General features: G+C 31.2%; 8 protein-coding genes and 1 non-coding gene across 13 annotated transcripts; 4 read left to right on the top strand and 5 right to left on the bottom strand.

The window, feature by feature from the left end:
- Positions 1-20,641: 20,641 nt before the first annotated feature.
- LOC106776118 (U-box domain-containing protein 4) lies at positions 20,642-23,580 on the top strand. Its single transcript, XM_014663448.2, has 2 exons — positions 20,642-22,647; positions 23,128-23,580. Exons 1-2 carry the CDS (start codon positions 21,337-21,339, stop codon positions 23,188-23,190), a joined length of 1,374 nt encoding a protein of 457 aa, XP_014518934.1. The 5' UTR covers positions 20,642-21,336; the 3' UTR covers positions 23,191-23,580.
- Positions 23,581-25,368: 1,788 nt separating this feature from the next.
- On the bottom strand, positions 25,369-25,449 carry TRNAL-CAG. Its single transcript has one exon. It is a non-coding gene; the product is annotated as a tRNA-Leu (tRNA).
- Positions 25,450-29,123: 3,674 nt separating this feature from the next.
- LOC106775111 (thymidine kinase a) lies at positions 29,124-33,173 on the top strand. Its single transcript, XM_014662160.2, has 4 exons — positions 29,124-29,557; positions 31,448-31,592; positions 31,813-31,934; positions 32,593-33,173. Exons 1-4 carry the CDS (start codon positions 29,241-29,243, stop codon positions 32,846-32,848), a joined length of 840 nt encoding a protein of 279 aa, XP_014517646.1. The 5' UTR covers positions 29,124-29,240; the 3' UTR covers positions 32,849-33,173.
- A 4,734-nt stretch (positions 33,174-37,907) lies between these two features.
- Positions 37,908-39,177, bottom strand: LOC106774886. The gene is made up of 4 exons (XM_014661912.2): positions 39,149-39,177; positions 38,375-38,844; positions 38,125-38,301; positions 37,908-38,050 (listed from the first exon to the last, which is right to left on the bottom strand). Exons 2-4 carry the CDS (start codon positions 38,748-38,750, stop codon positions 37,908-37,910), a joined length of 696 nt encoding a protein of 231 aa, XP_014517398.1. The 5' UTR covers positions 38,751-38,844; positions 39,149-39,177.
- A 1,492-nt stretch (positions 39,178-40,669) lies between these two features.
- On the bottom strand, positions 40,670-44,278 carry LOC106775948 (scarecrow-like protein 13). 5 transcript variants are annotated; one of them, XM_022786589.1, is made up of 4 exons: positions 44,103-44,278; positions 42,959-43,098; positions 42,521-42,646; positions 40,670-42,435 (listed from the first exon to the last, which is right to left on the bottom strand). In XM_022786589.1, the coding sequence occupies exons 3-4, from the start codon at positions 42,548-42,550 to the stop codon at positions 40,774-40,776; spliced, it is 1,692 nt and encodes a 563-aa protein (XP_022642310.1). In that variant the 5' UTR covers positions 42,551-42,646; positions 42,959-43,098; positions 44,103-44,278; the 3' UTR covers positions 40,670-40,773. The 5 variants fall into 5 exon arrangements, with proteins under 5 accessions (XP_022642310.1, XP_022642308.1, XP_022642309.1 ...); XM_022786587.1 differs by having other exon boundaries at positions 42,521-42,643; XM_022786588.1 differs by lacking the exon at positions 42,959-43,098.
- Positions 44,279-54,574: 10,296 nt separating this feature from the next.
- LOC106775330 lies at positions 54,575-55,391 on the bottom strand. The gene is made up of 2 exons (XM_014662439.2): positions 55,137-55,391; positions 54,575-55,039 (listed from the first exon to the last, which is right to left on the bottom strand). Exons 1-2 carry the CDS (start codon positions 55,288-55,290, stop codon positions 54,888-54,890), a joined length of 306 nt encoding a protein of 101 aa, XP_014517925.1. The 5' UTR covers positions 55,291-55,391; the 3' UTR covers positions 54,575-54,887.
- Positions 55,392-61,428: 6,037 nt separating this feature from the next.
- Positions 61,429-61,803, top strand: LOC106774885. The gene has a single exon (XM_014661911.1). The coding sequence runs from the start codon at positions 61,429-61,431 to the stop codon at positions 61,801-61,803; it is 375 nt and encodes a 124-aa protein (XP_014517397.1).
- A 1,368-nt stretch (positions 61,804-63,171) lies between these two features.
- LOC106774884 lies at positions 63,172-65,760 on the bottom strand. The gene is made up of 2 exons (XM_014661909.1): positions 65,694-65,760; positions 63,172-63,605 (listed from the first exon to the last, which is right to left on the bottom strand). The coding sequence occupies exons 1-2, from the start codon at positions 65,758-65,760 to the stop codon at positions 63,172-63,174; spliced, it is 501 nt and encodes a 166-aa protein (XP_014517395.1).
- A 614-nt stretch (positions 65,761-66,374) lies between these two features.
- Positions 66,375-68,254, top strand: LOC106775566 (CASP-like protein 2B1). Its single transcript, XM_014662712.2, has 3 exons — positions 66,375-66,697; positions 66,833-66,965; positions 67,775-68,254. Exons 1-3 carry the CDS (start codon positions 66,471-66,473, stop codon positions 68,021-68,023), a joined length of 609 nt encoding a protein of 202 aa, XP_014518198.1. The 5' UTR covers positions 66,375-66,470; the 3' UTR covers positions 68,024-68,254.
- The last annotated feature ends 3,835 nt before the right edge of the window (positions 68,255-72,089 follow it).

Here is a 72,089-nt window from a genome sequence, read left to right as displayed (position 1 = left end):
GAATATTATATCCAAGGCGGACAATAACTTTATTTATTTTTAATATTTATTTTAGTTAGAGTTTATTAAATCCATACTAACACAAATAATTTATGATTTCTTAATTTTTTTTTTCTAACTTAATCTTTTACATTATATTATAGTTGATTAAATCGACACTTAGACAAGTATTTTCAACCAAAAATATAAAATCACGAGAGGAACAATTTACAATTCAGTTAAAAAATTTACGTATATATTATAGTTTAGTATAATTTATAATTCAATTAGTAGTTCAGTTTAGTTTATATTATAATTTAGTACAATTTATAATTCAGTTAGTAGTCCAGTTCAGTTTATATTATAGTTTAGTACAATTTAGTACAGTTCAATTCAGTTTGATAAAACAAAAAATAGTTCAGTTTATCTGAACTATTTTACAGTTCAGTTTAAAGAAATTAGTTTTTAGTTCAGTACAGTTTTTAGCAATACAATACAGTACAATTTTTTTTGTCCACCCCTATGTTTTAGCATGTTATTACTATTTATAAAAATAATGTTAATATAGAAAAATTTATATCAAAATAATATTATAATTAATATATTTTTATCATACAATGTCATAATTGATTTTAATAGTATTGTTGAGTGAATTTGGGATTGATATTTATTAGATAACATTATATTTAAACTTGGATTAGAGATCTATATTCTTGTTATATTTAATAGTTTTATATTATTTAAGAATCAAAGTTTAAAACATTTCAAATATACTTTTATTTTTTTAATTTCAAAGCGGTTTTTAACCTAAAATCATGATAAAAACTTTACATTTCAGACAATATATTATAATAATTATTTCAAACGATAACAGTTTGCGAACTTTGGATTAAAATACAATGAATTAGATAATATCTTCAAAGTCTTCTTAAAAAGTAACTTAACTCAAATTACAAGTTTTTTTTATTAAGTTGTTAAATAGGCATTAACTTTTTAACTTTAGACAATACTTCGGCAGTAAGTCTTACATTCAGACTTGAACCATATTTTCACAAAAATAATTGAAACTACAAGACTAACTAAAAAATAATACCATGTTATATAATACTTTTATGAACTTTTTTTTAATTTTAATTCATTGATAAAAATATATTTTGGAGTCTTCATAATTTTATTCTTTTTAATTATAAAATATTTTCACTTACATTTATACATCAATTATAAAGATATTTATATTATTCGTGTTAATTATATTACATATGTTGAGATATTTGTGGTTTAAAATTAAAATAAAGCAAAAATAACATACTTTTCATAAGACATCATATTTTTATTATGTTGATTAATATGAACTGAAGTATGACTAAAAATGATATAATAAATAACGATGATCGAAAAACATATGTTTCAAAATTAATTACAGATAACTAATATAACGATGTTAAGAAAATTAAAAAAATATATATCATACATTGAAAATATAAAATAATTTCGGTAAGTTTGTTAAAATTTATAATAATTATCCAAAAATTCATATCATCAATAATTTGTGATTAAATAACATTGTAAAATCAGTTTATTTATTTATTACATTGATAATAAAATAAAATAAAGATATCCATAATAATATATCTGTCTCTATTAATTATGAAATTAATGAAAAGATAAAAATCACTTGAAGTTTTTATCATCTTTAAAAAAACGTTAGAATTTAAACTAACAAAAAAAAACTAAAAGTTATCTAAACACAGGTGATAAAAGAAAAGGTTAAAACTACCCGAAATCGTCAAACCTTGTAATTCTTTAATCTTGAGTTAGGGAGACAATTATGGAACCCCACTAATTAAAATGTTCAATACTGCTTAGAAATCAAAATTAAAATTAATTTATGAAAACGTGTAAAAAAAGTTTTTATTTTTTATTTTTCCTGGAAACACGTTCATGTTCTTAAGCGTTTTAACTCTATTTTATTACCTAGAGTCCTAGACTGAAGTTTGAAATTTAACATTTATTAATGAATGGACATCTATATTAATTAGAGATAAAAAAAATATTTTAAATATATAAAAAGTGATTGTAAATTTTATTTTCAAATTAATTTTATAAAATTTAGTTAAATTTAAAGCCAGGTTTCTTACAATTATATAAGAATCATAAAATTTATCTAAACTAAATTTAATTTGTTGTTGTTTGATAGTTGAATATATTGTATCATTCATTATTGGATTATTATCAAACCAGTGTTAAGATTTAATATTTGTTTTAATTAAGAAATGTATTGAAAATCTACATCAATAAATTTATATATAAATAAATGCAAATATTACTGTATAAATCCATTTTATAAGATTAAATTGAGTTTGAAATCAAATGTTGATAATCTCATTTCTCATTGAATTTGTTTTTTGATTTGTTGAAACCATATCATCCATGACCACATACATGTAAATACGTTGCGCAGCCTTATGCATACGTAATTGTAAGACTAAGAATCTGTGACAGAAAGTTTGGAAGGTACTATACGTGAGTGCTGATCGTAACATTGAAGAAAAAAGAGTGCATATTTGTGACGGTGAAAATAGATTTTATCAACCAAGTTGGAGTTAACAAATATTTAGTAACGTAAGACTTAGAATTTCAAAACCATGCATTTTGATCGAACATTGAACATTAAAGAGAAGTAACGAAAGAAAGACGCTTACTGGAAACATGTTTGAAGTCATTTGTGGAAGTCAAGCAAACATGGTAATTGGTAAAATGGGACCCTAATGGCCTAAATAATATTTTTCTTTATATTAATTAATTATGACAGAATCTACTTTAATACCTCTAATTTAAACATTTTTTCTATAACTATTCCTTTAATTACGGCGTGGAAATATTTCAAACCCAACAAAAATAAAGGAAAAGTAACTAGGTATGGCAAAAAGTCCACGCCGCATTTATCCGTGGATAAAATCCGCGATGGATAATTGATACCTGCGGATATTTACTACCCGAAACCTGTGGATAGCAGATATTTTAATACTTGTTTATAAATGGGTCAGGTGCGGGTATTATACTATCTATACCCGCAGATATCGGCTACCCGTAAAAAATAAAAAGAAAAATATAATTTTTATTTTATTAAGTTAAATTTAATTAAAATTAACATTAATTTATATTTTACAAGGTTAAATTTAATTAAAATTGTACTATAAGAAGTATATCGATCGAAATTAATTGTCATTTATGGACAATTAACCGGTATTAATAGGTCAGATTGTCTTATTCTTTACCAAATATACGGTGTTGATTATTGATTATTGGGTTAATTGCCTAAAAATATACTCCACTAATTAATAGGTCAGATTGTCTTAGTCATTACAAAATATACCGTATTAATTATTGATTATTCAGTTTGATTGCCTAAAAATACACTGCACTAATGTTAATGGTTCATCGATGGACTTGTCTGCCACATCTATAAATATACAATTGATGTCTAGGTACAATCTTCCTCTTCTATCCTAATAAAATTTAGACATTTTTATATCTTGAACGTGGGAGTGTCTTCTACACGTCAACAACTCATCATAGAGTAGATGACATTCTCAGGAAGGATTGAAGATCAAAAGAGAACAAAGTAAAGAAGGACGACTGACACTCAGACCAATTCAACCGAAACAAAAATTAAATTTTAATTTATATTTAATTTAATTTATATTATATTATATATATTTTTTTATAATTCCATTTAAATTTTGTTTTAATAATTTATAAAAATATATTTTTTTAAATATTTACGGGTATCTACGGATATCCGCGGATTTTAAAATATTTACGAATATTTTTTAAGTAAGTATCGATACGGGTAACGAGTAGATTTTTTTATCGAATCAGAGTTGTGAGTAAGAAGTATCCGTGCTTCATCCGAACGTTTGTCATCCTTAGAAGTAACGTTGATACTTCTATTCTATAAACTAGAAAATGCATGTTCTCTCTCATTCTTCCGTTTGAAGCTAATTAGATTTTTTAGAAGAATCCAAAAAAGCTGTTATATGAAGTATTATTATGTAAGTCGTGAGAAAAATTATAAATACAAAGACACCAACTTTATATTAAATATAAACTCCAAATATATATATATATTCACAACAAATATTTTACATTTTTTTTTTAAACATGTCAGTCTTTACTAAAATAAATCATGTTCTGATACCGTTCTTGATAAAACATTAAGAAAATTCAACAGTAATGAATATTACAAACAAATTATAATAAAAAAATTAGAATCTTCTATTTATATATTATTAGTATAATCTTGAAGTGAACTTTCTTTAAATTTGTTGAGTTTGACCGTATTTATGAAGGTCTAACTCTTTCTGAGGGGAATTTATTAATAAAATAGTGGAAAGAAGAGGCATAGTTAAGCATGTTAGATGCGGAAAAGTTGAAAAGCTCCAAAATAGTTGCATTTGAATATTAAGCCATGAATTCGTCATCTTGGTTGATATATTATTAGGAAGACTTTTATTTTAGATGGCCAACTTTTTCTTCGTCCCAGCACACCCTGTTGCTTGGAAAATTGACTCAGTAATTATGAGCTGTGGAAATTTTAGGGTGAAAACTGAATTACAAGCTACGATTAGTAAATTTGAAAGCTGAGTCAAGTTTCAAGTGTTTAAGGTAATAGTCCATTAACTTTCCCTTATGATATTTGATTGCATTAAAGTAATAATTAATTATGTGTGTGTAATGGTAGGTGAGCTAAAGTTTCAGAATAAGAAGATCTTTCTTTGGTGTAACATCTCTATCAATGTTTGAAGTTTAGGATGATGATTCATGACCATTCTAGAAAATGTCTTTTATGTTTTGTTTTACTACTTCTCTTCTCTCATGTTCCTGTTAACGTGTTCTCCCTTTCAATCCTTTGCCAGTTTTCACATCAAACATATTGTATTATTATGTTCATCTTTCGCTAAACTTTTATCTTCCTTGTAAACATGCATACAAAATATATCCCGCAAATACATTCAAACATCATTTTTGGATTCAACGTGCCTTTTATGTCAGGAAGTCTCACCACTATTTCATAATTAATAACGTGCATTTTTTTTTTCTTTAAAATTATAAACCTAATCGACTTTATTGACTCGGTTATGTTTCAAATAATCGTTACAATGACCAAACAAATTACAAATAATTCAATTTCATAATTTTTAAAACGGTTAAATAAGATTTTAGTTCCAAAATTAAAATTAGTTTTTTATAAATTTTATATTAATTTAATTTATCATGTAAATTTAATTATTTTAACTGAATTTTTTTAAGTTTATTTAAATAAAAAAATGTAAATAACGCATATATTATCATATCATAAACTTAATAAAATTTAGTTTAAAAAATTAAATACACTTTAATTCTTACTAAAATTAATAAAAATAAATGTAATTAATTGTATAACTTCTTCACTTAAAAGTAATATATATTTTCTTTACATAAAATAATCATTCTTTTTAAATTATTCTTAAAGAATTATATATTTTCTGAAAATTGTATTATTTTTTAATGATAAAATATAAATAAAAACAATATAGTATATTCATTTCCAACTCAATTGAATCCTACAACTACAACCTTTTATAAACTTTCTTGCGTAGTAACATATTATTAAATATTTTGTATCAATATTTCTCCTTGTGAAGAATATTTGTTAGTATTATTTGTTTAATGTTACATTAATTGTCCTGTGACCGGAAATTAAGTGAGTCTAATTAAAATTGATTTATGAGGTTTACTCTAATTAATTAGGTTCTTAAATAGAAAGAATTACATCGTAATTAAATATTATAACTTTTAACACTGTGATAAACGTTCAATCTAACATGATTTTGATAAAAAGAAATAAAAGCATAAACAAAATAAATCATTTGTTAATTATTTAATTTCAATTAATTAAATACTTAGTTAAACTTATTTATTTAACTCAAAATAAATATAAGTAAACTTAAAGTTGGTTCAAATATTTTAAATAAGGTCAATTTACCTTGGGATCAATTCAACCCATTTAGTATGACGAATTTACTTATTTGGTGTACTTTCTTTTTCTGTAAAATATTGGAAAAGATGATTTTTTTTTTTTTTATTACAGGTTTTGGTGTAATAAAAACGTGTCCTCATATCACAATTTTGAATTAAAAGTTAACAATTATTTATTTGCTTTGATTTCATATTACAAGTTATGTTCACAACACACACTTCTAATGCCAAAAAAAAGAATGGAATTTTTCACTAAGGAAAGTGTAACCTTAAAACAAAATTTTACTTTTTTTCCGCAAATATTGTAATCATAGTTCACGACTTTTACTTTAATTATAATAAAATCGCTTCCTCGACTTACACCAAAAATTTGTAATAAAAAACCCATTTAGTCATCATGAATTCGTTTCTCTTAATTTTGTAATGGTTTGGCAAGGGATGCTCCTCCTTTTTATTAAATAAAATTATGTATTGTAATAATATGCGTGAATTAATATCACATACACATTTAAGCATATAATAATATATACAATATATCTATGAATACGTATAGATCAAGTGTTATTTATTTTAGGATTATAAATGTAACTGTATATTGAGTGATACGGAAGAAAAATGAAAAACATCCAGTTCCTCATGGGTTATAGATTCTGCAGAAGGAAAGGAACAAAATGTATGGGTGTCTTTTTATTTGCCTGCAAAAGAAACATAAGAATTTGAGTCAGGTTATAGAACTGTATTATTTTTTATATAATTCGAAAACTCTCATCTCTTAAAAGTCGAAACAAAAATTATTCATATACCCGTTGAGATGCCTTTTAGGACAAAAGATAACCAAGTTTTGAAGTTAAGAATGCATGCGATAAAAGCTTTTTTATTCCAAAAGTTTGACTTTAAATTCTCTGTTGCCAATCTTATATCCATGCAGGCTCTCCTACCATTAATTTCTCAAGACTTGCAGAGTAGTCAAACCAAAGGACAAAACTTTATGTATTTGGCATTAATATTCGGCATGAATAACAAATAGATATATAATTAAGGCATGCAATTCCTCAACACACGCACATGCACATAAAGGAAGCCGATTAACAAGAAGCACGCAAAAAAGATTGTGAAAGCCAGTTGATTCCGGCGTGTCTGAATGCCATGTCCAACTTGGCTGTGGTCTGGTCGTAGGTGAAGACCTTGTTGTCTGTGAAGGTGTGGTTCATGCATGTCTGTGACTGTACTGAGGATGTGAGAAGAAGAGAGACCAACACAGATAACGCAATAAGCTTCAACATATTCCAACCATTGCACTTACTTGTTTATCTTGTTCTGAAGAGGGATAGAGGGAAGGAGGGTTTATTGTAGGAGTGGCTGTTGGTTATTTCCTGTGTCTAATGTCCAAGAATGACTAGTCTATGACAAGAAAACACAGAAAAAACGAAAGATCCTCAGGTTAAGTTTGTAAAGTATGAATTAACGTTAATCATCATTTTCAGTGTCTCTAATCTAATATATGGTTTAAAATTTTATTGAAATGTTTATGACAAACATGTTACAGTTGGATGGATGTTTTTACTGTTATTTCAAATGAATAAAAAAAGATGTACTATTATAAGTCGTGTGTTTTAAAAAGGAAATATTGAAGAAAGATAAAGTAATTCAATAAATTAAAGTATATAATAATTAAGAAAATGAATACCTTCAATTGACTGGGATTGATATCTTTCATCTTGTTTATTGTAGATAAATCTCAAAATCTCTTTTTTCTTTTAAATATGTCGAAAGAAGATATTTATATTGGGCTACAGATAGGTTAATATTGTGCAGCATTTGTTTGGTTATTAAAACATTTAAACACCCCTCTGACGTAGGGAAGGTTGTCTCTTCACATGTGTATGGACAAACAACCCTTATGTTTGTTGGTGAAAGAAAAATATAAAGTCAATTGCTATATATCTGTTAAAGGAGGATGAAGAATTAATCTTTGAATTAGCAATTTCATTATTTGAATATTGTGCATAGAATTCGGCACCGCATCAACTTTTCCTTCGACTGGCGTGTTGCTTGGGAGATTAACGTGATGATCTGTTATCAAATATTCAACGTGGGATCTTTCCCTTTGAAAAAAGGACCAAGGATGATTCTAGTAGTTGAATCTCTCTATTAGAAGCTACTATTTGAACTACCAAATTATTCAAAACAAAATTTATTGCTGCAAATATTCTGGCTAAATGTTTTCAAAACTTTGTTATTCTTTTGTTAATAATACATCTTAAAAGCGAGACTCAAAATTAAAGAAACAATTTCCATAAAAAGATTAAGTTAAAAATAGGTTTAAACCTCTTTTTGGTCCCTAAGTTATAAGCGGATGTTCAGTTTAGTCATCGTTTTTTAAAATGTAAATCTTTGGTCTCTAAGTTATAAAAATGTATCAAATGAGTTCTTTTTTGACATGAAATACTGTTTTTGGTTGTTTCTTAACAACTGCTACATCTTTAGATTGCTCTGATTTGTTTCTTAATAATAACAACACTTTAGATTGCTCTTTGTACTTTGACCATGAACATCAAAAAAGGACTCATTTGATACATTTTTTATAACTTAGGAATCAAAAAAGGTTTATATTTTTAAAAACGGAAACTAAACTGAACATCTACTCATAACTTAGGTTTAAACCTAAAAAATACCTTCAGATGGGAAAGTCAAAACATACTTTATGGTAATAATAAATTAGAGCAGCCCAAATTCGTAGCCCATTATGCCGGTAATTGTTGGGTACTATTCCTACTGGTCCATTTAACGAAACAAAATATTGACTTCCTTTTATTGTCAACACCAACATTGTTTGTTAGAAAGAGTTTAACTCTTGGCACCCCTAAATGCTATTTAAACCTCTACCCCAATTGAAGAAATATTATATAGCCCCAATGCTTTCTCCTGATGGTAAAATAAGATGTATTGTATTTACAGATCGTGAACAGAATGTGTTTGATAGCAAATGATAAAATAAATTCAAATATCAATTAAAACAGATTTGAATAGAAAAATTTAACTCTGATTCAAGTCTATTAAACCACCTAAAAACGCTTTAACACTACATTTTTAACTCTATTAATTGTTTGCGACTGTGTACTGTTTCCACGTGAAGATGTGAGATAAAAATCATCCGAGCTCACAAAAAAAAAAAAAAAAGGAAACAGTGGCGTTTGTGCGGAAAGTGAAAGTAGTTTATAGAAAGCCCAAATTAAGATAGGGTGAGTTTGGACCACCCGAATTTTGGTGGGAAAAGTGATGGGCTTTTTTCGTTATGCATGGTTGATTGGTAATCTTGTTTTGGTCCAGTGGTAGGACTAACTATGACGTTCTGGAAAACGGGGTGGGGGACCTGTGACAACATTTCAAAACACATTATAATTAAAGTTGAGAATGGGACCACACCATGCCATTCAACGCCCTATTCCTAACCAAAAAACTCATTATATTTCTATAATTTTTTACTTTCTATGTGCTGCTCCTTTACTGTGTCTTTAAAATATAATCATACAGATTCATTTTAATGTTTTCAAATATATTAAAAGGATTTTTAAACATGAGAATGTATTGTTAATGTTCAATAGAGAACAATATAAAAAAATATTAAATTTTTTTCACTCGTTTGTTAAAGTGTTAATTATGTTTAAAGTACACACAACACTCACTTTGCAAAGTAAAAGATGAAATCTACATAATTTCTACTCTAATCCTTTTGCCAGCCATTACTAATATCATTATCATTTACATTTGAATCTTCTAAAAGTTTTGTGTTTCCATTTTTCTACCATCACTATAAGCCATTCACCTATTTATTAAGTGATTTTGTTAGAAAAAGCCGTATCATCTTTATTTTTTAAAATAATCCTACTAATAAAAAGTAAGTAAAGATTTAATTTCAGTAGTTTAATACGTTGAATTGATAAAAATCTGGAATGAATTGTCCCAATTTTTGGTTTGGCATGAGATTCGTACAATTGAAGAGGAAGAAAATCTGTATTTGTTTAATTTGTGTCTGGGAGAATCAGGCCCATATGCAAGTGTTCCATATGGGGTTGTAGATTCTGTTCTTCTGCATGCATATGCATCATTGGTGTATCTGTCGCTTTGAACTTTTTCTTATTCTTCTGCATGCACCAAATTGCTGACGAAGAGAACATATAGCTGTATCTCTTCATGGGCTACAGAAAAAGTTAACAATTTGATTCAGCATATAGACTTATTTTATGATAAAAGAAGCCTTTGTATTCATTTTCATATATTTGCAAAAATAAAGGCTTTCGTGGGGACAACTGCAGAGATCACGAAACTTTAAAATTTTAAAGAAAAGTAAAATAATTATTATCTTTGGTGGATAAAAGGAAGTGTGTGGTAATAGTGTGTCTGACGCTGTTAGAACTTTTTCCATTTGAAAAATGAAGTTATATTGTCTTAGAATAGTGTATAGTGTGTATCTTAGTTGCAGAGGACAACACGGGAGGGATTTGTTTTATACGCGACTGCTACTTGCTACGCTCCAATACCACACGCTATGTACGGAACTAATTCTTTTAAAAAAAATTAAACCTCTTTTTGGTCTCTAACTTATAAGCGGATATTCAATTTAGTCACCGTTTTTAAAAATGTAAATCTTTGGTCCCTAAGTTATAAAAAATGTATCAAATGGGTCATTTTTTGACTTGAAATACATTTTTTGGTTATTTCTTAACAACTGCTACATCTTTAGATTGCTCTGATTTGTCTCTTAATAATAACAGCACTTTAGATTGTTTTTTGTACTTTGACCATGAACATAAAAAAAGGACCCATTTGATATATTTTTATAACTTAGAAACCAAAGATTTACATTTTCAAAAGCGAAGACTAAACTAAACATCCACTCATAACTTAGAAACCAAAAAGAGGTTTAAACCTTTAAATAAATAATCATGCATTTTTTTTCTACACCATTTACTAACACTGTAAAACTCAACAATCATGTTTTTACCACTTCTGATAACTCAATTTCTTAAAACTAATTTTAGAAAATCCTTGTATTGGTTCAAAATATATGTGTGGGATTTGTTAACTGATAGGAATTGGTTTTTGTAGAAGTGAACAGAAAATGAAAATTGAAAGGAAAGCACAATCTCATCTGTAGGGGCCTATAAACGTTTTGAATGGTTGGGAAGGAAAATGAATCTACACAGCCCCCACGTGGGGTGTAAATCATTCTAAGCTCTTTCATTTTTCCACAACCACGTAATATATACTCTCATGTCAACACTTCCTTCTTCATTTAAAATGCCATTTTTATCCTAACCCATCTTTAACAATACCACAAAAAATATTCAATTTTTATTTTTTTTTTTCTTTCAAGACTTCAAATAATAACATAAAAAGTAATTCATATTTAAAATATATACATTGGATATTTTAAATCCGTGTTAGATGGTAGGCTTTGGACGTTGATTGAGTATATACATTGGATAACACACTTACCAGATGATATAGATTGACATTGGAGTCGAGTAATGTTACACTCAAGCTTTAAATTAAGAAAGTGACAAATCTACATTATTGTCTTATCCGAAAACATGTTGGAAAAATTAAAATCAATATCAAAATAATTTACAAAAACAAACTTTAAATATACGTCTAAAATTCCAACTTTCTCGCATTAAAATAAACTTGTATGGTTAATTAATTACAAAATATATGAAATTCATACTGGAAGTAGTAGTATTTGATGAGTGTTGGTGTAGAATAGAACATTCGAGATAGTTGAAATAGTGATTAAGACGAGCAATAAGACGAGCAATTCGTAGATAGTTTTTGTTTGTTTGGAAAAAGCTTATAATGAAATGCGAGCAGAGAGAGAGAGAGAGAGAGAGCAATGAGTGGTAAGAGAAAGTAAGTGTGCAAAGGCATGATTAGTCCGATAAAGAGAAGAGATAAAAGTTGAAAAAGTAAGTTTGTTAATGTGAATACAATAATGATAGATATTGTTGTAAAGCCCACACTCTTTGCGTGTTTAACTTCCCAATTCCCTAACCACACTTTGCACCTATTCACTCCTTTATCATATTTTTGGTCAAACACGCGTTATCGTCCACGACATTCGTTAGTTCAACTAATTAAACTCAACCTATTTAATTACCACCATAAATTTCTAGCTCTATTTAATTATCACTCACTTAAACATTTTAAATCCTTTAATTACACTTTAACAACCAACCCTGCCGTTACCCTGTCACTCAGCTCTTCAGTCAAAAACTGGGAATCCAAAATTAATCAACGTTATAAAGGTACTATTTGTTTTTATTGGAATCATTTTATTATGTGTTTATCCACTTTAAACAATCGCATTAATTATTAAACCAGTGCTAATTATTATTAAAATTAAAAATTCTATTTATAGTGGAAATGACAAAACTCCATATGTTGATGGCATTGCTGATATAGTCGGTAAAGTGTTGGAGACGTGAAATTATTATTTCATTTTCGACAACTTGTTCATTATTCGTAAGAAATCAACTTGCGCTATTCGCCAGTTATTTTCAGTCATTCTCAAAAAAAAAATATATAATTTTCAGCGTTATATATATTATAAGAAAAATATATTTTACAGAAAAACGAAACCCTGCAAGTATGAATTAAACCAATATTCTCCACATTATATAAAACCAATTTTAATATATATTTATATTAAAATACAACTTGGGTTGTGGACAGCTCAGAATGCTACATCCATACATAACAATCAAATTAATTTAATTCTCGAAAGGTGCAAAGTATATGATGTATAGATTTATTTATTTTCAGTATCGTATAAATAGTCAAATATTTATTATGAATTAAAGTTATGAAGTGATATTTTTGTTAATAATTTGTGTTAAATTTGTCTTTTTGTGTTTTGATGTCATTTTGAAATAAATTCATAGTCATTACTATAAATCTGGAATTTTAAACACAAGTTTGGCATGTTACTACAAATCTCTGAATAACTATTGTTTGAGATTGACTTTGGGAGTGTGGTCAAGACTAATCACTTACGTCTACCTAACATGATTCTAGAAACATGTTATTCACAGAGTATATCCGTTCTTTAAATCACAAGCTTTTTGCGAAAAACAATTTAGCCTCTTTATATAGTAAAATTATTATTGGTGGTCATATAAATTGGATCTTTTGAGCTTCTTCATTTAGTTCAACTTTTTAATGAAGATAGGTTGGAGATATTTAACCCACTAACTTATTCGGCTCATCTTATTTTAAATCGTTAAAAGAAAAAAGAAAAAAACGCGTTTGTAAACTCACAAAGCTAGATAATATTTTCGGCTTGGTAGATTTTTCTAAAATTTTATATGACTAAATAGAGTTAAACAATTTTAAAGCGATTTTATTTTTTGTCTCTCTTTTAAAGTAAAGTATATTTTAGTCTTTCTCTTTAAGAAAATCTTAATTTTTAGTCCTTTAAAACTAACAGCGTTAATTTTTCTCTGAACGGGCTAACAGAGAGCGCCATGTCTTTTTCTTTTAACACTAGGTCATTTTTTCCTCCCTCATCCAAGGCTTCTCCACTTCCCCTACACCATCCACAACCTCCTTTTCGGTCACATCACCCACCTTCCCACCACACCCTCTGACGACTCTTCCTCCGTTGTCCCCACCCTCCTCGCCATCGTCACCAACTTCCTATGCTCCCCATCTTTCTATGGATCCTCAAGCGTTGTCCCTCCATCCTTACTCTTTCGTCCTCGGGGTGGTTCTTCACTTGTCATCGATCTGCCCTCCGCTCCTTCATGCGCGAGTTCTTCGTCACCTCCTCCCTCTCGTCTTTCTCTTAATTCTCTACCTCAATTGATAATTAAAACCCAAACCTAAAGTCAAATTCCCATGAACAACCTTTTCTCTTCCCTCCTTGCTTATTCCTCCTCCTAGCTTCCCCTCCGTTTGACAACGCACCCTCCTTGCATGTGTTCCAGTAGACCTGAAATCAACTCCATGATAAAGAAGCAGAGAGGGAAACGAAAGACGAATCTGATGTTATCGAATCAGATAAATCCCATGAACAACAACACAACTATAAGATTGAAGAGAGAAAAGGGTAACAAGGTTTTATGGAGAAAGGTTGCTATTTGAAAAAAGAGAATCTTATAAGTTTGAAAGAGAGTGAGTGTTGAGAAGCGTACGAGAGAAGGGTTTTATAAGAATCACAATGGGGCGCACATGGTCTTCCAGATAAGTTCTCACTGATTTTGAGATTTGTGAAAAATTTTGATTTAAGAGAAAGTGTTGAAAATATGAATTGGAAAAAACCATGTTCTTAGAAAGAGGTCCCATGCAGTGAGGGCATCGAATATTTTATTGAAATCGTGACTGAGGTTTTTGCCTATTCCTATGCTTTTGTCACCTGAATGGTTCGATTCGGTTGGTGCTATATAAACTAGAAACGATTGAAACAGTGACTTTATGGTAGTGTCGTGGGTGGAGGCCGAGGCGAAGAGAGGGAGGATGGCTGTATAGGTGGGGAAGGTGTTGATTCAGATTTTGCAGAAACAAGGAGTGGTGAAGGGACGCACCTCGTAGAGTGAAGGGAGTTTGGTTGGAAAGTGAAGTTTCATAATTAGAGATTTTCAATTTCCAATGTGGCATGAAACATTGACACATTGTTAGTCAGTTTATTGAAAAGTTAGCGCTGCTAGTTTTTGAGGACCAAAAATTAAGGTTTTCTTATAGAAGATGATTAAAATGTACCTTACTTTGAAAGAATGACTAAAAACAAAATCGCTTGATAATTTAAAAAATAAAAATATATTTAACCCTAACTAAATATAAAGAATAGCACTGAGTTTCATGTATTAGTTTTCTTTTTATATAAAAGTAATATACTGGTTATAACCTAGGATTTTAATTTTGTCGATAATTAGTGAGATTGTATATTAATTTTGTTATTAATGCATTAAATAGGAGTGTGAAAAACTAGTTATTTCAAAAAATTAAATTGAATTAAAGTGAATCATCTTATAAAATAATCTTATAAAAAGTTAAATCGTTAATTAATTTCAATTATTTTGTCTTGTGTAGTTTGATTATTTATTGTGTTCAAATATTGATACTAAAATCAACCTAAATTGATTCGTAGTTAATGTTATTATAAAAGCATAATTAATGATATTGAAAAGATTTATGATATATTTTCCCCGCTTGTTTTAACTAGAATAAAAAAATATTTCCCGGCTTAATTATTTTTTTTCATTACAGATAATTATTAGTTTGAGATCACTTTTGAAAAATGAAATTACATTAAAATTAAAAATGGAACAATATGATGAGTTATTTGTAATAATGATGTTGATAACATAATATCTAGAAGGCCACCAATTTGGAAAAAGGGCAGCAACCATTGGCACAGGGATTTCCAATTGAATATTTATCCACGTGTTCACTGGTTTTATATTAGAGCTAAATTTGTATGATACTTGGTAGATAATTAATGTAAAAGTTAAAACTGATTATAGTATGATAGCTGAGAGATAAAAGCTGTCAAAATAAATGTAGGTAACAGATAAAGAAATCGCCTTGTTAATACTCAGACTAGTAGATAACATATTAATAGAATTGCTTACTTTTTTAGTACTTTTACAAATTATGTATCTCCTGTTATCTATTATAATTTGAAAATTTTCAACTATATAATTATAGCATAAGATGTTTTTTTAATTTTTTTTATTGATGATTAGTTTTGTTGAAGAATGTTTATTGTTATTTTTAATATTATCTCATTTTTTAATTATACATATATATATATATATATATTAATTAGATTTGAAATCTTATTCAATAGGATTAAATTCAATTCTTACTGGTCTTGCAATTCAAGATTAAAGTCTTTCTAGAAGTAACTTTTATATTACTAATTTAAAAAGAACTAAATTTACACAATATTTTAATTCAAATAAATATTAAATACTACGATATCCTTTTTAGTTTAGAGTAAAGTATAACTTTTTTTTCATAAAAAGTCATCGTTTTAGTTTCTAAAAATGTGTAGCATTGGTGTGACATTTAAAAGATGTAATTGAACTATTGAAAGCTTCAATATCTCGACTATATTTATTGAAAATTCAAAACACATGATTGACTTTTCATAAAAGAAAAATGAAGAAACATGTGTCGCCGGGTGACGTTAAACAATTCTTAAATATACAAAGTTTAAATGGCATAGCTAGAGATTTGTAACAAAATTCAAAAATTAATATATTAATATATGACAAAAGTTATTTAGACTTGTATTAGATTGGGGTTTTTAAATCTTTCTAACAGTGTGTATTTGAGATAGATTTTAGTGACTTTTTAAGCTATTTTAATAAATGCAATACCCTCTTTTAAACATTTTCATTCAAATAATCGAAGATCTTGAAATTTTTTAATTTCTATTTGTTGTTAAAACTTGTTTTTTTTTTTGGAATGGGGCGTGTTTTGTAAAGCCATTATTCCAATTATTTGATATTCGTTTTTCAAATCTCATTTATTTTCTATCAGATAAAAACATTGTAGAAGATTTTTCTATGCTTTAGTTATAGATTTTTGTCAAATTTTGAATTACCTAATGAGAAAATCTCCCTAACAAATATACAAAGACATTGGTACGTTCTACTTGGCTTAGTGAATAACATGGTTGTAAAAAAAATTATATTTTAATGTGAGAGGCATAGTATTTAGTATCCAACATTTGATATTTGATATTCGGTATTTCACACTTAGTCAAGTGATTTATCTTACATAGTCTTCAACATTCAATACTTCTAACTTGGTATTCAATAAACGATAATATCTCACTTATCTTGAGTCTTAGTTAGAAACCATAAATAAAATAGTCGATAAATCATTGACCAAATATAATTTAAACCTTTTTATCTGTGCATTATTTTTTTTCTTCATTAGAAATTATATGTATTCATATCAAACTTTACTGTTGTGCATTTTTTAAAAAATAAATTAGAAAATTGTCATTTTTTAAGTATGTATTTCATATATAAAAGTTTTGATATCATTCAATATTTATAGCTTTTATTTAATTCATTCATAATACTTGATTTTATACTATATCATATAAATACATGTTATATTTTCAGTGTTCTCAAATAATAGTAAAATAATTTTAAACATATTTTAAAACATTATTCGAATCTAACGTATGAATGAGAAGATAAGAATGCATGATGGGTTATTAAGGATAAAACTAAATTCACTTAACTATTAAAAGATTCAAAATTATGTTGATATTACTTTTGTCTATTTAAACTTTATTATGGTTTTATTTAGTTTTTGAAATTTTTGAATGTTTCCTCTTAATTTCATAGTTTTCAAATCTTATAAGCTCACAATTTAAAAAAAAAATCTATTGTAAATTTTTTTAAAATTCTTATATAATCAATAAAATTCAAACTATAAAATTTTCGTAATATGTTTTATAAAGAATGTCACACCCCATTTAATATCCCTTAGTGGGATACACGTGTCAGCCGTCCGGTCTTCCCTGGTAAAGTGGGAGACCAACTCTGTCAAGTTTTTAATTCCCTTCCTTCGTGATCCGTGTAACAGCAGCAGAGCAGTGAAATCCCAGAAAGTGGAAGTCAGGTGGCACGCTGGGAATGGACGGACGTTCTTAGTGGAGGCAGTATATAAGGTAGGATGCAAACCTGACGCCACTTTTCCCGTGCAAACTTCATCTTCCTCAAACTTGTCTTTATGAAAATCTCAAATCCTCCTCCTTCTCTCTAAAACCTCCCAACCTTCTTTCTAGATTTCTAACCTCCAATTCTTCTCCGATCACTTGCATCCGTTCAGGATTATTGCTGCCGACACCAAGACCTTCAAACGGTAACAGCCGGAATTTCATTCTGAACTGGTAAGTGTCCGAACCCTTGAAGTTCCTTAGCCTTCCTGCATGCATGCACCATTAAAGCTTGCATGTACCTGTGAAACTATTCCTCTGAACCTACTTTTGGTATTTGACTCTAGACCTTGGGAAACTTAAAAGAGATAATTGCTACCAACCTACTTTCGAAGTCTTAGCTGGAATTAGAGGTAAGGGAAGCTTATAAAGTTTAATTATAATTTCTTTGTATGGTTTGAATGTATGCCTGATTTAATGTATGTTTGATATCTAAAGTAGTTTGTTTGATTTCTTATGATTGAAATATGATATGTTGTTGTATGAGTTGTATGATAATTATGAACTATAAATTCTGCACTGATATGAGTATGTATAAAACTTAGAGAAAATATGAATCTGAGATTGAAGGTCATTAGGACCGTCCGGTCCTCCCTTTTTCCATTCGGTCTGTTCGGACTGATCGGCCTAGTGTGTTTACTAAACTTAGTTGGGTTCCTTTAATTGTTTTATTGATAGTTACTTAAGAACGCCGGTCATAAACCTAGCGTTCGACCTTACAAGTGTTCGGCCTTAGGCTGACACTTAAATTGTAAAATATGCAAATCTGATATTCCTTCTTTTGAAACCGTTCGATCACTTAGTGACTGAATGGTCTAGTGAGCTTTTGTTTATTGAAACGTCCGGTTTGTAGACTAAAGTTCTTTTACCTCTTTAAAGAGTTTCTCCTTTCTTATTCTGTCTGTTTGAGAAGTGTCCGGTCATAGACCAGCCTTCGACCATGATTTGTACTTGTTTTATAATATTCTTTGCCAAACCGTCCAGATGACTATCACTTATAGTCAATCCTTTGGGTTACGGCCTTATTCCTTTTCGGACCATTCGGCCAACCGTTTGACATTCTTCTGTTGTTCAGTCTCACCTTTGATTTGACCGTCCGGGCACTTATTTAAATTCTTGGTACTCAGTTTCCCATTTCGGTTAAACCGTTCGGTCACTATTAATTATAATTCAGTCTTTGGTATTTGGTACTTTTCTTAACATCCTTACAGTTTGGAAGTGATAATGAACCTTGATTGAATGTGGCTGAGTAAGGGAATTCCAATGGAGGAATGTCTCATAATTGATGAAGATTGGTGTAGTATGACCATGGCTAAGGCTCAGGTTCTGACTCTATCCTGATATTCCGTTATTACACCTTCTCAAGTAGAGAAGGGTAACTCATGCGTGGGAATGGCAGGAGGTCCTTTAGCCTCAGGGTATTTCTATACCGAGGTGGTTCCACTGGACTAACCTCGGGTGGCGGTCTAATGAGTGTATCCCAGCCAGGTCCACCCGGGTGCAAAGAGCGGCGAGCATACATAGTCATACCGTCTAGACAGAGTCTAAAGATGTGCATATGTTGATTTTGGTGTTAATAATCTGTAATTATAATTGTGTTTGGGAGATGTGTTTATATTTTTAAAATACATGAATATGATTAATTAAATTTACATAAGTTTACCCTTATCTGTTGTGTTTTGTCTATGTTGTCGTTCGGTATCCGGCCGTTCGGTTATTCTCTTCATTGCAATGATCATCCTTTTGGGATGTGAGCAGAGGATACCTTGGAAACTACTTTGGAAGACACTCTGGAGGATGCTGTGCAGGCTGAGCAACCCGTGGAGGTCGTACCTGAAAGCTATGCAGATTCATCCGGCCTTTAGACTAGTTTATTTTATTCTCTTTTAGTTAACTAGCCGTCCGGTTCTGGTCTTGAAAAATCGTTCGGTCTATTTTGTAAATACTATATTTAATCTAATTGTTGTACAATTTTAAATTTTAATGATATTTTCCTATCTCTTTTACCTTTATGCTTACTCATTACTGTTCTCCTTTATTGTTCATGTTAACTCCTAAAATTAATTATAACTTTGGCTATATTTATTGGGACGTTACAAAGAAAATATTATGTCTTAAAATATTAAACTTTCTTTTAAGATATGAAGAAAAAGTACATTAATTTTTTGAAATCTAAATTTTATTCACTCACTTATTCTTATTTGCATATAACTACTCTGTTCCTTTTTCATCTTTCTTTAAGATTTTTAAGTATACGTCCACAAATGTAATAACACATTTTCGATTTTAATAAAATATTTATAAGGATTTTAAAATCACTTTATTTAATTTTATTAAGATATTAATGTTTTTTATGATATATACATTAATGTAAACGATAATTAATGTAAATGTTTTTTTAAATAATATATATTAGTGTTTTTTTTTATGATAAAGACATAAATAATAATAAAAATAAGTGAAAAGTAAATGATAATTAATGTTTTCCAATATTAGAAAAACTAAAAGTAAATAAAAAATAATCACTTTTAAAATATGATGTTGAATAAAGAATAAAAAGGAATAATGATTTTAGTTAAAAGAGTAAAATTTGAGCATTTAATAGAGTTGATTAGAAAGTTAGTGAGCTATAATTTGCAGTGTGTGATTCAGCATTTTAGGACTGTATAGGACCACCATAGAAGTGAAGTGGCTATAATAACTTGGGGAGACCTGAAAGGATAAGAAAAAAATGAAACTTGAGGAAGATGAAAGTAAATTTATAATTTAAAATATAAAACATTGTTTATTTAAAAATAAAATAAAAAATAGAAAAGTTAGGGATAGAAATGTCCATGCAATATGCCAATTCATACCTGTGTGTCTAATGTCATAGCTAAATAAGGTAAAGACAGAGTCCTATACAACGTATTTCTGTTACGTCCCATAAAAACACTTTGACTTGCAATAAATAACTCAGATAATACAGATCACTAGATCATACGGCGCAGATATAATAAGTTTAAGGTAAACTGCAAAACCCCTGTCCTCATCAGGCCAACACGTGCCACTTCTTCCTTACACTTGACAACTGTCTTCGACTCTTTTCGTACACCTCCCTCCACCAGAATCTTCCCATGTCACCAAACCATATACCCAAGCCAAACCCGCTGAGGGCTTTTCAGTAATTACATCCAGACACCAACTGAAGTTAAAAAAGCTACCACAAAACGACGACGGTTCTGACCGACGCCCACGACCCCACATGATACTTCCCAAACCCATTCTTCAATTCATTCACCTCCCCCACACATTTCTCACCGTCGATTTATAAGATTCTGCTTTATCAACACCGACCGTTACACTACAAATCTGAACGCCCAGTAACAATAGCCCGTCCCGGATACCAATGCGTTCACCATTCACAGCCAAATAATAAAACGAAAAATAGAAAAATCAAACAGTTATTCTTCTTCTCCTTATTATTCGTCGTCTTCAACCTGGCGCTGCGTTCACTCACTTCCTTTATTTTAACTATGAAACTCTGAGCCGAGAAACGTAAATACCTCACTACACGGTACCCTGATTCCGAAATTGTGCACGTGGAAGCTTCGAGAATGGTTTCGCTGGAGGAATCACGGTCTAATTCGAGCCGTTTCCCCTTGGCCAGGAGTTACCTGTACCACTCCTCGGTTTCGTCCAAAACGCAGCGTCATACAGGAAGGTCCATGCGCACGATACGCTCCAATTTCTTCCAAGACGACAACAGCAGCTGCTCCTTCACCGAGAAATCCACCTGTGTATCGGAGAACCTCACTGACTCCGTCGTCGACCTCCGCCTCGGCGAGCTCGCGTCACGGAACAACAAATCCTTGAAGTCCTCACCCGCAGAGGAGGACTTCCTCGACCTCTCCCAGGCCTTCAGTGATTTCTCCGCATGTAGCAGCGACATCTCCGGCGAGCTGCAGCGCCTGGCGACACTCCCATCACCGGAATGCGTGCAGAAGAACAATATATCTGGAGAAGTGGACCCGGAGCAGGAGCCGGAGCCCTGCACGGGTTTCCTGCAGAGGGAGAGCTTCTCCACGGAGATTATCGAGAGCATTTCGCCGGAGGATCTCCAGCCGACGGTGAAGATTTGCATCGACGGCCTCCAGTCGCAGTCGGTTGCGGTAAAGCGCTCCGCGGCGGCGAAGCTCCGGCTGCTAGCGAAGAACCGCGCCGACAACCGGGTTTTGATTGCAGAGTCCGGCGCGGTGCCTGTTCTAGTCCCCCTTCTCCGTTGTAGCGATCCTTGGACGCAGGAACATGCGGTAACGGCGCTGTTAAATCTATCTCTCCACGAGGACAATAAAATGCTGATAACCAATGCCGGAGCAGTGAAGTCGCTGATTTATGTGCTGAAAACGGGAACGGAAACTTCGAAGCAGAACGCGGCATGCGCGCTTCTGAGCCTGGCGTTAGTGGAAGAGAACAAAAGCTCCATCGGGGCTTCCGGAGCGATACCGCCCTTGGTTTCGCTTCTTCTGAACGGTTCGAGCAGAGGGAAGAAGGACGCGCTGACGACGCTTTATAAACTGTGTTCTGTGAGGCAGAACAAGGAGAGGGCAGTGAGCGCCGGTGCGGTGAAGCCGCTGGTGGAGCTGGTGGCGGAGCAGGGGAGCGGCATGGCGGAAAAGGCCATGGTGGTGCTGAACAGCCTGGCAGGCATTCAGGAAGGGAAGGACGCAATTGTGGAAGAAGGTGGGATCGCTGCTCTTGTGGAAGCCATTGAGGATGGGTCTGTTAAGGGGAAGGAGTTCGCGGTTCTGACCCTTCTTCAGCTCTGTGTTGACAGTATCAGAAACAGAGGGTTTCTTGTCAGAGAGGGTGGGATTCCTCCTCTCGTTGCCCTTTCTCAAACTGGGAGTGTTCGAGCTAAGCACAAGGTCAGTCAAATCAAACCCCCCCCCTTTTTTTTTATCATACCAACAACTTGTATTCAGTCTCGTCATACTAACAAACTTCAATTCAATCGTCGTATTAAGTGTTCTGGTTTTAAATTGAGTGATCCAAAGTACCAATAAAGTGACGAGGTAATTAACATAATTATAAGTGAATGTTCACAGGTTTAATTCTATGTTGACAAATTAATCTTGGATCCAGATTTGGGTTTTAGTTGATGCAATCCAAGTAGTTTTTGAATGGCGTAAAAAAAATTACTTCAACATCAATTCAAACAGAAGTCAATTTTATAAAATAAATTTCATTCAAAATCATTTTTTCAAAAGCCCAGTCAAACAATTACTACATACTAATTCGATTGATTCTTTTCTTCAGCATTAATATGCCTATGATGCAAGTTGTTGGGGATTCGTGGTATCTTAAAGAATGACATGGATATTAAACTTCTGGCTTGTTTTTTACAGGCCGAAACGCTGCTTCGATATTTGAGGGAATCAAGACAAGAGGCGTCTACTTCGAGTTCTTAGCTAAATGATTACATTGCTACTTGGGAAGTACTTATACAATGTAATTGATTATTGTATATATAGTGGTTTTGATGGTTTGTACAGTGTGGCCATGATAGTTGGAAATGGAGCTGGTTTTATTGAAGTTAGATGAAGCTAGCGGCTATAGACTGACCCTTTTAGATGCATGGATATAGCTAGATATGGGAGTTTGCTTTCCCTTGTTTCGATTTGCTCGTGTGCCCTGGTGTTACATGGTTGTTTTTTTGGGTTGTTAGGTTGGTTCCTTTTGTTTATATGACCCTAGTTTTGGGAAAAGGGTTTCTGATCTTATTATTGTATGGTAATTAAGTTGCACGCTCGTAATGAAAGTACAGAGCTTCTACTGAAATGCCAGGACTGTTTAGTGTCCATAATCTCTTTTAGGTCAACATATAGCATGTTTTAGTTTTTCAGATACTGCTCAGGGTATTACATATGCTAGATGGACCATGGAGCGTGGTGTTTTTGAGGATTCGACTGGTACTCTGAAACGTATGCAAATATTTTATATTTTATAAGCAGCACTTGATTTGATTCCTTAACTCATGCATCTTTGCCATGAGTATTGCGATATGCTTGCCTTAAAAGTTGAGAAATAAAACATGGAATATGTTTTTTCTGAAATCGACAACACAAGCTGGGTAAAGCAGGAAATTGTATGGCATCGAGAATCCTCTTTAAGGACTAGGTTTATGATGGCTTGCAAATGCTTTCTCGGCACTTAAACCGAAAATTGTAAAAAATTCTAAAAACGACAGAAAAGGATTTAGCAAAACATTTTTTTAATCTAGTCTGGAAAGAGTAAAAAGCAGGATTCTGGGTTAAGAGCGTTTAGATCGTGGCGTTATCTAAGTGGGGAAGATCTTAACCCAGATGTAGATATGTTAGGTAGTGAAAAGGCTGTGTACATGGTGGGATTGGGATATGAAAACAGGGAATGGGAATGGTGTAGGACCCTGGGTTGAGTACGTTGTCCTTGCGGTGAAGCGGCTGAGCCGCTGCATGCTACCATATCAAGTTCCAAGTTACATCTGTATGGCAAATCATAGCCCCACCTCGCAGTTTAATTCCACCACAGATTGCATCATTTTTGCCGTACAAAATTTCCTCATCTAGCATCTTACATCTTGATTTTCATTTTCTTTTTTCCCTTTCAAATCTTCCTGTCGCATATAATAATCACCAATTAGCTGGCAGAGCAGGTATGTTTTGTCCTGCAGTTTGTTTGGATGGTTTCACTTTCTAATCTAAGATTTTGAAGAATCGGGTGTCGGTGTTCTCTTTCTTCCCCATTCATTTTAAAGTATGGAGTTCATTGCTTACATCATCAAAAGGCGAATCTGTTTGGTGAGATGCTACTGGTTTATCTTAACAAAAGTTTGAACTCTAAAGCATATCAGAACGTAGGAAGATCTCACGAAGATTGTTGAATTCTTACGTTTCTATCACTAAGCTGCTACCCTATAGTATTATTCAAAACTTATACTCTAAAAGTTGCTTTCAAACTATTCAACTTACGTCATTTCAAGAGAAAATTAAAAAATAGAAAACCAGTAGATAAAATAGAATTCGACCATCTCCATCCAGACACATATTCAGCATCTTTTAACAGTAATTTAATCCCTACCAATCAAACTTCTTTACAAATTTATGTTCTCACATAAATTATTTCTCTTTATGATGATTATATGCAATTGACTAAGTTTTCCACCAATTCTGCTTCTGTACCAAAGGGGATGTTCAACAACTTCCTTTTTAGTTGTTATTTTAAAAATTGTAGTAGCAAGTTTGTCTTTTGTTTTTAAATTAATTATAATAAGCTATTACTTACATACTCGACTTTGGCAAACTTTATTCTCAAAATCTGTTCATACAAAGGATGTGTTTGTCTATAATAGAAAAAATGTGAAAAAAAAAATAAAAGAAGAAAATTGAGTACATATTATTTTTAAGCCGTCTAAAGAAAAAAAGAAAAGAAAAGAAAGAAAGGTAAAAAAAATTCGTCCTATTTAGTTGTTACCATAAGGATGGTTTGATATTTGAACTAAATAAAACCCGGTCTTTTCCTCTTTCTGTTCAAAATGGGTGGACTAAAAAGTGCTGGGTCCATTTACTAACCCCCTCTTTTCTAAAGCAGATAGTAAAAAGAAAAACATTTGTCAAGAATGGAATTCGAACCCATGCCCTTTCGGACCAGTACCTGAAACTGGCGCCTTAGACCAACTCGGCCATCTTGACTTTGATGTTATGGCACAAAACAATAACTTAATGTAATTCTTCTTTTAGACCAACCAAATCTAAAAACAAAAGTTTTCCACAAAATGCATGAATTGAAACTTTTCCTTACATAAGTTGAGATTTTAAAAAATTCACATTTAAACATATAATGTATTCTAATGCATGTAATGTTTTTATAATGAATGACTTAACATGAGAGTAGCATGATAATTTTTAACTATATGAACTCAATAACGTGTATAAAAGAAAAAATATGTTTCGGTAAAGAGAAATTAAGTTTTTTTTTTTCTCATAAAAGTTATTCATTACTTGTAAATAAGTTACAAGGAAATCTAAATTGGTGAAGTAAAAGTTGTATGATGTTTTTTTTTTTTTTTTACTTCTTATTAGTAATTTGTCCAAGTAGAAGGTATAAGTATTATACTCCCAAATCTTTATTAAGATGATTTCGTGAAAGTTTGGATTTTCATAGACAATAAAAATTTTCAAGAAATACTTAAAATAAAAAATTATCTTTGTTTCGGATAAGACATTAACCTTCTATAGTTCAAGTTGTGTCGTTCGATCTTTCTCTTATTTGTTCAAGTTGTGTGGGAGATACCTCTCAAAGGTACAAGTTTATTGATTTAATAATATTATAATAAAGATGAGTAATCAAAATTAATTAACTGAGCTACCATTTTAGACGTGCATTTATAAATAAGTTTAATAGGTTCGCAAGTCCTTATTTTTGCGAGTTCATTCCAATTGGGTTCTCCTATTTTGGAAGTGTTCAATTAGGTTCTTGATTTGATAAATTTAATTCAATAATATCTTTTTCGTTAAATGAAATGGACGACGTTAACTTTCTTTGCAATGTGGCATACATAGGTGTCCTTTACTCACGATGTGGCATATGAGATTATTACGTGGATATTAGTATCATTTTAAATTTTAAAATACGCGGGTTCACAGCAGAGACGACGCCGATAGAGTGGCAAGATGTGACAAGGGTGTGTTTCTTCTTCGTCCCTCCGTTCTGATTCGTAGGACAAGGAGGAAGCTTCCTTCATCTTGGAGACACACTTGTTTGTGAGAGAGGCTGAAACCCCTCTATAAAACAATGACTTCCTCCAACACTCCCAAATCCCATAAATCTCTCAAAGCCAAAAAAAGGAGAAATCTCCACAACCCAAAATAAAGCCAAGGAGAAAAATCGAGACATCACCAAAGAGGAGAACCAGAAGAAGAATAATAAGAAGCCCAAGCTCAGCAACAACAATTCCAACCAGCCACACGAAAAAGGCATAGAAGGAAGCGGCAAAGATGGGAAAGCCAGCGTGTTTCCCATGAATCCTATCAAGACCATGATCAAGGGCGAAGATCCTGAAATGCGTGTTTCGCAGGAAACGGTGTTAGCCATCAACAAAGCTGTGGTGATTTTCTATTTTTTTCCTGTTTATATTTGCTTGTTTGACATCTTTTTCATCAGTTTTGTTTTTCTTGTAGCAGAGGGCTCGAAGTACAGAGTTGGGAGGAAGTCACTCACCATTCATTTCATACTGTCATGCACAAATAAAATAAATTAAACAATTTTCAGAATTAGATAAATGACTAACAAATAATAGCATAATATACACATTATTTTATCTTCCAACAACCTTTTGTTACACTTTTCATAGAAAAACCAGTTATGTCTCTGCATTTGCCACATTTTGAATCTGGAGTCTCCTCTTCATGGGCTTGGCATTGAAGAAAAGTTTTTTTGATTCAAATGGGGAGTTCTTCTGGGTCTATGAATACTCTCTTATAGTATTTGTTGAGTCTTTCGTCCACTGCACCGATTCCATACAGTGGTTGCAAATATCCTTGTCACGTTCGAGATAAATTTTCATGCTTGTTGTGTCCAGGACCGCAAGAAATGACTAAGTTACAAGCACGTTGGCAAGGTCTTATGACTGAGATATGTGAGTTCAATAAAGTTTGAAATGGAGTTCTGTAGTGTGGTTAATGGATTTCCCAATTTGAACTTCACTTTGAATGGAAATCCTGGTGTCACAAAGGTTCACATACGAAAAGTGGTATATATTAGACACAAGCAAGAAACAAATTGAAGCTGGACGAAAGACCCTTCCAAATAAACCCCCAAATCGTGAACCTCCTTCAGTTCGTTCATCTCTGCGCCATTGATGAAGCTAACCTGCAAACAGAACAATCAAACCCCAAATCATAAAATCTCAAAATCGAGCAAGCAGAGAATGTGAAATCTTCGCATTGCATCTACACCAGTGGTGAGAGGCCATTAACGCAAATTCTCAATCTGAACCCTAACCCCGATATCGCAATAGAACGGCGAGCCACGACAATGAGAAATGGGGAGACACGAAACGTGCGCCGGACGGTTGGATTGGACGATGGGCATGGATGTAGATGTTGAAGAGGTGGGTGCGGGAGGGTGAGAAGAAAATTTCCCAGATAGGGTAGAAGGTGAGATTGGAGTTGGTGAGGAAGAGGAAGGGGAAAGGGAAGGGGAAGGAGAAGGGGAAGGAGAGAAGGTTTTTCCACGAGATTTTACTATGCCACATGTTAATTAAAGCACAACTGACCTTGGCACCTTGCTAGAAACTTAACTCGTCTATTGCATTTAATGGAAAGGATATTATTGAATCAAATTTATCAAATTAGGAACTCAATTGAGTACTTTCCAAAATAGGAGGACTCCAATTGGAAAGAACCCGCAAAAATAGGGACTTGCAAACCTATTAAACCTTATAAATATTATAATGAACTTATCATTGGATATGACCCAGTAATTACCAATAAACGACTTTTAATATTCATATTAATTTCCAATCAATGATTATTATTATCATTAATTGTTCATTAATAGTTGTTATTGTTCAGATGAATTATCAATTAATGATTATTTTAGACGTGCCATTTATTTCATAAATGGTTTCTCTGATCTTTGAATGACCAAATGATTATACAATACAACTTCAAAGACTCTAAATATTGTTGGGACAAAGGATGGAGACAAAAAATGGTTCATTACAAAATTGATTAATGACCAACAAACGATGATTAGTCAATCAACTTAGACTAATGAACCCTTCATGAAATGGTGTATTCAATGACCATTATTTATGACCTATAAAAGGGGTAGCAATTACTTCCGTTGATTGGAGAATTTATTTAAAGTCTCGAATTTATATATATGAAATTTGATGGTGAAATTTAGAGTATCAATGAAAAAAAGTTGTTTTAAGTTTCTCACTTCTTAATTTCTATTAACACTTATAGTTTTTCTGGTAACTTGTATGTGTATCCATCTCTTGGTTTCATCATATAAGGAACCTTCTTTTTGTTAAACACATAATATTTTACGGATGTTGCAATATTTGGTTATTGATCCACTTAAAGCAACATGTATTCGGGAATATTTTGGAAAAAGAGGAAGATTGTGTACGGGAAAAATGGGTGAGACATGTTTATAAAGGCTATTGATTTTACCATGCTTAGAAGAAGATATTTAGAAGTTAGTGTAGACATTCTAATACTTTTAAGTCAGGAAAAACGGTTCCTTTACTCTAATAACTTTTATTATTACTTTTAAGAATTAAACTAATGAAATAGTCTAGTTTCCTTTAAAATGTATTTTAACTATTCAAAATTAATCAAGTATAGTTATACCAAGTGCAGCTAGGATTTTAGCATAGTGAGTGTTCCCCCGAGGTTTCCCACCAGCTCAAACTGCATAAATTCCCAAGTCTTTGTTCTTAGTTACCAAAACCCTTAAACCCCATAACGCCATGAAGTCCCTTCTCAACCCAAAGTTTTCCGCTTTATCTTCCAAAGCCTCTCCTTTTCCTCTGTTTTCACTACCTTCTCAACCCACGCCTCCATTTTCTTTCCGCAGCAACTCCCGTCGAATTCCGAATCGTCTTCTCCGCCTCAACCCACCTCCCTTTTCGTCCAATAATTTCACTTGCACCAATCAAAACCGAAGCTTGCAAACAGAGCCCTCGCCACCTTCCTCCGGTGAGATCCACGTCATAGTGGGGCCCATGTTCGCTGGAAAAACCACCTCGCTCCTCCGTCGGATTCAATTGGAAACCGCCAACGGCAGGTAAACTCTTCTCTATTTATCTGTAGTTTTATTTTTAAAAAGCAAAACCCTTTTACCTGAAGTATTTTGTTTGTTTGTTGTTTATCTTATTTTTCTGCTTGAATAGTTGGTTGTTTAATGTAGATTGTCATGGTGAGTTATATGTGTGTCATGCTTGAAACTATCGGTGCCCAAAGTCATTATGTGTTTTGTACTTTGAATTGGCAATACTTTTTCTTTGCAATGCCATATTGGATGCAATCATCACTGGTCGGGTATTTTCAGCTTTGAGGTTAGCCTTGCAGAAAAAACCCAACTTGGGTGAGGTCATGGGACCTCTGTGTGTATCTCGAAGGTTGGTGGTGGTAATTGTGCTCTTGTGCGGAACTGGATTGACCCCGCAGCAGAGAGCCTGTTTTCTGATGCTGAAGCAATGCATATTCCGGAAACAGTGTAAGAGGGAAAAAGAATCATTGTGCACATGTTTGTTGTCGGATATGTTCCTAACGGGTATTCGAAGCTCATATTGTTAATACTGTATTTATACGAAAAATTGGGATATCTACAAACTGCTCTTCATATTCAACAATTTTGTGGAGAAGGACATGTATTTTTGGTTATATCTGGTTATGTTCAAGAAGACCTTGGAGAAGTCCAATTGGACTTCTGTCATGGGATGGGCTGGTTTAAGACCAGATCAGTATATCTTTGCATCAGTTCTCAGTGTCTGTGCAGCTTTGGCAGCATTAGAATCTGGGAGTCAAGTCCATTGGGTAATCATCTAGTGTCAAATTAGAGACAACGTCGTAGTCAACAGTCTTTATTTGTGTTGGGCATTTGCTGTTTTATAAGTGTGATTAGAAACACGATTACTTAGACCAACTTGCTTGGGATTTCAGGCTCTGTTGGTGAAGGGCATAAATATTATAAATCACTTATTAAAGAGTATTATGCAACAAGATAAACATTATGCAGCAATGGCTCATTATATAGTGTATGATGGGCACTTACAAGACTCCTACGAATTGTTTTGAAGTAATTTTGTAAAGAGCACTCAGTGATATGGGATGCCTTGGGGCTTACACTCAAAAAATTTGATCTGTTTAAATTTGAACGTGTAAATGCTGGAGAGTATGCTTTCTTGGCAATGCTTATGCCTCTAAGAAGTAGTTCCCCTCCAAGGTATGTATACAAAATTTATGAATAGATCTATAGTATGCATGTCAATTAGTATGATCCAGTTCTTTGTACTCATAGTTCTTTATGTGTATATCCATTTATAGTCATTTCATATTCTCTCAGAAACATACCTAGTTGACTCATATTTGAATGGTCTAGATTTACTGTTTCTGGAACTCGTTGCCTTGCTTAATTTTATTGTCGCGCCCGTACTAAAAACAAAAGTCTCCTGTATAAATTTCTCTAATGGAAACAAGTATTTTTTGGTAAGACAATGAGGTGTCCTATCACACCCTTTGGGTACGAATCTAATCTCCTCCCTGCATTGGATGTTGGCTTGGCCCTGAGCATGAGGAGCTTCAGTGGGTTTTTGATCCCTATACTGTATCTTAAGCCTGACTGCTTTACTCGTAACTTAAGGTGCTTCTAGCTGGTTTTTTTATTTTAAATTCTGCTAATCTTGAGTGCAATTTTCCAATCGAGTCACACCTAGTTGTTAGATATAAGTGGTTTCAGTTTCATACTTTCTCGTCCCTTTTGGGAAGCAAGGAAAGTTAATTCGGGATGTTTGATACTTAGAATGATAGTTGAAGCTTATGTAGCTGTTATAGCTCTTTAAGTATAGCACGTAGGTTCCGGGTTGTTATATTTGTTTATTTTCCGGGAAACTCACTGAATGGTTCAGTAATATTCATGAGGTAAATATTTAAACTTTATGTTTCTTTTATGCAGAAATGTAGCAGTAATTAAATCAAGCAAAGATACAAGATATGGATTAGACTCAATTGTTACACATGATGGTGCAAAATTACCTTGTTGGGCACTGGCAAACTTATCATCATTCAAGCAGAAGTTTGGAATTGATGCGTATGAGAAGGTATCATAGTTTTATGTTCTGAACATGTTGTTAATGATTTATATTTACTATTTAAACAGCAGAAAATTTAATGTGTGGTTGCCTACATGGATTCTAATTGGTAATTATATACTTTTACTATGTGATGAGTGACTGTTGATAATTTCCCTCCATATCCAAAATATACTAGTTTACTGCCTGCATTTTTGTTTTGACTCTCTCCACTGATATATGATTACAGCTAGATGTGATTGGTATTGATGAAGCGCAATTCTTCGATGACCTTTATGAATTCTGCCGTCAAGCTGCTGATGATGATGGAAAAACAGTAATAGTTTCAGGATTAGATGGGAACTATATGAGGTAATACTATATAGTTTTAAAATGCCCCTTTTGTTTGGTGGTGTTGAAATAAAGCCAAACTTTTAAATGCTTTTGTAATGACATGACAAGTTAGTATTATTAGGCGTGTTCATGACCCATTTCATTCAACTTGACCTGGCCTAAATTTTTATTCTGATGGGATCGGGTGTCAACAATTACAGTTTGTTTTGAAATCGAGTTTGAGTAATACTTTTATGGTGTCCCACACATGCTTTACAAATGTATATTTTTTAGCAGTTATATGTTAATAAGTTTGTTTTAGTCAATATATAGTGTTTTGCATAACGTAGTATTGTATTTATATAGATATTATTTATCTGAAATATATATAATAAAATATAATGTTAAATCAATATATGATGTCAAGAAATCAAATTGACTAGTGTTGTCTGAAGTCTTGATTGGTGAAGTTCCCAGTATAAATAAAATGACCCTGTTAAAATTTTGAATTGATTAAGAATATAAATAAATCTGTTCCATGAACAGTTTGACTTGTATTTTGGAATTTCAACTCAGTTTATTTTCATTACCTGATTAGCTAATTTCAAAATTTTAGTGCAGCTTAATTTCAAGCACAATGTTGAATTGTTCAATCTAAGTTCGATTTGTTTGACAATGTTTGTGTATTTACTGGCAGGAGGAGTTTTGGTTCTGTTATAGATATTATTCCCCTTGCTGATTCTGTAACCAAGTTAACTGCTACATGTGAAATATGCAAAAGGCCTGCTTCCTTTACCCTGAGGAAGACACAGGATAAACAGATTGAATTGATTGGTGGAGTTGATGTCTACATGCCAGTGTGTCGGCAGCACTATGTCAGTGGACAGGTTGCCGTGGAAGCTGCAAGACATGTCCTTCAATCCCACAAGCTTGAATGCGGCTCCTATACATAACTTGGTCTACATTTCTTAGCATTTGCGTGTCTCCCATTATTGTGTAATATTTACATTGTAAGGAATTATCGATTAGGTTAGGTTATTTCTCATCTCTAAATGGAAAGCTGGTTTTGATTTTTCTTATCTCATGTACCTGGATAATCAGATCAAAGAAGACAAACTGCGGGTAGTATATAATATAGTTTTCTGAAAATCTCATTTGGTGTATGTTGTGTTTTTGGATTCAGGCTGGTTGATGCGGACTAATCCATCTGAAAGTACTAATTGTATTGTAGATTATTTATGGTAATATATTTTGACCATTGGTGTCTTGGCTTAGAAATTTAAAAATGGAAGTTTTTGCTTACATTTATTTCCAAATTAACATTCTTTAATTTCTTTGGTTTGCACCTTTCTTATGATTAAGATCCTTTAATTTCTCTGGTTTGCATATTTCTTATGATTAAGATTCTTCAATTTCAGTGCTTAGAATCTTTCTTATGATTAAATCCACAGAAATTCGTTCTTAGATATGGTTAAATCCTCACCAATTCGTTCTTTGGTACAAAATATGACACCAACCAACCATATCAATATAATGGTTTATTTTCTTCCGGATCAAGAGTTTTGTATATGTTTGAAGACCTTGACATCTATAAATTTGAGGATGAAAAGGAAGAGGGCCAGGTTTTGATACTGACAAAAATACAATGCCTAACCAAACTTCCGATGACTTAGATTACATAAACATTCATTTTATTACTGAAGCATATAATTAATTTAATTCCAATACTACAAGTTAGCATGTTTTAAGAAGTCTTTTAGAGGATTTTAAAATCATGTCTTAACTTGAGTGTTCAAAATAAAATTTTGAAACCTCAGATGGTTTTTTAGAAGAAAACCTTGAGGTCAAACATAAAGGTGTGAGAGAAGAACAAGGATTGGAAACAAAACGTTGAAACTCAACAATTTTGAGAAAGCTAAGAAATAATCCCTTTCAAAAGTCTTGGTAATGAATGAAAACACTTATTTAACGAAAGTTGTATCCCAATACGTGGGAAATTATTTGTTCTACTTGTTAGGAAATACAACAGAACCCTTGTTAAAATTATGATTGAAAGAAAGAAAGCTGAGTTAAATCACATGTATCAAGATAATACAGTGATTGTACCTAAAGAGTAAGAAAGGAGGCAAAGTCATATTCGATGAAAATCAACAAAAATGGATAATTGAATTTGGTTGAATGGGTATAAATATTTTTGGTCTGTTTCAAAGAGCATTTTTTTTTTCATTTCTTCCCTTATTATATCAAAAAAGTTTGATTTCAATGGGTATGAAACATGGTATTACTTTAGGTTTGTTTCAAATAGCTTCTTTTCATTTCTTCCCTTATTACCAGTTATTAAACAAATTTAATTTAATTTTTTCAATTCATTATTCTTTAACTTCTATTTCCTATCATTTTGAATTATAAACATCTTATAAAAAGCACATCGAACATCAAAATAAAATAAAACTTGTATCCCCCGATGTTATATACTGCATGAACACAAGATTTCATGTGTTTTAACGGCATGGAGGACAAAAGATGAATTTAGTCATCTTCCGACACAATCTTGGTATATATAAACCAGTTTGCTTTATAGATGACCATATTTTCAAGTCTAAATAAACTTCAAATATTTCAGTTATCAGAATTCCATAACCAATATTTAAACTTTATAGAGTTTGACCACAAATTTAGAAAACCAAATCACTATAGTATACATATTTAAAGAGCTTAGCTTATTCAAAAATCACATCCAAATACCTTAACTTCGATAAATTCATAAAATAAAAAACCCTGTAAAATATCGGTCAAAATAATCGATCAGAAGAAAAAGAAAAATCTAGAACATGTAGCGACTTGTTCGAGGCCATAATCAAAACAAAGTAAATCTGATAGGCACGGAGAATCGCAATTGTTTTCGCCAACCTTCAATGCAAGTTTCGTCATTTTTACATAATACGCACTTGCTCTGCAAATTGGCTTTTCTTTTCAACAAAAACTTAAGAAAACATAGAATGAAAAACACTAAAACATAACGGTCAGAATTAGAATTGAAAACAAGAAACATGTCAGAATATTCAGAATCTAAAATTTCTAAGAGATTTCAAAAAGGTGATATTATTTAAAATAACAATTATGTCTAAAGATATATTACTTAAAATAGCAATGATGTCCAAAGATTATTAAGATTTGTGATTACTGGTTAAAATAAGAAAAACATTTTGGAAATTCTACAAATTTTAGGATTGATATTGTTGCAATCTATTAGTTTTAAACAATATGACATAGCCCCGACCTCAGAATTGCAGAATTAACAGCAAGGCATAAAATGCCATTCAGTCCCGAAAGATGGTATTGGTGAATGTTATCATCATCGACACTGGCTATGCAGTTTGGATAGGCATTCCAAGTGTTGAATTTAAAGTCAGATAGAGGACATACATCATCAAAACAGCTTGATGAAAAGAAATACAATAAGGATCCTACTAAAAATGAGGATTCAGTGAAAATTGAATTGAAGGCAGAGGAGAGAAAAAAATAGTGTGTTTTGTAGGCACCTATTGACGCAATCAGCTGGAAAATCAAGGCAGATTGCCTGGAAAGTGACCATAGATGTTATATGTAAGAGAAGGATCTTCAGAAAAAAGCGTAATTCTAGGCTTATTTTCCTCTTCTCACCGTCTCATCACAAACCAAAAAAATAACGAAGTTTTAAGCGGAAAAGTGATTGTTAGAAGCTCGGTAAGCAGATTTATTGACAGAGATCCCAAAAAGAGATCACAACAACCGGCCAGTTAGCTTCACAAGCAGGTTCGATTTAGCTACAGCCACTATGGCACATTCAAGATCAAGGGCACAGCTTTTAGCTCCCACCCTTCCCTTGGTACATGTAGCCTCACCACAACAATTTCCAAACCAAATAAGCAAATTTTCAATTCAAGATTTTGCACCCAACAAATCGACAAATTCCTCAATCCCTAGAACAGAAGCCATTTTCAAATAACAAAATTACAGAAAAAAAAAATAAAAACAAGAAATAGCCTCAGAATTGCAGAATAACAACAAGGCTTTACGAGCCATTCAGTCCCGAAAGATGGTGTTTGGTAACTGATATCGTCATCGGCTACATTTTGGTTTTGAAATAACAAAGATAATGGAAATATGTAAGAACAGAGAGTCAGAGAAAGAGAGGCGGCACCAGAATGAAACTAGGTTTAGAAGAACGTTTCCCATGCTATACCCATTGAGGCGTGGTTTGGGATTCTTGTTAGGACTCGTTATAAATACAACACTTTGGTCATTTGGGCCTATGGGCCTCCCATCTTTCTTGCCCTATTCTACTCAAAACCATATATGATTTAAATAACAAATATAATTTAAAAAACATTTTACATAATCACCTTTCAAAAATTGATTATATTAACATAAACAAACTATATCTTTCGCTTAATTCTTAATTTGAATGTTTTTTTATTTTTGTGAATCCCTTGGTTTCAAAATCATTTTAAAAAGATTGGATTAAGGTAACGGGTAGAAATAGATAGATATATCAATTTTTTGAAGGATAAAATAAAACTTACTTAAGGTCTCTGATCTCCTAAAAATTGTGAACTGAACTATAGATTTTAATAAAGTCTCATCATTCCTAATCAAGGCAGAGATTGGTAAGATAGATTTCAAATAATTAGTTGATGAATATTTTTCCTTTGATTATTTTGTCATCCTTATTTATTTTTTAATTTTTTAAATTGATTAAATGATAATTTTATCCTATTTACATTCTTATAAAAAAGTTTTGTTGAATTATATATATATATATATATACACACACGCACACGCACTTTTACTCTGATGTTAAAAATAAAATGGTTGTGGGCCGCTTCTTCGGCGTCTTTCACTCGATTTTTTTTTTCTTTCAACACTTCATAAAAAAATTAATATTTAATTTTTTTTAAAATAAAATATCTCTTCTAGTTCAAATATTCAATACGTTAATTTGATCTTTCAAATATTTGATTCTTTGATCATGAAACATTAACAAATGAAATTAAATAGAATGAAACGAGGTAATGTTATTCTGATAGATTATAACAAAGTTTTTTAATTTTTATTCAAGCAAAGTTCAAAATTTATTCAAATCTTTAATATCTATTTAATATGTTAATGAAAACATTTTCAATATATAAATGAATACTTAAAATATATAGCAATTATCTATCAGTAGACTCTTTTTTCCTACATAATAACTTTTTTAATAAAATAAAACACGTTACAGTTTGGAATCAATATGTAAATAACCAACTTAAAATATTTTTTTTGTTTTATCTTGAAAGGAACATTTTAAGGAAGTTGTTACATTATAAAATGAAAATATTAAGAGATGATTGTTTGTGAAGGTAACCATGTTGATATCATTCAATTGTAGAAGATAAGTTATCTCATTAACCTTCAATTATTTTTAGGTTTACAAAAATGTGGTTACCATTTGATTTTGTTTTTCAAAAACAAGGTTTTTGTAAAAGATGTGGGAGAAATTAATATCTACAACGCTTTCATTTCTATACGTACAAAAATAATGCAAAACCTTAACCTTCTTAGATTAGAAATAATACAGTTAGTTATCTCTAATGTTGCGCTTCTAATCATAATCTTATTTTACTAAAAATCGGTAACTTTCAATGAAAATCTTATTGTTTGTTGATCACATCCAAAGTCTCTATTAATAATGTTTGTAAATCCCAACATAATGTGAACTCAATTTTATGACAAAGGAAAGGTAGGGACAGAAAAACAAAGTTTCACTTTAAACTTATCTAATATAATAATAACATGTAAATTAAAAGAAAAAAAAAACTGAGTATAGTAAAATCTATCATCATCTATCACAAACATATACATGGAATGTATGCTATGATTGCAAAAGAACTATTAATCAATCCTCAAACATAAGTTTTTCTATATGCATAAATTACATTCATACATAGTTTATGTATATGCCATAAGTTATATCAGTGAGTTAAATAGAGGCTATGAAGTTCTTGCTAACAAGTAACTGAACTCTCCTGCTGGAAATTTTAGGTCGTTCTCATATGCAGTCTCTTCATAAAAAGAATTTTTTGATCGGGCAAGACGCTTGACACAATTCAAACGCAATGATTTTACTGTGCTACCTGAAAAATGGAAACAACAACACTTAAAGCTGCTAAGAACATATTTTCCCATTAAAATCACTCACCAAACTTACCAACCGATACATCTTGATGTTCCTTAGGTATTAATTCTGATGCAACCAAACGAGTACAAGGAGGATTAACAATGGAGTGTGTCAGGTTTCGTGCAAGACCTCTGACATGATTTAGTCGCATCAGCTTTGGTGAATTGGCTGGTTTACAAAGTAAAGTTTCCAAGGGGACGGATGACCCTATTGTTCAAAAAAAGTGAATGAAACATAAATTTGTTAGCTTGAAAAGAAAACAACAGAAAACAAGAATCACCTTGAAGCAGTTTGGTTCCCATGTTTAGCATTTGTTGTCCTAGGTTGAGGTGGTGATGAGGGAAACCAATGACTTGAGGAAAGATTCCATATTCTGCAAAGGTTGGAGAAGGCAAACCCTGAAGCTCATCACTGGTGCTGGCTTCACCAGCACTTGATTCTGGAGGTTGAAATTGAGGAAAAGAAGTGTATGGAAGATGAGCATTTGCAGCTCTTTGTCTTCTGAGTTGGTAGTTTCTCCTGCGTCTTGCAAGATGTCTTTCCCTTTGTTCTTGAGTCATTGATTGTCTCCTCTGTCTGTCACGGATGCGCCTCCTCTCTCTCTCTTGCTCCCTCTGCATTCTCCTTAACTCTCCCCTCCCTGAAAACTCCTCCATGCTCACTCACTCACTCACTCTCTCTTCTTAACACCCCACATTTCTCTTTTCCTTTCTGTTTTTGGCTGAATAACATTGAAAACTATTCACTTTCCTAACCAAGAAAAAAGGAAGAGAAGAGAATTTTGTATCAAGATGAAACTTGTAAATATAATGCATGCACATTTCATTCGGATAATATAATATAAGGCATTGTTGTCTTTACCTAATAACAATAAAATTCATGAAAATCTGGCAAAGTCTAAACCTGCTATAGCTTCAGGCATCGAATAGCAAGAGGGTCGTTTATCAGAATTGAAAATTCAGTTTCTAGATTAGATATTTTTGGAGGCTAATAATTATATAATTCAAAATTAAGAACTTGAAAAGGGTTAGTATGGAAAGAAGACATTTGTTACCTGCCAGTGCAGATATGAATTGATATTGGGGAGACAGAGCGAAGGAATTTGTTGGTATGATGCATTAAAATGAAAGGAAACATGGGATGTGAATGATAGAAAAATAGTGTTCTTTATTTAATTAATTAGTGTTGTTGTTTTTTGTTTTTTGCTTGAGATTTTCATGACAAGGTTCGTGGACCACCCTTGCTTCTGCGTCCCATAATAACGGTTCAATGGAGAATTTGCCAAATCAATGGTTCCAAACCTGAATCTCAAACTATACAAGGTCCACCATGCCTGAACTTAGGTTCTAATCAATATATATCAATCTTATTTGTTTAAATTTAGAGAATAACCCGAAAAAAGGAGACATTATTTAAATTCCTTTACTTAGATTTTTTTTTTTTAATGTTTAATGATAGCTATTTTTCACCCTTTATTTATTATTCATTTTCTTCTCACATATTAAAAGATTTATTTTGATTTTTAGCCTTTTAAATTTAGATGAATGTTGTTTTCTGAAATGGATTTTTTTATTTGTTTTTCACGCAACTTTTACCAGGTGTTTCTTTTTTTAATTCAAAAAGTTGTGATCCATAGTTTTTATCTAAAAAAAAAAACATTCAGTTCACTCCATGTACAAGCCCAAATGCATTATTTGAGTTGTCTGAGATATACCATCTTGAGGCCTAATTTGATTAATTAATGATTAATTTATTTTAAGATGTAGAGAAAATTATTTCACGTCAAGATAGATAACTATATGAATTTGAGACCTTTTAAGATTTGAGTTTAATGTATCTAATATGAAGATAGTTTTATGATCTAATGTGACATCCGTAAAAACTAATTACAAATTTGCAGCAAAAACGTTAAATGTGTGACATAACTAAATATGTTATAAGATTAATTTCAGACTTTCTATAACTTATAAGATTAATTTGATTAGCTCATATCGTTAAATAAGCTGATTCGTTAGACCTAAAATGATTTCTGAATATATTAGAAGGTAACCTTTTGGACTAAATATGTTATAATAAGAGTCTTGCCCAGTTATTTATTTATTTATTTTATTTTTTATTTTAAAAAGACCAGTCTTGCCCAGTTGATATAATTAATCCAGTCATAAGCTCCTCTCACTCGATTTAATCTATTTTCAGTACACTAAATGAATTTAATATTTTTTTCTCGTAAAAAATCGTTGTTATAAGGTTAAACTTAAATGCTTTAATCAATTTTTAATATTTTTTTTCTTCTAATTTTGTGATGATAAAAAATTCTTATTGAAATTTAATATAAATATGAAGAGAGTGTACATTCACGTATTTAAAAGATAAAGAATACAATTTAGCAATTTAAAATGTTATAAAATTACTCTATTTTTTTTACGTATAGAGCAATTCATCAAAGTTTACTGTAATAATTACTTGCAGAGATTTTTTTTTATAATTTTCTTGTTTAGTTGAATAAAATTTATTTATTTTTTTGTCTTGTATAAAGGTTTAGAGAAAAGTTATCGAAATATACATAAGTAACTTGTTGAGAAAATGGTGATACTAGAGAAAAATGAGTAAATGATAATACGAGAGAAGAAGGAAGAAGGAGAAGATGCAGACATAGATAGATAGATATATGACAGTGAATCAGTAACATCTCCAGGCAGAAGATGTACAGAGGGCTCTTCTCTTCCATCCTAAATACAGCGCACCATCTATATGTTCTAGCCTATAATTTCCATTAAACTCTCTTAACATGTTTCTAACGGCATTGGTGACTGAGGAACTCAAAGGGCATGGTGCAAAACCAGCCATTGAAAATCTTGACCTCCACTTCCCCAACAGTTCATGCCTTTCCACCCTCTCAGGCCCCTCACAAGCTATCATGTTAACTATGTCACGAGCCACACAGTGTTGTTCAGCACTGATCCTTTGCTTATCCTCTCTGGGCAGGGCCACGTCTATTGACTCAAACATTGCACTATAATAACTCAAGCTCTCAACAAACCTTTGGAAAAAGGGGGAAGTGTTGGTGTTGGATTCTTGCTCAACGAGTGTCACAACCTTGGGTGATAAATTCTTAACCAGTCTTAGTAGCCTGTCCCTGTGGTTCTCTGTGCTCACACTCTCATCTGGCATGTGGTGCAAAACAAAAGGGAAATTCACAGCCAGAGCTTCCCCCGGTAGAACCACAAGGTTTTCTAGTTCAACCTCGCATCCAGACATTGCTGCACTGTGGAACTCAAATGGAACTCTACGGGATTTGGCATAATCTGAGAGGCGTTTTCCTACAATGTCAAGTCCTCCTCCTCTTGCATGAAAGGATTCGGAATCATCCACACCAGTTACACGAATGAAAGGTGTTCCACCAGGACGAGATGCAAGAGCATCAATAAGCAGCATCCACTGAGTGCCCTGTGCAATTTGGAAGTCAATTATGTGGATTCTTGATTCATTTAGCATTGCTTCTCCAATGACAGCATTGGCAGATACATAAGCAAACTTCCAATATGGGCAAATCTGGTACAAGATGTGCATGTAACTCATGAGATCTTTGCTTGCTGGTTGTTCACATTTCAAGGCTTTGTATATTAGGCTCCCTGAAGACTCCAACCTTGCTCTCAGACCCTCCAACATGTAGGCCCCTAACCTCTGGATTGGATCACCTCCTACTGATACCATTTTTGGCAATACATTATTCATAAATCCCACCGCTGTTTCAATATCACCGTCAGATACAGCCTGTGCACACCGACTGAGGACTTCTTTCAAGTCTAGTTTTGGAATCATTTCTACAACCTGATCCCAGTTGTATTTAGCCATTGCTGACGCTCCGTGGTGGCCACCCTCGTAGCAGCAGTGACAACTGTCAACAATTTCTGAATCAGGCCCCAACAGTGAAATCTCAAGTTCTCTGAGCTTGTGCTTCAGTTCATAGCTATCATCAGCACTGGAGTGTGCACTCGTTGGTGATCCATAGTTATTGTCAGATGACTGATGCTGGTCTGAATGGTATGAATGAGAAGCATGCGGAGAAAAAGGACTTCTGTTGGAATTGGACGATACACTAGCATAGGAAGGAGAATCACAACCTATGAGATCATTGAGTGCTGGGGATGATTCAAGGGTAAAGTATTGCTCCTTGCAGGGTTGAAACGAGATAGTGGTTCCCTGACTGTTGCTATTATGGATTTCATGGCAAGAATTGCTTTGCAATACTTGGTAACGAGTGTAGGGATCCACGTTTTGCACAGGCTGGTGGTATAAATCGAAACCGGATGAAGTTGGGTGTTTCTGGGACGTTTGCATCTAAAAAGAAATTATTTGTTCAGCTGAGAGTTATTGATTAGAATAATGATGGTCAAATTTTGTAGTTGTAAAAGAGCTTCCTAACTCTTTCTGATTTCCCCTTCATCAAATGCATATATCTCTACACTTCCGTTTAGTTGGATGGTTAATCTTCATTTTGATCAGCTGCCAGATGCTTCAAATATCAGCAAAAATTGTAGTCTACAACCTGCTGATAAGATAAATTGTCAACGGAGATTCAATGCTGATTTTGAGAAATAAATTTTAACAGTTTGCCAAAGCAAGGTCTTATCAAATGAAGATGAAGTAGAGAAAATCACACGCTGGTGTACTCTATAATACAAAGATTTCAGTCCACAGAGGAGTTTCTACGTAATTGTTTCCATGTAGAGAAAAAAAAATTCAAATCATGCTAGAATCCATCAGCACCAACACTAAGGCGCAATTACAATGCTAAAAATGAAAGGAAAAAGGTTACTTAACACCATTTGACAACTGAGAGAGAGTAGTTTTAATTAGGTACCTGTCTTTTGATACTCAAACAAGAATTCCAGGAGATTTTTGTATGTGATGAATCATGTTATACAATACACCACAACAGAGCAATTTATAGCAAGCACGCAACATATCCCAGTCTTGTGATTTGGAAGGTTCTCACAATTTCTAAAAGTGCAAAAGGAAGGAAGAAAGAACTGAGAAGACTAATATCTTATCTATTTCAGAATTTCTTTCCCACAAAAGCAAAGGAAGGTAAAGTTAATTAGAAAGGGGTAGAGGACCATTCGATTGCTCTAGAAATCACGAGATGCAAACTCAAAGAGAGTCAAATTTAGAAAGGGTCAAAAGTAAGGGAAAAGATAAGGGCAAACAGATGCGCACTCTATTAAGATTTCTTTCATGTAACAAGGAGGTGTAGCTATCTAAACTCTTAATATCTTATACAGTTAAATCGGCATTGCCTTTTTAAAAAAATCATCCACTTGTGAAACTAATAATAGTTTATGTAATTAGAAACCAGAGAAGATCTTAGCAACCAAAAGCTCACAGATTATAAAGCAAGACAAAAACAAGATTTATTCCTTTTCCCTGATAGAATAGAACTATGTTTTCAACACATACGTGATTCACTTTACAGAGCAGAAGGACTCTCAAAATTGAAAGCCATCAGTTCAGCAAGAAAATCACCAGTATAAAGAAACAGAGAGACTGGCATAATATTGGTAGATATAAAACAAAATTCATATATTCCAATAATAGTGGTAAACTCTACCAGGTTTTAGGATAGAGAAAAAGGCTAGTAACTGCCAAAATAAAGAGAAAGCAGTTTTTTTAACAAAGTCGGCAAGAAAAAAACAACTAACAAAAATAACAGTGGATGTTAGAACAAAACCACCACAAACACGGTGGAAGCGCGTCCTCAACCTCCACGTTAAAGAAACGTAACCAAAATCCTAAAGAAGCAAGAAACATCTCTGAAAACTACAAACCAGATTTAACTGTTGAAAATAGACAGAAATAGAAGTTTCAGCAGATTATAACGCCAACCCAGATTAACTCTTGTGAAACATGTTCCTCTAACAAACCACGATCAAAGTTCGACATAAACAGAAAGAGAAAGCCACATGCCATCTCATCAACCTTATGGAGACAAGACAGACAGAACATACCTTTTGTTGACAGCAAGGTTCAGATTGAGAGTCAGGTCTTTGGTTGATATGTTGAGTTACGTGGTGTTTGGCAGAGAATCGATGCGTGGTAAGGAAGAGGGTGGTTTTGCATATATAGATAAAGAGAGAGAAAGGTTTGAGGCTTGTGTGGAGTCCAAAAACAATGGATTGGTAATCAGTGAGCGCTATGTGTGATTTTAATGTTCATTAATTACATCATATGATCATATGACATATATTTATAATAAATAAATATGTATGGTGAGAATCAGCCTTAGATGTGAAGTATAATTACGTGACAACCCTCACGTGGGACCTGCATGTCACAGTACCACTCGGTTTCATTCTTAGCTAACATCCATCAAAAAGATACTACCAAATAACATTACCGAACTTAATAGAACCTTCTTCTCCGTCTCCGAGTAAAGTAGTTAGTTACTCGTTAATTCATTATGAGCACTCCAAAATCTTAATATCTCTCTCTCACAGTCTCACTTGTCATACTGCAAGCCAAAGGAATTTAAAGCATGTTTTTATATTGTGGCTCACTTTTTTTACCTGCCATAGTAATGTTTTAACTCATGAATAATATCTTTTTATTACTGTCATGTTTCTTCACCGTGTTAACTAGGTTAGATTCATCCTAAATATTTTTAAGGTATTATAATCTCATTTTTAATCATTCATTAATCAATTATAATTTCTTTAATCACATCGGTAATACGAGATCATGATATTGTGACAATGTTATTCTTTAATGTAAACAAATCTCGAGATGATATAGTCTTGCGCCAACGATATCATTTCTTTATAAATAAAAATATAAAATACCGAGTATAGTGATAAAATTTTGTAAAAAGAAATTGAACTATTGTATAATTTCATTTGGTTAATATCAATTAAAAAGAAACTAAAGTAAAGGTCAATGTTGCATTTATATATAACAGCTGTCTTCGGTGATTTGTCATTTTATAAAATATTTTAAGTTGAGAATGGTACATCGAAAATACTAATGTTTCCACGGTTGCTGAGTTTTTCTTTTTAAGTTTAAAATTCAGAAAAAAAAAATATTTCTGATAATTTTTTTCATAAACTAGAAAAATAATTTATAAAATATTGTCCAAAAATTACATCATAAATTATTCTTCAAACTAAGTCAAACGCGTCCAAGTTTCCACGGTGCCTAAAATTGGCTGAAACTAAACACGTGTTACATTCTAAAAATTAAAATATTAATTTCATTAAAAAAAATTGTTATATCTATATAAAATGCAGCTGAAGCTTACATAAAAAATATATAAATATAAATATTTATAAAAGAAGCCTCCCTAATTAATACCATTTGAGGTGATGATGGATTCAATCTAACATAAGAATCTAATAAACGAACCCAACTTGAAGAAAAAAGAGAGGAAAAACCGGTTTATTTAATATTAAGTTGAGTGGCATCATCAAGACATTGGTGTAATCCAACGATACCAATTGGGTATTGAATGAGTAATCTCGATCATGATGAATATAAATCCTAGTCGTCTTCACTATTTTTTATTCCCTGTTTTAAAATTTTTACCAATGCTTGAACAAATTAATCAAAGAAATATATGAAAGAGTTATTTTAAAAGCTAAATTGCATGTGTTGATTTAACTTCTAATAAATTCAACTGATATATAGTTTAATGAGATTAGTTCAACTTGAAATTCTTTGACAATTTCAAATTAATAAAAAAGCTATCCGAATTATGTTATTTTAATTTTAAGTATTAAATCTCTTTTTGGTCTCTAAGTTATAATTGGATGTTCAGTTTAGTCCAGTTTTTAAAAATGTAAATCTTTGGTCCTTAAGTTATAAAAAATGTATCAAATGAGTCCTTTTTTGACTTGAAATACTGTTTTTGGTTGTTTCTTAACAACTGCTACATCTTTAGATTGCTCTGATTTGTTTCTTAATAATAACAGCACTTTAAATTACTCTTTGTACTTTGACCATGAACATAAAAAATTGACTCATTTGATACATTTTTTATAACTTAGGAACCAAAAGTTTACATTTTTAAAAGCGGAGACTAAACTGAACATCTGTTCATAACTTAGAGACCAAAAAGAGGTTTAAACCTACTTTTAATTATGACTTATCCAAGAACCTTGCACCAAATTTCGGAAGTATATAAAAGGAAGATTGATACAAGATATTTGGGTACTATATCAATCTGCATTAAACATGCATGAGCTGAATCGCCAAATTTTATTGCAAATAGTATACATTCATTAATATAATAGCACACTACTACCTTATTTGGAAAGATATACTTCTTATGTAATAAAATTTTAATATAATTATATTTAACATTTATTAATATTTAGAAACTTAATTTTATTTATGCATCTTTTTAACAATTATTATATATAAATATACTTTAATGAGCTCGATACAGACCAGGTTTAAAATATATTTATTATGAAATTAACTCCAATTTCAATAATTATTACGATAAAACCACCATAAGTAAATAATTATATAAAACTTTAGTTACATATGTAGATAAGGTAGATAGTATCTTTTTAATGATTTAAAAAGTTTAACATAGTGGCTTGTAATGATAACAAGAGTCGATCTATTTCATTTCAGCTAATCTTATATTTGTTTTATCGGATGAAGCAAGTTAACCTGCATAACGTGTGGTTAATTAGTTTGACTTATCTCAAATGATTGCGAGTTTACATGAATTAAAAAAAGTTGATTTTTTTTAATTTTTAATTTCAATTATGGATATGTTATAAATACAAAAAAGTAAATCAACTATTAATATTAAAAAAATTAATAAAAAATTTAATTATAATTAATATCACATAATAATAAAATATTAAAAATTTAATACATAATGGAATATTTAAAAACTAATGTAAAATTATAAAATTGGACTAGTAAGCATGTAAATCAAAGTTATCCAAACTGATGAACTTAAATAGCTAATTTGTTATTGCATTTTATTCACAATGGCTTACGAAACAGACTATAATGTGGTCGAAAGAACTAAAAATCATCTTTGAAATATAAAAAACTAAAACCAAAATTAAAAAGTTACACCACATGGCATCGTTGGTATGCAAAGTTGGTGGACAATTGAGATTTAGTCTTTAATAATTTCCTATTCTTTGGGTAGTCTTTAATAATATTGATTTAGTCTTTAATAATATTAAGGTACTTTCAGGATTAAGTTTACAGGATATAATAATTACAGTAGTAATAGTAATAAATACATTATTTGCTATCAGTTTTTGCTTTCTGAATAGTCTAATCATAATCCATTTGCTTTATAATCTTTATTAAATATCTATTTGTCATTTATCTAATTAACTTTTCTCAAAAATGACGCGGCCTCTCATAACATACCGGATCGAGACAAAGTTTAGATAAAATAGTCATCCTATCTCTTTGACCAACTGATACCATACTATGTAATTAAGATAAAATATAATTATTTAAAATTATTAAACAAAAATATGTTTATTATATATTTATCACGTAGTTGAGTTAGGTGTTTCTATATATATATATATATATATATATATATATATATATATATATATATATATATATATATATATATATATATATATATATATATATATATGACATATATAGATCGAGTACACAATTCAGTTCTATTTGTTACACAATATTCTAACCCGATAACTCCATTTAATTTCTAAAAAACGTGATTGGATTATGTGGAATTGGATAGATTGACAACTTAAAATCCTAAATATATGTATAAAGAAACACATAGATGCAAAACTTAATGATTTTCTGAAGAAACTTATTTAGAAATATTTTATAACATTTATCAAGTGGTTTTGAAATGCTTTTACAATTTTAAAAAGTCAAATACTCCTTATTTTGGATGGTTTTTTGTTTGTATTTTTTCTATTGATTTTTGTGACTATAAACTGCAGTGTTTTTTCATTTCATTTTTGCTTCTAGACCTCCTTAAATTGCATGGAGAAAAGGTATTTTACTTAAGCTGTTTTTCTTTTTGTAAATAGAAAAGGAATAAAATTAATATAAATACAAGAGATACCTAAACCAATTTCCACCAAGGAGTGCACATGCACATGCACTTGTATATTATTATATTATCTGTTACAGTATATAGTTTGATTAGATTACATAATTAGTATAATTAGTTATATCTTTTCAAAAGAAAATATAGTTACGTGAATAATTAGTTATAATTGTGTTTACATTTGAATAATTCTCACTATTTTGACTATTTTATATGTTTATTGTCGATTGTCTTTGACTACACGTTCTTGCCGTGATTTATGGACAAGTTTAATTCATGGTCATTCATTTTTGATGGAATAAAAGTAGCATTGATTTCAAACTTGTTACAAAAATTATTAAAGAAACAAATCTTTTAATTATTTCCTTATAGAAAAAATGAAGAATAGAATTATATTTTTGCAAGTCTATTAATTGAAATTTAAAAACATGAAAACAAACTATCACCACTGAAGTTTTCCATTGTCTTTCACAAAAATAAAATATAAAAATAGAGTGATGTATTTATTGATAAAAATATTATAAATCAAAATACATTCCTTCATTTTCCATTAACACGTTTTTAAGAAAAATAGTCATTACTTTTTTTTTAGCTAAGAGTTTTCTATTCATTAATTAGTATATCGATTTTTTTGTGTTTATTCAAATGGAAAAAGATAATATATGAAATACAGGAAAATTTTGGTCGTTTCATACGTGCTGTCTGAATACTTACCTAGCCTTACTCGGTTAGGTAGAACTTCTTATTATCACGTGATTTTCAATTTTTATTAATAGAAAATTTACGTCACGTTCTTTACGCATATATGCAATTGCACGTGTGATTTTTTTCATAAATTTTAATTAAAAACTGTTACACAACCTTATTATTTCGAAACTCAATTATACAAAAAATAAACTTTAGACTTAAATATAAATAAATTTTGACTATTTTTATCTCATTACATTACATAATGTACTACTTAAGAAATACCTTTTAAATTAATTGAGATTATATTATATTTTTGTATTAAGTTCAATAAAAAATACTTTTAAAGCCACATTTGTGAATTTTTGCAACATGTACTAATCATGATTATTATAAAACCATTAAAATATTGCTAAACTGTTATTAAATTTTACAATTCCATTTAGCTGAATGAGCCAGATATATTTAATCGTATTATTTTAATAAAACATACAGATATATATTAAATGTTGATATAGTTTGCATCTATTTCTTTTTATAATATATTTACTTCTGTTAACTTGGTTATATAAAACTAATTATACTATAATAAATATTGATAGTATCGATGGTCAAAATCTGTGGGATAAATGTAAATTTCATTTATCGACTAATTATTGATGACCAAAATTTTGTTGATAAAATTGTTGTTGGTAAATTATATTGATGAATTTTTGTCGATTGTAATTATCGACAAAATTTTCCATCGATGATGTCGTCGATAATTATCGACGAAAAAATTTGGTCGATCATTCTGTTGGTAAATATTGTAATCTAGTTCATCTTCTTCCTCCATTCTCCTTCCTTCTTTCATTTGGTTTCTTCATTTTTTTATTTTAACCAGTATAGAAGATTGAATACATTAAACACAGGGATAAACTTTGATGTTCGCTGAACTTAGAGTAAAACGTGTGGTGGCGGCAATGCACAGTGGTGACAATATGCGATGGTGGCAGGGACGGACTGGCTGAAGCACGATGGAGGCAACTTCATTGAACGGATCAATGACTTTGCTTAACAAAAATGGAGGCTCTCTTGATTTGTAGCTACAATGGACTAGAAGAGAAGAAAAAAATTGAGAAGTAGGAGAAGAAGAAACTCTCTTGCACAAATGAGGAAGAAATGTGAGAATGAGAGATAGATAAAGAGTCTGACTCACATACAAAAAGTAAAGAGGAGCGGAAAAATTCCTACTCATTTTACCGATGAATTTTTCGTCGATAATATATATTTCATTTACCGACAAACAAATTCATCAGTAAGTTAAATAATGAAAGAAGAAAACCTCACCCGTTTCACCAACGATTTTTTTCATTAGTAAGTTAAATAATAAGCTCACCAACGATTTTTTTCATCGATAAGTCAAATAATGGGTTGAAATTTTCCCTTCATTAAGAGAAAAGAGTAAAAAAAATCTATCTATAGTTACAAATTCTAGTCTCCTTAATAGACTTACCAACAAATTTATATATATATATATATATATATATATATATAATATATATAATATATGTGTGTTTTTTATTTATAACAGTTTACTGTTTCATCAATGTTTTATTTCATGTAAGGTAAACTCCCACTAATTCAACATTTGAATAAATTCAAAGATGCATTTTAATCCAAAATAACTCAGAAAAAAAACAAAACAATAAAAAGTTAAATTTAAAAAAAAAAGAATCATTAAATAACAACATTTTTTTTAAATAATCACTATAATAATTATTTTAAATATTAATCTACAACTTAAAAATCATTGATATCTAAAATAGCTTTTGTAATAAATAAAAAAATATAATTATTTTATAAACTAGTGTCTAAATTAGTTTATAATATTAGCTACCAAAATTTTAACTGTCTAAACATTTTTTTTTTGTATAAAATTTACAATTAGATAATAAATTGTTTTGTACTTTAAACCAAATCATATGCCAAACAAGATAAAGTAAAAATAATATACAAATTATAAAATAGATATCAATCTTCGAAAGAGTTAATAAACCATTTATATTATTTATATAGGATATATACATATTTATATATGTACATAAAGCAAAGTAAACAATTTATGCAAATCTACGTAATGGTTTTATATTTTTACAACCTTCTTTACCGAATGTTAAATATACAAATATGCAACTTCATAAACAAAGTAAGTGACAGATATAAGGTATTAAACATAATATTTAATCATAAATAAAATTAATATTTTTCCATGACATAAAAAATTATCATTATGATGAATTTTAATTATTTTTAACTAGATTTATAACTCAACAATTTTTTAAAGATTAAAAGAGAGCATGCACAACCATCAAAGACTAGTAATTGTTTCAATAGTGAAAGAGTTTTCATTCACTTTTCACCTTTATGCTGTCTTCGTACTGTTACAAGGAAAGGAAATGCGGGTGATTGTATGTTCGTATTTGATGATTTATGGGTGATGATTTGCGGGATAGCTAAAATATTAATCTTCGCTATTGAGAGAGGATTTATGAGTGAAGTCTATCAATGATAGATACTTTTACAAAAATGTCCATATATTATTTCACATTGCAGGTGTATAAATTTGTAATATTGGTTCTATGTAGTTCATTAACATTTTTTCTTTTTTTTTTCTTTAAATTTAATTTAAACTAATTAAATATATATTTTACCATATATATCTGTATATAATAAAAATAATAATATTATTAAATAATAATAATAATAATAATAATAACATATTACTTTTAAATCTCATTTTATATTACTATTATTATTAAGGACAATTTGGTAATTCTCATCTTTTATCTATTAAAACATTTTTTTTATCTATCATATCAATCAAATCTTACACTAATTTTCATAAACTTTACTTTCAAATATACTCTCATTTACCTTCAAATCCACTCAAACAAACAACACCTAATTTACTCTCAAATCTCTTCAAATTCATCCACTCATTCTCTCCCAAATCCTCTCCCCAAAGGGAACACACCCTTAAGGTCCTCATTTACATAATTTGAAAATCAGTAAAGTCTAGATATATTATTTCTTTAATAGTTTATATGTTCAAGAGACTACACATTTACATAGTTTATATTATTTCCAATTTGCTGTGAAAATCTTTGTTTTTGTTTTCACTTTCTTTGTAACTATATACATGTCGTACTATAAAAAAGAAAAAGAAAATTCAATCCATGTCGATGTGAAGGAATCACTTGCTTTTAATTCGTCCAATCAATCCTTCAAATTACACTCTTTTTCTTTTACGCGGAAAGGGTGATTTGTGTCTACCAGTAATATTTTGAAACAGAAAAAGTGGACATTTTTTAATTAAAAGTTAAAAATCTTATGAAAGTAAATAATCAATTGTAAATTTTTATCATTTTTTTTCATTTTAGAAATATTAAAATCCCTTCTATAGTTTCAGCATTAGAAAGATACAGTGGCCAATATTTACTCAAACATCAGCTTCTTCCACAGTCAAGCAAGTCAGGTGTGAACTGCTTTCTCAAGCCAACTCATCAACTGATGTTAACATCACTTAGTTTTCAGTTCTCAGTTTTCACATTTACACACACACACACAGTTTCACATAGAAAAGAAAGAAGATATAAAACAAAGTGAATGTCACACTTTTTCAAAGTGAACATATTCAATGAAATTTAAACACCTCATAATGGTTGAGTCCATGTCATTTAACCATGCAAAACCAATCAACCCAGTCTTTCTGATTATGACATTCTTCTGGCGAAACACTATACTGATTATTGCATAATTCATAGTGCATTACTTTGATCTAAGGTTCAAACTACACATGCACGATTTAACTAAGCCGTTTTGGTGATGTTGAAGAAAGACAGACAAACAAGGAAATGCAGTATCTATGAATCAGTAAAACAGATAAAAGAAAAAAGGGCCATCATGGGCATTTCAAACTTGACCATTCACAAATGGAGGAAATGACATGTCTGACACGAACATTTAAAAGTTTGGACCTATTTCTTAGTTGCCGACTATAAATTTCTTTAGTTGGGACAATAAGGTAGTTTATAATATTTATACGAATAAAAAAATTATAAACTACAAAAAATATACAATGTCATGACAAAAAAAATCTCAAATATTTAAGTTTGAATAAACTAATATTGCCTTTTCCACATTTTCATACTTTGAAAATCCTGTATCCCATTTTCATTGTGAAAATAAAAATTCATTTCAGAAGTAAATTTATAACTATATATATAGTACGCTGTTTAACTGTTACCATCATAAAAGAATCAACAAGCTAAATATCGTGTTCATCATGGAGACAATATCTAACTTTTAGGAAGAAGAAAATATTACATATGTAAAAACCAGTAAAATCAGACCACATACTTTCCCATTCTATTCCCAAGCAGTTAAACCGTTTAATTACTAAATTATCAATAAACATACACATGGTAGTTGATGATAGTGCATTATATATCGCGATTAGAACACTGCAACTTTTAAGATCGAAATTCATTAACTTTTGAAAACAGTTTCTTAGAAAGGCACTCATTTATTAATGCAAATAATACGTTCATTAGCAACACACATACAATATAGAATTATGCGCATGGAGAAACGGAGTGCAAATAGCACAGTGGACACTGTGGAACACTCTTATCTGTTTATATTCGTCATCGCAGGATAGCCTTCCCTTCTCTAAGAAGGAACTTCTGATATGTAAACAATATACTTTAAATAAAATAAATAAATAAATATGTCAGTTCATGATTATAGAGAACAAATACATTTTAACTTTCACGTTCAATGTCACACATTCATGACTCTGATAGGTATATCTGTAATTCAGTATTAGGATGAGTGTATGCAAACTCGGTATCAGATGATCATGATTTTGATTAAAAATAACTGGAATTAAGCGATTTACATTTGGTCACAAGAGTAAGTCTGATAAAATTTGGGCGTATTTTTGGTCCCTAAAGTTTCTATTTCTGAAATAAGTTTTCCATACTTTTCAAATCAATGAAACAATCATATTGATTATGTTTTGTTCATATGGCAATTGGTGATGATTCAATAACATCAATAATACGGTGGTCCATTAAATAATAAGTATAGTCTAACCTTAATATTTTGTCTACATATAGACATCGTAAGCTGATGTTAACAACCCTTTTGGGGCATAACAGCAACATTCTTGAATCACAAAGACAATCGATTTTGTAGCTTATGAACCAATTAGAAATCATTCTAATTAAGTTAAGTTAGACTTAAACTTCATTTTCTAAATTACCACAAGTCAATTTTATAGAATTAAGTTAAACTTAAACTTCCCTCTCTAAAATGGTATAAGTGTCCTTAAGAACCTATCTAAATCAAGTTTGTAGAGTCTCATGTCACCAGCTATTGGGTTTTCCCTAGTTCAATGCTCAAGATGTAGTCTACGACATGAGGAGTGTTGACGAGTCTATGTCTAGTAGAGATAAAATCAAATTATAATATATATGCAAAACACACCTACTGCAAATTATAATATATAATATGCTGCAAAACACACCTAAGTAAATGTGTTTTGTATGATTGGGTTAGACTTAGATCTCAGATTCTAAGAACCTTAAATGACACAATGACTAATGTTTTACACTTTTTAGCGCATTCTAACCAGACATTGCCGATAAAAGGCACACAACATAGAATTCATAGACATTTGCGCTCAAAGAGACTGAAAAATCTAATTAACACTATCAACAAGGAAAATGCACCTTGTCAAACAGAACATCAAAATCCACAAACCCCGCACCAAATCCACAAACTTGCATAGCACATATTACATTGGCACTGCCTCCCTTAAGCGAAACTATAGAATCCAAAACTAGCAAGGTTTTATCACTCCTTTATAAGGAGAATGAAGTAAATTCCGTACAAATAAAAGCTTAAAAAATAGGAGAGGCAAAATGTGATTATTAATGTTCAGAAACAACTACAAAGGAGGGCTTTTGTAACGAGAAACGAAAAAAGATTACTTTTTGTTGTGTCGAGCTACCTCGTCGTCGTTGGGGAAGAATCCCATGAGTCTCCCCGCAGAATTTTGGTAAGCATACATGAAGCCACCCATCACTCCAATCAGACCCCCTGTAACCATCGAAGGACCCCTAATTCCAGGCTTAATCCCTAACAAACAAAATTTGTTTTCCAAATTTCAATTTCCATATTAGATTAGATTCGATACAAATTGACACGTGGCAAGAAAATAGGTAAGGGTACTGACCGGAGAGATAGCCGACGGTGACGGAAACGCCAGTGATGGTGACGAATCGGAGATAATCGAGAGTACTGAAGTTGCCGACAACCTTGGTGAAGGGAGGGTTGCGATCAACGACAGGGTACTCCGGTTTGGTGGATGCAGTGATGTCTGTGTTCATCTTTCTTCTTCGGATTCTCTCTCTATATCCAACGTTGCTAGAACAAATCACAAAGACACTGCAACCTCAACACAACTTAACACAATACAACACTCTTTCTGCTTTGATGTTTGCCCAACATTTGTAACATCAATTGGGCCCTTTTCAGTTTTCAGTGGCCGGCCCAATTTTTGAATTGAATGTTGATCCAAGAAAATGTCTTCATTATTCAGTACCATTCATTGACAGTGCACACCCCAATCATTTTGCATCTTTTGAGGGGTTCGGGTCATCATGTCTATGTGCATTAACTAATCTTTGGGCTTAGAGTGTAATCAATTATCATAATGTTTAAAATAAATGGATGTCCCAAACACATTTTTTTTTCAATGAATTTGCTGCGATGTTATTTTTAGGCCAATACTTCATTTTCGTACTCTAACTATTTTGAAATTTTTAATTAGACTCTTTATTTTTATTTAGTTTAATTAAGTCTTTTAGTTTTTAAAAATATTTGATTAGATAATTTTTTTAGATTTGTGTTATTGTCGTGTTTATACATCTTAAGTGTTAGTTTTTAGTATAAAGTTTAATTACTAATTTGATTTTATTTTGAAGAAAGAAAATTTTGTTTATTTTAAAATAAATTAAGGTTTAATTGAATTAAAATTTTAAATATGAAAACTAAATTGAATATATAACACTATTATGTTATATGTAATAAAGACTACAATTATCTCACACATGATAATTTCTTTTTCTTTTCAATAAAAAAAAATAATAATACAAATTGATACGTGGTATGCAAACACATGACGTTAACACTAATATAAAAAAATGACATAATTGAATAATTTTTAAAAATTAGACATATTTAATTGTTAACATTACAAATAACATTGAAATACTCAAATATATAAATAACTTAAAAAAAGCCTAATTAAGACAAAAACAAATCTTTATATATTACACGTACTTATAAAGAAATTAAATAAAAATTATTCAAAAAGTTAACGTACATAATTGAATTAGTTTGTATATTTTATTCATTTTATTATACTTGGGTAGGTAGATGTGTGTGCAAGCTGCCATTAAAATAACACTTGAATTAAAGTTGGGTTAAAGAGGAACCCGAGAAGAGAAATACCTGATTTATGGGAACAGATTATTAATCCCATGTTATGTTTCAAATGTGTGTTAAGGTAGCTCAGAAATCGTTCTAGATTATCGAGGAACAGAGACAGAAATCTTAAGTTGTGTAGAGCCTGTTATGATATGCAACTACCGCATGTTGCCGTGTCTCACAATGTCATTTTTATCTAAAGCTTGAAACTTGTTAACAATAGATGATCACGATTAAGATACAAAAATTATAGCTATCATCGTTATAATATTATATCTGTGATTCGAGTTTAACATGGTTCGTAGATTGGTCTTGCAAATCAAGGATTTTGGAGAGGAATGATAAGTAATGAAACCTAATGATAACCAAAATAGTACAAATGTTTTGAAACAATTTTCCAAGTTGATAAAAGTGAGGATAAGTTTTGTAATTGATGAGAAAATGACCAAAAATTATAATAACTTAACAAAGTGTAATAAACATAGTAAAAAATAATCTCTCTTCTTACCACAACATGTGAAAATATTAAGTAAATAGAATAAAAACAAAATTCAAATATCAAACCTTTTAATGTGAAAAATCTTTTAATATAAGGATAAAAATTACAATTCGTCTATATTAAAAAAAAATTCACTATGATCAATAATAAGCTAAAAAGAGTCTCCAATAATAACAATAAATGATGTTCTCAATCAGTCAATTTAACTAAATACAAATGTTTACAAATAGAAATAAAGAAGATGAAAATTTTTCAAAATATGAATATTGATGCGAGATTAGTTTCTTCTAAACTAGACTTCCGATTGACGAAACGAACAATCAGAATGAAGAATCATACACTGTCCAAAAATTAATTCGATCCAACAGAACAACTTCGTAACGACAAAAACACCTGAATAAGTTTAGAGTTATGCCTAGAAAGACTTTCTCTTTTTTTTTTTCTCTCACTTAGTTTTTTCATTTTTCAAATTACTCTAATTTGTCCGGTTAATATGACTCATCTCTATTGTTAAATCTAGTGACACATAATAATTGATATTATTTAGGTAACTCAAGTGTAATACACTGAATGCAGTGCAGTGTTATTTAGGATTGGAATTGAATTGAAAAATTGATGGAAAGAAGGGTTTTGGGTACGGGACAGAAGAGAAATGATTGGAAATTGAGTCAGTGAGCACGTTAACTGGCAATGAAGAACGTGGGTTTTGGTCCAGCTTGGTTGTGGTGAGGCAGAAGAAGGAATTGAAGAAATTTGAGAGGAAGGACCACACGACAGTTGAGTCATGCACTCACAAACACAACTGATGTTTCTGTCCGACACCTGGTTGGAACTTTATGGTGCAATGGCAAAAACACCCCAATAACTACTCACCATCTATTATATCTTATTATACTCTCATAATAATAACACTCAAACATTGCTCCATGCCACCACCTTCTTCTGCTCAATCAATCAATCACGGTTAACGGTGAACTTCCTCTCTCTATAAAATATTGTAATTCAAAACACAAACTGAAAAGGACGCCCAAAAGTTGCTGAGAGACCATCAAAGTGAAACAATGTATGCTAACCAGATTTCCTTTCGAAAAAAAGGTTAGTCTAAGTTTTGTTTTTAAAAACCTATAATTTATTAATTTACTCTTTCTTTAAAAAAAATGTATGTCAGAAAACCATATAAATAAGTTATTTTATGATTGAAACTATAACTCTCATGAACTAAAATTTCATCAAATTCTATAAATAAAATTAGTATTTGGGGATTCTTATATTTATCTTTTAACTTACAGAAACTTTCTACTATGAAATCTTTTTTACTATCCTTGTGTATCATTTATCAATTACCATCACTATAGTCCCTTCATTATTATTATACATTATTGTAACTACTACCATATTATGTGGTTCTGTTTCTATCATTAATATTAATTCTTATCACTATCACCATTTATTGCCTCCAATCATTGTGGATTTTTTTTTTTCAATTTAAACTTCCGCTTAATAACCTTATTTAGAGGTGTGAAATAAAATTTAAACTAACTTAGAATTATACTTATATAATTTTTTTCATAACTCAAACCTATAAATAATATTTCCTGTAAATGGTTTATTTTTGTAACCGCGTCTTTATTGTACACATTATATTTTCAGTTTTACCTTTATTACTATAAATTACTTTTTTAATTAATTACCTACAATAAAAAAATATATCTATAGCTATTAATAAATGGATTTTTCATTTTGGTGTACATGACTTTTTCCAATTTTATTTTTTTAGGCAGCGTTCTTTTAAACTAAAACAATTATCTTACCATTTTTATTTATCCTCTAAGTGATTCTTTGTTTAAATTTAAAAAATTTTCAAACTATGTAATAAATAGTTGACATTTTGTAGTAAAATACTAAATTTGTAAATGGAACACTTGGAAAGATGATTATTTGCTCTTATTTGGTTAGGCCAATAGACAAAAGGTAATCAAATGAATTCATTTCTACAATAATGTATGTCATGTTTACATATATGAAGAAAACAATAATGTATGTTATGTTTACCTATATTATTCTTTTCAGTTGTAGATTCATCATTTGTAAATTTATTATATTTGTTGAGGTTTTATAACATATAAAACAATTTCTAAAATTGATCAAACAAGAATTACTTTCTCAATAGACAAACAATTAATATGCACATTCGAAATTGTTTATTTTCTTTCATTATACCAAACAAAATTTGTATATTTTACTTATTTATTTTTATTGCTAGGATTCAACACAATTCAATTCCAATTCATACTTGCAATACCAAAAGTATTTATGTACATCAAAATATATTTATCAATGAGGTTAATTATTACTATTTATTCAATACTTTATACCATTGTATATGTTTAATGTCTCATAAATAAACCACAATATTCAATTTTAATTATTAGTTTTTTAAAACTCAACAATTCATCATGAGTCATGTCTCCATTAAAAATTAAGAAAATCCTTGAAAGGCAAATAATGATTTTTATTTTTTACTTTTACATAAACTCAATTGCTACATAATATTTATGTTTTTTTTTTCATATATATTAACAAAAATATTTAGTTTTTATAAAAGACAGGAAATCTAAAACACATCTTAAATCATCAATCTTTATTTGATCACCCAATTAAATAAAAGTTTAAAGACATAAATTTATGATATTAGTACTTTTTTTTTGTCATAAATGTATTTCACTTTGTTCACAAATATAAATTTACTTTACATATAGACTTATTCCATTTATAAACATTAATAAGTTATGTTATTACACAAACATTTAAAAAATATAAACACATAAATATTTTTGAATTAAAATATAAAATAATTTAAGAAAGAAATATTTTACCATCAAACCTCTGAGATTATAATTATTTATTCATATTCAATCTTTTATAGTACATTATATACTATAAATATGTGATATGTAGATTATAAGTAATTTCATTTTTATTAAAAATACTAAAATCTATCAGTTTTCTTTATTATTTTAGTCGATATTTATCCAACTGGTTAAAAAAGTCAACATGTATAAGTTTTTGGGTAAAATATCTTCTCCTATTTTCTCTTCCTCAGCTGTGAATCACTATCATCAACTTAGACATTAGGTCACACTGAAGGAAATGATGAAACACAGTATACTCCATCAATCGAAGTTAAAGATGACTATTACTTTGAGAAATGAATGCCTATCAATCAAAGTGTGGTATTGATCCCACTTGTGTATAGCACCACAGTTTCTATATATATTGTTACTTGTTTTCCCAATTAAGTAAAGTGTTAAAAACTGTGAGCGTTTGTTAAGGGTGATTTGATAGCAGATATAGATCTGAGATTTGAGAATGAGCAGTGTGGTTAGGAAGTTGAGTTGTAAATGGAGAGAACCCCACTCCAAGAACTTGTGTTGATTTGAGATATTACTTTTCTATTTTGTTTTGATGAAGCTGGGTGGGTGGTATGGTACGTCCATTCAAACTCAGCTCCAAATGCCTTTTTCTTTATTGGACATAGTGAGGCAGAAGTTATAGCAGTAACTCCTCGGCGGTACTCGGAGGCACTGTTTGAGATAATTGGATGTGTGTTTTGCATGAGCAACTTCTTATGGTTGTATGTTGGTAATTTGGCTTAGATAGCTGACATCCTTCCACCATTATATTTAAGTAAGTGGCGAATTAGAATGAATAATATAATAGGATTTATAATGCACGCCTTGTCCGTGTGGGAGTGTGGTTTAAAAGTGGAAAGAAAATAATAGAGGAGAGGAGGGGGCGCTTCTGCCGCATAAAAGAAGCAGCTTTGATTTGTGCATGCCATTCAGATCCAAACACTTGGGGACAAAGGAGTTGCATAGAGAGAGAAGAATGTTGGTATGTTTGTCCTTGTCATACATAATTGTTCAATCAAAGCATGATGACCTCCCAAGATTATTCCTACTTCTAAGCCTTGTCTTCTTGCTATTACACTGCCCCCAACAAAAGCAACAAGTTCATTAGAGATGAAGAAGAAACTAAATAATCTAAAAGGAACTTAAATAATTTCATCATCCAAACAAAGCCTACCAAAAAGACTCCACCATCCCCAAAGCTTAAGAGACCTTTTGGTACATCTTGGCAGGGCATCACTCGACTTATTATTCCTCCAAACATACCCTTCCATGTGCTACTTCCGACATTCCCTTGTTTTCTTCTCTTTGTACTCTTCTGCTTTAGTATGCTTTTGCCTCTTCGTACCCAAAAAAAGGAAAGATATGCTTGTGCCTCCTTCCCCCACATACACACCCTTAAAACTCGCTTAGATTGCCCAATCAACATCTTCTTTTTGGACCTTCCACCTTATCTGCCGATTCTCATTCCCTTTTCTTAACCATTTACAATTTTATCGTTAGACTTCAAGTAAAAACACTCCAATATTTTATTCTCCTCTTCAACTTCTATCATCCTATATAACCACACCTACTCTCTCTCTCATTCATTCCTATAACACCACTATTATCATTGCTCTTTCCTTCTAATGGGTCGGGAAGAAAGCCATCAACCCACTTCCTTTCACTCTTCCATTGCTCTTCTACAAGAGAGGTTTAGACAATTGCAGAGAGTAAAACAAATGAGGGAGGAGAGGGAGCTCCAGAAGATGCTCAATCAACCTAAACAATTCACTTCCAACTCCACTCTCACTTATCACAACCCTCAATTCATCATGCCATCCACCTCACCACCCCACGTTTCTCTCTCCCTCTGGCCATCTTCTCACCCCAATCAAGACCACTATGCAACTCCTCCCACCCCGCTCTCAACCCACTCACAGTCCCTCCAGCTTTCATGGAAGAACGTCTATGATTCTGACTCTGCAGCCGATTCTGGTGTTGACACTTCTCTTCACCTCTGAAACAATCTCAGTTTCTCTAATCATCTTGCTTCGGATGGATAATGTAAAATCTAGTGATTCTCATGTCACACAATGCCCTCTCTCCTGGCTTCATTTGCCATCACTGTATTATCTCATCTAATCATCACCTTAGCTATTTGATATTGCTACCTACTACTACGAAAAGATTCAATGATAAGGCTCCAAAAAGCATGACCATGCATGAGAGCTTTTTGGATATTTTGGTCAGCCAGTCAGTCACTGAATATCAACGAACAATCTGTTTGGTTAATTCTCTTAATTGGTTGGTTTTATCTTTCTTCCTTTGTTTTCTAGTTAGCGTCATCACTCTGCTTAGTAATCAACTTCATTTTTTCCTTGAAAAACGAACGTGCAATTGAGGTCTGTGTAAGTGATATTTGTAATATAACGGTGATGCGCCGTACTGCGATTTTGACATGGCTCTTATAAGAAATTCTTATGGATAATGAGGTTTCTCAGATAACAACGAAGGATGGAGAAGATAGTACTATGGTTAAGCAAAAGTATAAAATAAAGTATTAAAAAAATGAAGAAACAAATCCCTCTGAACAAGTAAACGGTTTTCATGCAACAAGATTTCCAAAAAATACAACGATGAAGATGACTTCAAAGTTCAATGAATCCAAATTGTTTTTTTCTGTATGTTTGGATGTGGGATAACCTCACAAAGTCCATGCACCTCACTAGCTAATATATTACCACTTTAATATTATAATATTATAGTAATAGTATGTGTGTCTATATATATATAGATAGGATGAGGTGCTTCGATTCAATGCACACTAGTGGGTTATATGCTGGACCTCTTACTGCAAAACATCATAATCCTCTTTTTACTGCTACAAAATGAGGCACACACGCTACTCTTAATACCATTTTATCTTCGAAAACAAATTTTTCTAATTTGATTGAATGAATTACCTCCTCTTGAAATAAGGTAATGTAAATTGTGCTGTATGTCCTTTCATCACATCAACCCTCAAGATACTGCATTAAATAAAAGGTGAAAATATAATTCTCTGAGAAAATGTTTTCTGCTTTTATTTTAATCACAAAACTCTTCGAGTTCTCAAGATTTTATAGGAAATAGTTAGTTTTATTTTTCCTGTATAAATCTTTGAAAAGTTTTAATAGATTGAAACAATGTGACATGTTTTGTGATTAAAAATGAATGCAGAAAATGTCTAGATAAGTGAAAACAAACAACTTGAAACTTAGTGATGGTTTTATTTCTGTCGGATAGAGTTTGGAGCATGTATGACGACAAATGAAATCCGTTCTGATATCCAAGGTTGTTTGCACCTGAAGGATGCTAAAATACGTCTTCATTAATTACGTAATGTATTTTCAATTATAATAGTCAATTATTGCATCAACTCCATGGCATTTGATCACAGATTTCAAGCAAACATTGGCCGAAACAATTTTTGCATTATTAAGAAAGAAATCTCCTTTGCCACGGTTATGGATCCTAATCATTTTGGAGATATTCCCCGAGGGAATAAGGGTACCAGTTGGGAAATGAGATAAGTCACTGAAGTATAGAGGCATTGATATGGCATGTTTTAGCAAGAAGTCTCCCACTTGATCAGCAGAAATAGATGAAGAAGATAGTTGTTTATCATCTGGCATCAAGAAAGTGAATTCCCCATTTGGTTGTGCTGTTGTTCCAGTGAGCATCTGCAAAAGCATTGTGAATCCGTAGTAAGATTTTGCTCGCATGTCACTTATTGCAGATTGTAAGTCAGTGTGGTTAAAGGGGTGTGTGAAAGGCTGTGATTCTGCAAAACCAAGAAGGAAAAGAATGATAAAGAAACAAGAGCTTATCAGGGCCATTAGAGAAGAGAAGATAAGAGAATAGAAGAAAAGAAAAGAAGAAGGTGTTGGAAAAGTTATGGAGTGTGTGAATAAATAAGAAGAGAGTGAGAAAGTGTTGAGGGTGTTTGCAGCTGCAGGCTAAAAGGCATGAAGATCTCATCACAGTATTCTTTAACAGAAACGTAATGGAGAGTAGGTTGTACATGAGGAACAGCTTTCTCATCACAAAGTTAGGCTACTACACTCTGCTGTTATCCACTCTTCATATAATAAACAATAAGATATGAGAAAAACAAATGCAGAAAACAGTATAATCATCATCTCAGTATAAAAATGACAAAATTGGAGAAGATTCATTAATAAACTGAACTATGGTTTTAGGTTGAAAATTATATTGATTCCTTGTGTATTAGGATCAAATTATATTTATGTAATTTTTTGTTAAAGAATTCTTTCATTAGACCGAGTTATTATATTATTAATTTATTTTTGTACAATTGGAAATTAAAAAAATGAGAGAAATTTAATAGAAGTTATAATTAAAATTACCAATACTTTATAGTGTGGAGTGATAGATTGTTCATATACCACTGCTTGAGGTTAAATGATTTGATTTTAACTAAAAATTAACTTAGATGTTGGACCGAGTAAAGATAAAATCAAATTATAATATATATATTTTACATACTGAAATTGAATTAAATATAAAAACTCATTTTCTAATACCAGATTCACTGATACGAGGGATTGAGTGTCCGTGGGATGCGGTTTGTTTTGATTGAGCGTATGACTTGGACCTGGGCCACCCAGTTTTGCTGACAAAAACAATTGGCCCATTTTACTTCTATCTCTCCTTTGTTCTCTTTAAGTTTTTTTCTTTTTGTCTTTCAAAATTTGTTTTCCAAATGTATTTTTAGCTTTCCAGAGCTAATTTAAGAAAAAAAAAATAGTTGAACTGGTAATTTTGAGACATGTTTGGAGTGTTGAATTGGTCCATATGAGGAGTTTTGGGACCGGAAAGTATGGAATAATTGCAGAAAGATTAAGTTAGTGTTTTCGAAAATGAATTTGAAGAAGTAAATGTAAGGAGGAAAAAAAAGGAAGTAGATGTAAAGTTGTTTTGGATTAAAGAAAAAATAATATTTGAAAATTTGTGGAGAAATAAGAAAGTTGGTGAAATAAAGAAAATTTGTGAATGATTTTATTGACATAAATTGTAAAAAAAGATATTTTAATAAAAGAGAAATTTTGAAATGACCAATTATCCTTTGGTAGATATTATTATTACTAGTTAAGGTATTATTATTATTATATTTATTATAATAATGGAGATAATTATTATTTTATTTATATTATTAGAATCATTTTTTCAAATCCATCTTCAGATCTAAATATTCCCTTAATGCTCTCTTTGTTTCCACTAATATTATATTCATTCACTCGTGTACACATTTGTTCATCAAAATACTATTAACAACTTATTTTGTAAGTATTTATCACAACTTAAACTCAGAACCAATTTCTATCAAATGCAAGATAAAGCTCCTTTTAATAGGTCCATATAAGATCTAATCCTTCCCCAGACCTTGTTGATTTTTCAGTGATGCAGACAGCAATGCACCATACGCAAAGTGGCAGTAATAGCTTTCCATGACAAAAGCTCCTAAATAACATATATTTAATTTTACTTCAAATAGACAAGCATGTGGAAACTGGAAGGACATAAGGTATGTACTAGAAAATTAAAATTTATTCAATTGAGCTTCTACTTCATCTTTAAAAAGGCATAGCATAATGCAATATGCCTTTTTTTCTTGGAAGTACTTGAGAATTGAGAATTTGAGATAACTTTCTATGCACGTGTAGAGCCAATCTTGCAATTGTTAAGTGTAAGTTAAGCAAGTCCTGTTGTTAGTGGAATGGTATTATCTTAATTTATACTTGGCATGGTTTGCTATCCTTTCATTTCACGTGTGAACACTCAGTTCTTCATTTATGAGACAAACCAGATACATGTTTTCTGAGCTGCATATTAACTAATACGCGCGTACCTGCTATATTATCTATCAAAAGATCCAAATAATCAAAACTCTTGATGATTCCTCCACCAGCTTTCATATTCAGTAACTTTTAAGCAACCAAATTTCTACACTAGGCCAGACAAGTGAAACTAACTGTTATTATGCTTTATCAAGCAAGATATCTACAAAAGGGGAAGGTCACTTTTCTCTGCTTAGACTTCATCCTTTTCCCAAACCCCAGAAAAAGAAATGTTAAAAACTAGGCACCATATCTTCCTTTACCATGCTTTTGGTATGGTCTAGGCAAAAATGAAAATGGAGCATCACACGCTATCCTTGGTTGATCAGCATTTAACCACTCCTCATATTATCATATCAGATCATTCCTAGGGACGGGAAACTGTTACTTCTTCCCAGACACAATAAAGGAGCACTCAAAATCAAATTTTTCTTTGCATTTATCAGTCCTTAAATGCAGAACCAGAGGTCAGAGCAGACCCATTTAATGCCAATGTAAGTATGCATGGATTGAAGTGCCTTTTATGTCTACCTAACACACTTTCTCTAGTCTGTCCTAGCAGCTCCAATTTTGGACCACTTGGCACGCTGTGCAGCTCTGCCGCTAAGCACCACAGTCACAACTTTATAGGAGGAAAAAAAAAACTGTGTCTATATAAGTAAATAGAAAGTTAAACTTGGTACTCATCCATAGTTCTCACTTGTCACTACTTTTCTTTCTAGGTGGATTTGAGGAATTTTTCTATTGTACCTTGTTTCTTGTTTCTGAGTGTTGATTTTGGAGGAGAAATGAGTAGTTATTTGGGTGTAGGTGTTAGTACTGGGACTGTCCCAGTTAACCACGACACAAATGCGAAAGTGTTTGATAGAAGGATCAAGATAACTGAGTTGGTGTTGAGGTGTGTGATCTTAGGTTTGGGAGTTCTCGCGGCTGTTCTCGTGGGAACTGATTCCCAAGTCAAAGAGTTTTTCTCAATTCAGAAAACAGCAAAATTTACAGACATGAAGGCTTTAGTGTAAGCTCTTTAACTCCCCAATCTTCTCTTTTGATTACAAAACTGCGATTGTGATTGAAATTTTAAACCTTGCTTTTGATTGCCTATACTTTGCAGATTGTAGTGTTCTAATTTATGTTGTTGTTAATCTTGCAGATTCCTGGTAGTTGCAAATGGGTTGGCTGCTGGGTTCTCCTTACTCCAAGGGCTGCACTGTATCATTTGTATCCTCAGAGGAAGAGCACTCTTAAGCAAGCAACTAGCTTGGGCAATTTTTTCTGGTGATCAGGTACATTTTATACAAGAGAATAACACTTCGTATTTGCTTTTCTTTTGAAATGAGACCAAAACTAAAGTATCAAGATGTGTCACCATGTTATTAGACTTCCATTGCATTTCATTTTTCTGTTTTTTATAGAATTTTGACTGCTTCCCCTTAACTAATACCCCAAGTTGAAGTCTTGCTCAGGTGGCTGTTCCTTGTTTCAAAGGAATTCATATGAAGAATTACTTATAGTTTACATTCAATTAGTTCCTTTTTTATTCTATCTAATAGATCAATGAATGTAATTGTTAACCAATATCACATTAGGCAAAACATCACAGTTCACAATAGAGAGCGACATTTGATAACATTAGATATGTTTATCTATAGTTTTTTGTCTCTACATTTGTCTAAAGCTCAACAAGGGTCAAATTTAGACAGAAAAACATAAAGATCTTAACTTTGTCTCGTCAAGCAAGGATACTGTGGTGGGGCCTTTTAGGGAACCGTGTCTGATTGATGTTAGGATTCCTGCATCATTACTAAATTCCATGATTGGGGAGTATCCAAGTGTGTGGTGGGTGTTGGGATTTTTAATAGCACATGGGAATGAGTAATGAAAACACAATGAGCATGGTAGATGTGGTCTTATTATCCTACAATTTCATTACACATTTACAGAAAGAAAGAAACTCTGTTGTATTCATTTATTGTTTCTGTCTAACAGATCCATTATGAAGAAATGGATCCTGGTCTTACAGAACATGTTAGTTAAGAAAAGTGCTGCACACTGTGATCATAAGACTAAAGACATAACTTTGGTATGTATGAAGGTGATGGCATATGTAACAGTGGCTGCAGTGGCGGCTGCAGGGCAATCGGGTATGTTAGCAAAGGTGGGCCAGGCAGAACTGCAGTGGATGGAGTTGTGCAACATGTATGGAAAATTCTGCAACCAGGTAGGAGAAGGGATGGCTACTGCTTTTGTGGTTAGCCTTAGTATGGTGGTCCTGTCTTGTATTTCTGCTTTCAGTCTCTTCCGTTTGTATGGTGGTCACAAAATGAAAAACGTAAATTGCTAGGTTGGAAAATACCATTGATTCACTCAGCCAATTGTTCTGCAACTTGCAAGGTTCTTCGTATAAGGTGTATTGCAGTGGTGAATGATTATAGTCATACGAGAATTCGTACTATTGCTGCAATGATAAGTTAACAATTGACGCCACTACACTTTAAGTTCTTTGAAATATTAGGCCACTTTTGCATATGTTCAATCTTTAATTCTAACTTTATAACATTTCTGCTAACTATAACTTTACATGGGACCAAAATAAACTTATTCAGAACGTCGACATCAACTTTTCAAGAAGAAGAGGCAGAACACTTGAAAACATTAACATGCACGAGTTAGCAATGGAAACATGAGAAATGCGTCAAGTTTATAGCATCAGAGTTCAAGATGTACAAACAAAAATATATGAGCACGAAATACTAAAAATATAACTACATACCAAATTCGCCAGATTCTTAATTTTTCATTAAAAGAATAACAAACAAAAATAAATTCTTAACTAAATTATTTATAGAAACGCTGACATCTGATATCTTTGGAAGTGTACTTTAATTCCTAATTAATTGATCTTTATTTGTTATTGGGTGTTTTTTTTTATTATTTATAGACACTTAAGTATAATAATTATTATTTATTAGAGTAGAATACCGTAATATTTTGGGTTTTTATTTTTTTCCTTCACGTTAAATTGAATTGACAAAATGTTTGTATATACTTGAAATTTTAAAGGATAACTTTATGGCTTATTTTTTTTAAGATTATCTTAACTGAAAGGAAATATTATATTTATTTAAAAAAAAAACCTTCAAAATTAAATTCAACTTTTTTTAACTCTATCTTTAATTCTTAGGAGAATGGAAATAGAATATTTTTTTCCTACATTCTAACGACAAAATCTTGAGGTTAGATAGTCAAATTCCTTGCCAAAACAAAATTTATTATTAACCAGTTTCGTAATTTATTGCGACATCATTGAAGATAAGTTAGTGAGTTACTCTTCCACATAGGGTCCATATAGGGTTGGGTTCAGACTTTTTGAAAAGCTCTTTTATTACTGTTAAGATAACAAATAACAAGAAAAAACAACTTTTGTCAACTTAAAATTCTTTTTTATAATTTTTTTCTTTTGGAAATATCCTTTTGAGAAACTAGTCTTATTCATGTAATTGTTTCCTTTATTCATGCAACTGATTAGTATTAGTTCGAAGAGTCTTTAAATTCCTATCCTATTATTGTGATACGAATATATATATATATATATATATATATATATATATATATATATATATATATATATTCTAACATATTAAAAACCTATGTAGCCTCATGTTGCTTCCCTTAATATTATATAATTTTTTCTCATACAATAACCATCTTATGTGAATATCACAATATAACAAAAATAAAAATAAGATAATAAAAATTAAAATATATTACACATAATATCATACAGATCAATCATTTTCATCAAAAATCAAATATCTATCACACAACACAATTGTCTTGACTTAGTTCTCATGACTCATTCACATCATACAATCTAATTCTACTTATAATATACTTTTGTATTAAATAGACTCAAAGATCCTACATTCATCATGACTCACTTTTGTTTTTCAAGAACTATAACTCTATCTTTACATCAGGATTATAGTCCACCTTAAGCACGATCAAGGTTAATTTCTAATATATGAGATATGTTTATTTTTTTCACATTGTACATCAAATATAGAAACATTCTTTGATTCTCACAACTAGATATTTTTCTTAATGTGTCTAATACTTTTCAATGCACCATCTAACATCATTTCAATGTAGTACTTCATCTCTAGTAGTCACTACAATTATATCATCCGCATAATTACATATCTTATCTCAAACAATAAGTTAAATACACACACAAGATCCAAAACATTTTAACTATGTCCAATCATACATTTAATTTCGTTCAATGTTTTCGTCCTCTCGTCGAGCAAACCACCTTGGAAGATAGACTTGTTCGACAACAACATAACTTTTCAAATGAAATCATGTTACTCAAGCTCTTTGTTTTCAAATGAAAAATTTTGCTAAGTGAGACCCTGTTTGCTAAGTAAGTGAGTATTGAAAGCGAATTTTTCAAAAATTGAATGAACTCACTATCACTTGATGGCCAAGATCACCCTATTATCTAAATTTTTAACTAAACATTTCTGCTTAATTTCTTCTCGCATATCGGTTCTTTCTTCTCACCCAATGACCAAGTCTCTCAAAGCCAATTTGGCTTGGCTTGCCCAATGTGGGAATGACTTATCCATCAAAAAGAAAGTTGAGAGATTTTTGGAATGAAAATTCTCTCTTCACCTAGCGGCACTAAGGTTATGTTTAGTGGTATTACATAATTCAAAAACTAATATATATGTGTATTATATTAGAATATTGAGTTTATATGAGCCATTTTACTCTTTCTTTTATATATCAAAACATATATAGTTGTTGGGAAAATTTCACGATACACACTCAGATATTTTTCTAAAGTTGAGTAGTTATTCATTGATAATTGAAGGGCTTTAAATAGTCATGATACTTACAATATTATGGAAATAAAAATAAAATCTGAAAATAAAATATCAACTGACTTAAAAATAAAATTTCTTTAACCTATCATAAAATAATATTCTACCTAGATAAATAAAAAATCATAACTACTCATTCCTATTTTATCTCTATCAAATCAAACCAAATATTACTAGACCCAAAACTAATAAAATAATAAATCTCTAAAATTTAAGTTTATCCCAACAAACTCCTTCATAAACTTAAATTCTTCCTTCCTCGCTTTCCATGTGCATCATCCCACACCGGGTTTACTTATTCTCTCCAAGATTTTCAGCTCCAATTCATACAACCGGTTCTTCTTTGCTTTTACCTGGGTTGTTAGACGACCATGCTTATGCTTTAAATACAATACCTGATTTTTCATAGAAATTGAATTACCTTTTTCAATTATCTCACCCATGCTTAAAATATTGTTTTTCAACCCCGGAACATAATAAACATCATTAATATCTCCAACTTGTCCATTATTCTGAATTTGCAGAATTGTTCAACGCCCTTTCACGACCACCTTGGAGTCATCTCCGAAAGACACAAAAAATCAAGCACTCACTTTTTCTCTCACTTTGACTCTCATCGTACCGAAAAAAAGAAGAGAGTCAAACACCGTGAGAGAAAAAGTGAGTGCTTGATTTTTTTGTGTCTTTCGGAGATGACTCCAAGGTGGGCGTGGAACAATTCGGCAAATTCAGAATAATGGACAAGTTGGAGATATTAAGGATGTTTATTATGTTCCGGGGTTGAAGAGCAATATTTTAAGCATGAGTCAGTTAATTGAAAAAAGTAATTCAATTTTTATGAAAAATGAGGTATTGTATTTAAAGGATAAGCATGGTCGTCTAACAAATCAGGTAAAAGCAAAGAAGAACCGATTGTATGAACTGGAGCTAAAAATCTTGGAGAGAAAAAGCAAACCCGATGTGGGATGATGCACATGGAAAGCAAGGAAGGAAAAATTTAAGTTTATGGGGGAGTTTGTTGGGATAAACGTAAATTTTAGAGATTTATTATTTTATTAGTTTTTGGTCTAGTAATATTTGGCTTGATTTGATAGAGATAAAATAAGAATGGATAGTTATGATTTTCTGTTTATTCATAATCTCATTAACTTCTTCAAAAACCTAATGAGACTACATAATTCAAAAACTAATATATATGTGTATTATATTATAATAATGAGTTTATATGAACCATTTTACTCTTTCTTTTATATATCAAAACATATATAGTTTGATGCAAAACATGTTTGCATAGTCCAATTGATAATACGTATACATCATAAATCAATTTACTTAAATTATGTAGTTTAAATTAATAAAACAATGCAAATAATAATCATTATACAGTTCAATATCTCATCGATTTATCACAATCTTATTATCATCATAAATTTGAAATTAACAATAATGTAACTTTTACTAGTTTTTCTTAGTTAAATATTTTTTTTCTCAGCACTATAGTTTCACAATTAAGAAAAAAGA

This window comes from Vigna radiata, chromosome 10 (assembly GCF_000741045.1).
Source record: "Vigna radiata var. radiata cultivar VC1973A chromosome 10, Vradiata_ver6, whole genome shotgun sequence".
Classification (NCBI taxonomy): Eukaryota; Viridiplantae; Streptophyta; class Magnoliopsida; order Fabales; family Fabaceae; genus Vigna; species Vigna radiata.
This window is presented reverse-complemented; position numbering and strand designations above follow the sequence as displayed.

Coding starts and splice junctions, on each gene's coding strand:
- LOC106776118 (XM_014663448.2), top strand. CDS start 21,337: ATGGTTTCGCTGGAGGAATCACGGTCTAATTCGAGCCGTTTCCCCTTG. Junction 22,648..23,127: donor GTGTTCGAGCTAAGCACAAG/GTCAGTCAAATC, acceptor TGTTTTTTACAG/GCCGAAACGCTGCTTCGATA.
- LOC106775111 (XM_014662160.2), top strand. CDS start 29,241: ATGAAGTCCCTTCTCAACCCAAAGTTTTCCGCTTTATCTTCCAAAGCC. Junction 31,593..31,812: donor GAATTGATGCGTATGAGAAG/GTATCATAGTTT, acceptor ATATGATTACAG/CTAGATGTGATTGGTATTGA. Junction 31,935..32,592: donor TTAGATGGGAACTATATGAG/GTAATACTATAT, acceptor ATTTACTGGCAG/GAGGAGTTTTGGTTCTGTTA.
- LOC106774886 (XM_014661912.2), bottom strand. CDS start 38,750: ATGGAGGAGTTTTCAGGGAGGGGAGAGTTAAGGAGAATGCAGAGGGAG. Junction 38,302..38,374: donor GGGAACCAAACTGCTTCAAG/GTGATTCTTGTT, acceptor TTTGAACAATAG/GGTCATCCGTCCCCTTGGAA. Junction 38,051..38,124: donor ACATCAAGATGTATCGGTTG/GTAAGTTTGGTG, acceptor TCCATTTTTCAG/GTAGCACAGTAAAATCATTG.
- LOC106775948 (XM_022786589.1), bottom strand. CDS start 42,550: ATGCATTTGATGAAGGGGAAATCAGAAAGA. Junction 42,436..42,520: donor TGAAGGGGAAATCAGAAAGA/GTTAGGAAGCTC, acceptor ATTTCTTTTTAG/ATGCAAACGTCCCAGAAACA.
- LOC106775330 (XM_014662439.2), bottom strand. CDS start 55,290: ATGAACACAGACATCACTGCATCCACCAAACCGGAGTACCCTGTCGTT. Junction 55,040..55,136: donor CACCGTCGGCTATCTCTCCG/GTCAGTACCCTT, acceptor TTTGTTTGTTAG/GGATTAAGCCTGGAATTAGG.
- LOC106774885 (XM_014661911.1), top strand. CDS start 61,429: ATGGGTCGGGAAGAAAGCCATCAACCCACTTCCTTTCACTCTTCCATT.
- LOC106774884 (XM_014661909.1), bottom strand. CDS start 65,760: ATGAAAGCTGGTGGAGGAATCATCAAGAGTTTTGATTATTTGGATCTT. Junction 63,606..65,693: donor TTTGATAGATAATATAGCAG/GTACGCGCGTAT, acceptor TTGGTTTTGCAG/AATCACAGCCTTTCACACAC.
- LOC106775566 (XM_014662712.2), top strand. CDS start 66,471: ATGAGTAGTTATTTGGGTGTAGGTGTTAGTACTGGGACTGTCCCAGTT. Junction 66,698..66,832: donor ACAGACATGAAGGCTTTAGT/GTAAGCTCTTTA, acceptor TTAATCTTGCAG/ATTCCTGGTAGTTGCAAATG. Junction 66,966..67,774: donor CAATTTTTTCTGGTGATCAG/GTACATTTTATA, acceptor GTATGTATGAAG/GTGATGGCATATGTAACAGT.